Genomic DNA, 72,089 nt, shown 5'->3' with positions numbered 1-72,089 from the left:
AAAGGGAGGTCGGTCAATGCTAGCATGATAACTGTTGTTATACGAGAATTCCGCTAACGGAAGGTACGTATCCCAACTGCCACCGAAATCTAGGACACATGCCCTAAGCATATCCTCGAGAGTCTGAATCGTCCTCTCGCTCTGCCCGTCTGTCTGAGGGTGGAAAGCGGTGCTGAAATGGAGACGAGTACCCATCTCGTCGTGGAACCGCTTCCAAAATCTGGATGTGAAACGGACATCTCGGTCTGACACCACCGACACCGGCACTCCATGACGTGCCACAATCTCGCGCACATAGATATCGGCTAACTTCTCCACCGATATACTCTCCTGGATCGGGATAAAATGGGCACTCTTCGTCAACCGATCCACTACTACCCATATCGAATCCACTCCACGTGCGGTCCGGGGAAGCTTGGTGACAAAATCCATGGTAATGTCCTCCCATTTCCACACGGGAATGTCTAACGGCTGCATCCTGCCGTGAGGTCTCTGGTGCTCCGCCTTGACCTTCCGGCAGGTCAGGCATCTCTCGACGTACCAGGCGACGTCCCGCTTCATGCAGGGCCACCAATAATCAGGTCGAAGATCTCGGTACATCTTCGTCGCCCCTGGGTGGATAGAAAACTGAGACTTATGAGCCTCATCCATCAACACTTGCCGTACTCCACCCCAGTACGGTACCCACACTCTCCCGTGAAGCGTCAGCAAACCACGACTATCATAATCAAACGAGGCTACTCGGCCCACGATCCTCTCACACTTCTGTCTCTCCTCCTTGAGACCCTCTACCTGAGCCTCCTTGATCCGCTCCAACAACGGAGTGATCACTGTCATCCTCAAACATAGATCCCTGATAGGGGCCGCCGACACCTTGCAGCTCAGGGCATCGGCCACCACATTGGCCTTCCCTGGATGGTATAGGATCTCACAGTCGTAATCCTTTAGCACATCCAACCACCTCCTCTGCCTCATATTCAGACTCTGCTGATCCATAAGATACCTCAAACTCTTGTGATCCATGTAAATAGTACAACGAACCCCATAAAGGTAATGCCTCCAAATCTTGAGGGCAAACACAACTGCCCCCAGCTCCAAATCATGGGTAGGATAATTAGCCTCGTGAGGCTTCAACTGTCTCGAGGCATAAGCTATCACATGGCCTCGCTGCATCAAAACTGCCCCCATACCTGTGATCGAGGCATCACAATAGACTACAAAGTCCTCTACTCCCTCTGGCAAGGTAAGGATCGGAGCCTCACATAATCTCTGTCTGAGGGTCTCAAACGCTGACTGCTGCTCAGGACCCCAACGAAATACCACTGACTTCCTGGTCAGTCGGGTGAGCGGCACTGCTATCTTGGAGAAATCCTGAATAAATCTCCGATAATACCCTGCCAGCCCCAGGAAGCTTCGAATCTCAGATGGAGACTTCGGGGCCTCCCACTGCATCACGGCCTCAATCTTGGCCGGATCTACCAAAATACCCTTCTGGTTGACGAGGTGACCAAGGAACTGCACCTCGCACAACCAGAACTCACATTTGGAGAACTTTGCGAAAAGTCTCTCCCTCCTCAAAGCCTCCAGCACCTCCCGCAGGTGCTCCTCGTGCTGCTCCTGCGTCTTGGAATATACCAAGATATCGTCTATGAACACTATAACCGACCGATCCAGCATCGGCCTACACATGCGGTTCATGAGATCCATGAACGCGGCTGGAGCATTGGTGAGCCCAAATGGCATCACCACAAACTCATAATGACCATACCTGGTCCTGAAAGCAGTCTTCTGTACATCTTCTTCTCTAACCCGCATCTGATGATAACCGGAGCGTAGATCGATCTTGGAGAACCAAGACGCTCCCTGAAGCTGATCAAACAAATCATCTATCCTCGGAAGTGGGTAACGGTTCTTCACCGTTACCTTATTCAACTCCCGATAATCAATACACATACGATGCGACCCATCCTTCTTCCTCACAAACAGGATCGGCGCTCCCCAAGGCGAACTGCTCGGCCGAATGAACCCTTTGTCTAACAGCTCCTGCAGCTGTGTAGACAACTCCTGCATCTCAGGGGGAGCTAATCGATACGGTGCTTTGGCTATCGGAGCCGCACCAGGAATTAGGTCGATCCCGAACTCGACCTGTCTCTCAGGAGGTATCCCCGGCAAATCCTCGGGAAACACGTCCGGGTAGTCTCGAACAATAGGAACATCATCAACTGTCATCTTGCCCTTCTCCCGGGCATCCAAGACGTAAGCTACAAAACCGGCGCAACCCTGCTGAACATAGCGCCTCGCCCTTGCGGCGGAACAAAAGGTCGGTCCTCGCTGTGGCCTCTCGCCCTGAATCACCAACTCTCCCCCACTGGAAGTGCGAACCCTCACTAGCTGAAGCTCACAATCAATCACCGCCCCATTGGGGCTTAGCCAATCCATACCCACAATAACCTTATTCCCTCGCAGGGGAATAGGTACCAGATCCACTGAAAACTGCTCGTCAAATAACTGAAGAGAACACCCTCTATGCACCCTGTCGACCCTCACGGTTCTATCATCTGCTATCTCAACCTCTAATGGACCATCCAGCTCCCTTGGAGCCCTACTAAATCTCTTGCTAAGCGCAAGTGATACGAATGATCGGGTAGCCCCCGAATCGAATAATACCAAAGCAGAAATGTCGTTCACAGAGAACGACCCTGAATAAAACATACAATCATAAGCAATATTCAAACAATAATAATAAAGAGATAAAGGGAAGATACATACCCGTCACCACATCAGGAGTCGCTCGCGCCTCCTCTGCTGTCATCTGAAACGCCCTACTCTTCGCCACTGGCGCATCAGCTCGGCCCTGCCGGCCATCTGTAATCCTCAAGGTAGCAGGGGCAGGTGCAGCCACCTTCCCTGCTGCAGCTGAACTCAGGCACTGGGACTTTTTATGTCCCCTCTGATTGCACTGAAAGCAAATCAGATCTGATGCTGCGACGGCAGTAGCAGGGGCCGTACAATCCCTACTCAAATGCCCAATCCGACCGCACTTGTAGCAGCCAGAACTCCCTGCCTTGCACGCTCCCTCGTGCAATCTCCCACACTTGCCACAACGACCGTGGCTCTGCTGACTCCTAGATCTGTGATCCGAAACCTTGGGCTTTTTGCCCGAACCGCCTGAACCCGAAACCGCCTCCGGTTTCCTCTTCTTCTCCATCTCGAGATCAATCTCCCTCTCCCGAGCTCTAGCAATCATATCTTCCAGCGTTTTACAGCTGGACCGGCTCACAAACTGGCGGATATCACTCCGCAACATCTCATGATAACGGGCCTTCTTCATTTCCTCATCAGCTACATACTGAGGAATGAGAAGAGCCCTCTCCCTGAACTTGGCGGTGATCTCCGCCACTGTCTCTGTAGTCTGGGTGAGGTCCTGAAACTCCCTAGCTAGCTGTTGCACCTCAATGACCGGTGCAAACTCCGCCCTGAACCTGGTAGAGAAATCAGCCCAGGTCATGGCGTCCAATGCTGCATCATCCCCAATGGCATGCCCGACCTCCTCCCACCAATCTCGTGCCCTGTCCTTCAGAAGACAGGACGCCAATCTGACCTTGTCCCCCTCGGGACATCTGCTAGTACGGAAAGCGTTGGCCACATCCGCCAACCATCTGGTGCTCGCTATGGGGTCTCGCGCCCCATGATAGTCCGGAGCTCCACATGCCCTGAACTCCCTGAAGGTAAGGGTGCGCGACCCCATCATGGCCGCCACCTCAGCACGGAAGGTGCCCAATCTCTCATCCATCAGCTCTAGAATCCCCTCCTTGATCGTACCGAAGATCACAGGAGTCTGCTCTATAATGATGCGCGTAATCTCCGAAGAAAGAAACTCTCGGGTCTGCTCATCCATGCGCTCATCCCCCGAGCCTGAACCTGATCCCTCCCCGGCACCTCCGCTGCCGGCTGCTGGTCTCGAACGCAAAACCACCATTCTGAAAAACATCACAACAACATCAGAAAACAAAAATATCTCGAGGGATCATTGATACTACAACTAGCTCCCTGGTCTTGTCTCAGCCTTTCTTGTTTCGAGTACGGATCCTCTGCTTCCAGTAGTACGGGCCCATACTACCTTCCACATCTATCCGTACTTTCTTCAAGAACTGCCCTGACTCCACCAAGTCACTTCTACTACCACTGATCTCTGCTACTCTCATCCTAGGCTTGCCCCAGGGAAACCTCAAACTCAACTCAACTAGTCCTCAGCTGCTGCAGGTCTCCTTATAATGCTAATTAACCACCACCTGAACACCATCACATGTGACGAAGATCAGATAATCCTTCAAGTAAAAGACCCGTCCCTATAACGGTTGGACCCAAACAAGAGTTGCGCAATAGGGCCAGTTCCAGCACTCTGGGATTATTCAACCCTGATCACATGTGGTGTAACGTGTTCACCTAATGGCTAACTTCCATCACTCAGAACTCCCACAAAGCACGAAGCAAGCAACATTCGGATAAAGGAAACATACTCAGGCAAAACTATTCTCAAAACGAGAAACTGATCTAACATACAGTGCTAAGCTCATACTATCAGGCATAACCTAAACAGGCTATCCTACTGCTGTCTACTCAGTACTAGCATGCAATACTCATAAAGCTATAACACATAAAGCAGGCACATAAGGCATCCTCCTAGATCCTTAGTCTTATACTAGCATGCTGTTCTACTGAAACTGAAACTGAACAAATAACTTGTATGGGTAATTTGGGAGTACTTACTTGAGCTCGGCTGATCGCATGCACCACACCCTTATCTTGTTTTTAAAAAAAAATCTCTTTCTTTCTAAGTGCTTTCAAAATTCTTTTAGAAAACATTTTCCTTTAAAAAAAATCTTTTTATTTCCCCTTAGTTTGAGTTCAGATACACCCGGAAGTGTATCCGAATCCCTCAAACCAGGGCTCTGATACCAACTTGAAACAACCCAAAAATACGACCCAAAAATTTCATTTTTCAACATAACCAAACACCATAATCTGAGTGTCATATCATAAACCATACAGGATGTATCTCAAAATAATAATAAAAACACTGTGCGGAAAACTGTATCATATCCATGTCATATAAAAATCAAGAAACAAATCTACTCCCAGGATAAAAGCTGAAGCTGTGGTGTGTGCGATGCCATCATCCCGAGCTCTTCCCTCTACAAGCGGAAGTACCTGAAACCAAAAACTAAAACTATAAGCACGAAGCTTAGTGAGCTCCCCAAAACTACCACATACTATACAATACATATAAAGCACATACTGGGCCTTGCCCACTGCATCAGACCGAAGTCTGGAACTAGCTGCATCGGACCGAAGTCCGGAACTGACTGGGACCTTGTCCCCTGCATCGGACCAGAGTCCGGAACTAACTGCATCGGACCGGAGTCTGGAACTAACTGCATCGGACCGAAGTCCGGAACTGACTGCATCGGACCGAAGTCCGGGACTAACTGCATCGGACCGAAGTCCGGAACTGACTGCATCAGACCGAAGTCCGGAACTGACTGATCATGACATAGCATATCACATAACAACTATTATATTCACACATACTACATACTGCATCGGACCGAAGTCCGGAACACATAACACAATATGCTTGAATCACAAAGACGTCAAGCCAGCTAGCTACTACATCAAACTAAAGACCGGAACTACTGATAATTACACGGGCCGGCATTGTGGCCGTAGACCCGTTCCTATCGAAGGGAAACTCACCTCGTGAACTGGCTGCTGAGTGAAAAGCTCTGAGGGCTAACTGCTGCTGCTCCGGTATCTCCCCGGCTCAAATAACTCAGATTTGCCCTTGGATCTTTGCACTACAACTCTTCTCCTTGCTTCTTTCTTCTTCTCCTTCTTCACACCTTCACAAAATGGCACCAAAAAAAACACTTATAAGCTCTCAAGGGAGGATTAGGGTTTTCTCACTGTGTTCTCAGGATGAGGGAGGCGAGAATGGGGCTATAAGGTGGTTTAAATAGTGGGCAACCCGGGGATTTAGGGTTTCTCCCAGACGGGTAGACTCGCCGAGTCCAGAATATGGGCTCGCCGAGTCGCCAACTAACACGTGCTCGAAATCCCGTCCCTACTCGGCGAGTCAGGCTATGAACTCGCCGAGTCCCTTTACAAAACTCCAAAATAAATACCAAGGAATCATCATACCGGAAACGGGTCGTTACAAGTTTGGACGCATTAACTTTAGTTAGGATATTTAGATCCTAAACATTGAATTTTTCGGCCCATTGGGCTCTTGGATTCATTCACGACCCAATTAGAATAAAAGAATGAGCTTATGGCTCACTAATGGTTAATTGGATTAGTTATGGCCCAATAAGGCTCATTAGGGTTAGAATGAATCATTCTAGACCCAAATGGTCTAAAATGTTTTATATTTATGAATTGGGTCCAATTTGGATCCAATTAGGGCTTCTTAGTCCAATGAGGTTGAATTGGGTGCTCATTGGTCCATTAGGCCCAATAAGGAACTCCTAGTCCAATATGGACTTAAACCAGGATTCTTAGGGTTTTTAGACTCTTTGATGAACATTATTGATGAATCTATACTGATGATTTAATAAATAAACTTGAAGATCGATTAGATCTTTATAACAGGTAGTGCGAAGAACATAAAACAGTAAACAAGACAAGATTGAATCACAATGTGTCGAATGATTAATTCAAACAATCCTCAGCAGAGCTCGACTAAGAACTTCCGCTGTAGAGGACTTAGGGTTACAAGAACGATAATTAAAACTTCTAAATAATGCTCTGATCTATCGTTACTCTCGTCTACATAAGATACATGCAAGCACCTATATTTATAATAAACCCTACTATACTCACGGATGGACAGGCCCATACCGGAGATACAAAAACGGACTAGCTAACGAGCCCAATAGACGCAACACTTAATACAAAACACGACCCAACAATCTCCCCCTTTGCGTCAAATTGGAGCGAGACTACTTCTTCTTCTTGCTTGGGCCAGCAGCGGGTGTCTTCTTTACAGTATCAAACAAACGTATGATAAGAGCGAGAATAGTCTGTCTGAACCGAATGTACCATTGTATCATGTCATCAAAGTACTTGACATCATCCGCTGAGTTTTGCTTGCATCTGTGGATGATCCCCAAAACATGCTCTAAGCAGGCAGTAGTATACAGATGTTTGTCAGCCAAGGCAAAAAGACATTTTTGTCCCTCGTTTCTGGTGAACATGACTGAATTCCTTCTTGAGTCAATTCTACCCATCTGTATTTGGTTCAGATCACTGGCCGAGCCAAAAGGAGATATTTTTGGTTTCTTCTTAAATACGCTTGCTATCTCCTGATCCATCAGTGCAACTTCCATGATGTAGCACACCAGCATCCTCTTGAGGTGGTCGATGATCAGACCATATTCAGCTTCGTTGGTGAGAAGGATGTTGTGCAAGATAATCCAATCATGGGGATTGAGGTTTGGAAGATCTGCAAGGGAAATGGCATGTTCAGTTTTGGTAGATCCCCGAAGTACCTTGAACCGAATGTTAATGAAGTTTCCTTCACTATACGGCTTCAAGACCCGAACGTTGATAATCTTCTGAGCGCTCCAAGTCTGATACTGAGGTTGAGCAGCCTTCAGATAGAAATCGATTAAGTCCCGATCAACCTGTGGATGAGGATGAGGGAACTCTGCAACGTTGGAGAAGGCATGAAAGATGAACGCCTTTCGGGTCAGTGGCATGTCAAACTGAGAGTCGACAGTATTGGAACAATCAAAGGAGATTACAGGTTCCAGCCACAAGATACTCGGTGTGTCGATAGCTTCTTTTATCATCCTCTCGAGAGTCCAAGCAGGAAAAAGAGTTTTCCTACTCTGAAGAAGGTCATGGGCTTCCTTCTGTTTTCGTTCGACTTCTTCAGCCTCTTTTGCCACACGAGCACTGATATCAGCCTCATTGCGTCGACTTCTTCGCTTCAACAAGTCGGCAATTGTTTCTTTGTCTTCTTCCTCTTCTTCCTCAGCAATATTTTTGCCTTTGTCTTTCACATCTGAACCGGAGGCTTGGCCTACTGGAGGAGGTTCGGTAGTGTGAGTTGTCTTTGAGGAATGATGTGGTTGGGATACAGACTCCTTCTCTCCCCCTTGTTTCGGAATGGACACGAAATCAAGTAGCCCTTCGATTTTGCTTAACAGGGCAAGAGGGGGAGCGAGCTTCTCTGCAAGGGTACGCCTCACAGAATAGTTGAGGATAGGATCATGTGCTTCGAGGATGTTTGAGATGGCTGAGTGGACATCCGAAACACACGTCTTTATCACCTCCCTTTCAGACCGAAGAGAGTCAATCTCCTGTTGAGAATGGGAGAGTTGAACACTCTTGACCTTCAGAGCAGTGGTCTTCTTGGCAAGAACATCCATAAGAGAATTCTCAGCAGCCAAATCTTCTTGGAGCTTCGAGAGACGCTCGTCTATGGTTGTGCGAAAGGCTGAGTTGTCGTCGGAAAGTGTTTGATGAAATGAAGCGAAGGACTTCAACTCAGTTGAGACAGACGTTGTCAACTATTGAACAATTGGTTCCAACGTAGTCTTTGCAGCGTTTGCACTCTCCTGTAAAGACTTTAACAGGACAGAGGCATCAGAAAATAGTTTATCGACTTTTTCAGTCGCTGCCTGACAGGCTTTTGTTGAGGCATCGATGGCGGAGGTTGCAGAAGCAATGGAATCTTGCTGAGCCTTCGAGAAAGCGTCAACAATCTTCTGAAATGCATCTTCAGAAAGGGATGACTGAGAAGTGGAAGAGGAGGCGATGAGCAAATCAACTTTGTCATGGAGCTCCTTGAGATGTCGTTTTGTAACAGGAGCATCGTCATCGTCACCACTCTGTATTTGAAACGGGCTATAGTAGACCGAGTCAAATGTCATATTTTCCCTGCCAAGGAAAGGTTCTTCATTCTCTGAAGCATGACCAGGAGAAGGTGGTGGTGGTGAAGCTGGTGGAGCTGAAGTATGGGTAGGTTCAGGTTGGGTGGTTTCGGGTATAGGTGTAGGTTCGGATGCTTTTGTGGTTTCGGGTGCTGGGGTGGTTTCGGGTGCATCAGTATGAACCCCCGTATCAGATACGTTGGATCTAACATCTGCAGTGGATGTTGTGGTTGCTTCGGTGAATATTGGTGTTGGTATGGGAATGGAAGAGGGTGGTATTGAAGTAGTGGAAGTTATGGGGGGAATAGAAATAGGAATGGTTCTGGGTGTAGAATTAATGGGAGAAGTAGAGACATGAACCTCTGGGGTAGGAGATCTGGGTGGAGTGTTGCCTTGTGGAGAATCGTCAGAATCCAAACTCGCACCCTCAGACTCGCTTGAGGAGGAAGCGATGATCAGCTTTCGCTTGGGCTGAGTTTTTCGGCGCTTTGGCTGCGGAGACTGAGCAGCCTTGGTTGGTTTCCTCTTCTTTGGAGAAGGGCCTTTAGCCCCTTTTGCCACCTGTTTCCCTTTATCAGCCTTCTTGCCTCTTGGAGCAGGCTTGTCAGCGTCATGAATAGACTTCAACATCGCCGGAGTGAGATCCCTCGGACCAGAACGCTTGTAACCTTTGTACATCTGGATAATCCGGCTATCAGCAGGAACATCTCCATACATACTTTCCGGAATTGAACCGTTGAATGGAAACTTGCAAGCGTTCGAGACAATGATCTTCGTGGTATGGAATGTACCAATCGAAGACATTGGAGCACCAGCGACAATGGGGACGTGGTACTTGTCCATCACCCATTTCGTGACCAAAGTCCAGAACCTAGCGTAGGAAATTTCAGAATGCCTGGATGTAGAGGAGAGACTCTGGATGAGTTGTTGCCACAGAACAGACCCATAATCCATGTTGATGCCATTGTAGACACCATACATTATTGACGAAAATAACCGACTGGCACCATCAGATCCAGCGCTTCTTTCAGATAACCCTTTGAATAGAACAATGAACATCCCGTTCCACTGTGGCGGTAGGCACGACTTTTTGAACTTCGCGACTGAAGTAAGCACCTCCGTATAACCCATGTTATAAAACATGTTGAACAAATGCCCTATTGGAATCGTTTCAGGGTTAACCCTCGAGGAATCAGGTTCAAACCCTAACAACGAGCAAAATCTTTGCTTTGAGATCGAGGCCTTGTGCTGAAAAATATCAAAGAAGATTCTGTCAACGACTTTGTCGTAGTGAGCAGTCGCAAAGATCTGCGACAAGAACTCCATCGGAACGGATTCAACTCTTGTAAGTGTAGGAGCAATTGGGGAATACTTCAAACACTCGATAATGGGGAACATGAAGGCGTCGTAAACATGAGGGGATAAATCGATGATTAGGCTTTGTTGTGGGCGAATGGGCAGAATGTGGGATGTTGCGTGAACAGAAGATGAATCTGCCATTGCTTGAAGAGAGTTGAGAAGATGATGAACAAGAAAGTATTAAGGAATTTTTGCTCTCTGGGAATATTAATTCCGGTAAAGAGGTAAATGAAGGATTATGTGGCCTTTTATACTGGGGATTTAAGAGAGAGAAAGATCTTCCCAAATCTTTAATTGAAAATCGAAGAGTTTTCCGGAGTTGACTGATGCGTGACAGTTGGGGTAGCCGATGATCACGCATGAGAGAGAGTGTCAGATCCCAAATAACACGCCTCCCATCAAGCACCGTTTGGATATGAACCGTTTCAGATTCACACGCGCCCTTTCTGCGCCATTTGGAGATGAGATGGTTCCAATTCGCACGCTTTCCCTTTTGCGCCGTTTGAAATCAAATTGATTAGACTCCCGCCTGAGTCAGCATGTCTTCATCTTATCCCTTTAAATTGTAACGACATCTTTTGAAAAATACTGCCACGTGGATTAAAATCAACCACAACCTTTAATCGACTGCCAATCCGAGTGAAATGCCTTGTAATTAATAAAACCTGAATTTTGGAAAAACAAAGATTTTCGTGCTAAGGGGTGTAAAAGAAAAGAAATAAAGCAATAATTTCTGGGAAAAATGTGATGTCAAGAAAGACACGAAACAAATGATCCTGGCACGAATCTTTTCCTTCAAAGTTAAGAGAGACCTTAAAGTGTTTGTGTGGTTTCCCGTTGAATAACGATCAAACACTTATTAAGAAGTGTTGAAAGGCTTCTTTTAATTAGGCTTATGAGGGTGGCTTTCGCTTCGATTCAACATTCCTAATCTTGATATAAGATAGAAAGTGAACAAAGTACTTGTGAGACCGGTGTAGTCTGTTGAACAAGTAGGTTAGGAATAATTTAAACTGGCTGGGAATATAAAATTTCAAAAAAAAAAATTTTAAAAACCGGATCCCAAGGGAAGAAATGTTATGGGTTGTAACAGTTTCATAGGAATCACACAAAAGAAGAAACTTGAGATAGCATTAAGATACATCCATCAATTCAATGGTGAAAACTAGAGCAAATTAATTGATCACCATCAATTCGTATTAGGTATTGAATTTTGGGTTTCACTTAGCTCGTAGTGGCACGAAACTAAGATCATGAACACAGTTATTGTGTAACCATAAACCTCAGTGGTAATTTCTGAGAGTCTTAAGGGTTACGTATGTGAAACGAGTGTAATGGAGAAATGAAATGTAGATGGTGTAAGAAATCAAAGTACCTCTGCTGCGAAAAATAGGACCAAGCAGAAAACTCTTATCTCATGTGAGAAGAGAGTTAGGTAGCTCATGATTAGAATAAATAAGGAAGCCTAATTGGGAAGACAAGGTTTGTTTATACCAAGTCAGTAAGGCTGATTATTCAGAATCCGGTGAGGCTTTGGACACATACAACATCATGCTTCTAGGGACACTTAACTAATTTAATAATTTCCCCATAGACGAACACACACATAAAATTAAAGCCAAAAAGAAGATAAAGAACAAAATATGTTTGGAGTTTTTGAATTTAAAAAAAAAAATATTTTTGGAATTTTAAATAAAAGATGAAATAAAAAAAAATAAGACACAAGATAAAAAAAAAAATTTGGAACCGAACCCGAGCGTTCGGCCTATTTCGGGTAAGAAGAATTTTGTAACCGAACCCGAGCGTTCGGTATATTTCGGTTGTCAAAGAAAATAGGTTTTAAAAAGAGAATAACTTTGATAATAATATAAATGCAATTGGAGCAATTATACATAAGATCTACAACCAAGAAAACTACCTTTGATTGATGAGCGAAAAGCAGATTATTCAACCGAACCCGAGCGTTCGGTTCATTTCGGTACATTAGTACAAGACCCGAACCCGAACGTTCGGTCTATTTCGCTTCTCACTTATGAGTTTGAGAGGTAATGTTTGGTACTGACTCTGATTCCATCATACCTAGCCCTTGTAGAATTTTGTTGAACGATGCTTCAAGAAGAGCTTTGGTGAAGATGTCAGCCAGTTGATCAGTGGTTCAAACAAAATGAATTTCGACGTTCCCATCTTCCACATGATCTTTAATAAAGTGATACCTCAGTGCTATGTGCTTAGTCTTCGAGTGTTGCACTGGGTTATGACAGATCCTAATTGCACTTTCTGAGTCGCAATATAATGGGATCTTTTTCATATTGAGTCCATAATCCCGGAGTTGACTTTGGATCCAAATCACTTGAGAGGTACAGGAGGCAGCTGCGATATATTCTGCTTCAGCGGTAGACAGAGATACACATGTCTGTTTCTTTGATTGCCAACTAACCAACTTCCCGTCTAGGAATTGGCAGCCTCCCATGGTGCTTTTCCTGTCTAGTCCACAACCGCCAAGGTCTGCATCTGAGTAGGCTTGAATGAAGAAGCCTGAGTTGGATGGATACCATAGGCCTAAAGAAGTAGTTCGCTTGAGATAACGAAGTATGTTCTTCACTGCAAGCATATGAGGTTCACGTGGATTCGCCTGAAATCTAGCACAGTAACAAACAGAGAACATGATGTCAGGCCTGCTAGCAGTAAGATACATAAGTGAACCGATCATCTGGCGATATAGCGTAATATCAACTGCTGGCTTATCCAATGATGGAGTAAGCTTGGTGCCGAACGCCATTGGAACTTTAACCTTTGAATCTCCCATCATGCCAGATTTTGCAAGGAGAGTTTTCGTGTAAGCTTCCGGATTAATAAAGATGCCTTGGGGTCCCTGTCTAATATTTAAACCAAGGAAAAAGTTAATTGGACCCATTGAGCTCATTTCAAATTTAGTCTCCATCAGCTTTTTGAATTCAGCCATTAAGCTAGGATTCGTTGAGCCAAAGATGATATCATCGACATAAATTTGAACAATCATAATGTGGTTACCTTCCTTCTTACGAAAGAAGGTTGGGTCAACCGAACCTTGTTTGAATTTGGACATCTTTAAAAACTTGGTTAGCGTTTCATACCAGGCCCGCGGAGCTTGTTTCAGTCCATATACAGCTTTGTCCAAAATGTAACAGTGATTGGGGAACCTTTCATTGACAAATCCAGGAGGTTGCTCCACGTACACGGTTTCTTCAAGTTCTCCATTTAGAAATGCGCACTTGACATCCATTTGGTAGACCTCAAAGTTTTTGTGTGCAGCATAGGCAAGAAATATTCTAATAGATTCTAGCCTAGCAACAGGAGAGAAAGTTTCTTCATAGTCGATTCCTTCCTTCTGACAGTATCCTTTCACTACCAGACGGGCTTTGTTTCGTGTTACATTGTCTTGATTGTCCATCTTATTTCTGAAGACCCATTTGAGACCAACAATTGATGCATCTTGAGGAGTTGGAATGAGACGCCAAACTTTATTCCTTTCGAATTCATTCAGCTCGTCTTGCATAGCTTGAACCCAATCGGAGTGATCAAGAGCAGTGTTAACTGTCTTTGGTTCAATTTTTGAGACGAAGGAGCTAAACATACAGAATTCTACTTTTGAAAATAAGGAAGTTTGTTTTGCCTTAAGTTGTGATCGGGTCAGAACCTTTTCAGAGACATTACCGACAACCTGAGAAACAGGATGATCTCTGGTCCATTTGACAAGAGGAGGGTAATTTGGATCATAAGATGGATCCAATTCAGCGTTTACCATCTCTTCTAGTTCAGATTGACTATCATAGTCGTAAGACATATCTGCATTCTCCCCCTCGACAGATAAGCTTTTAGGTGTGTCTTGAGTTTCTAGAGCTATAGGAGTTTCGTGCGGTGTTGAACTTTCGGGTACCACTGGACTTTCGGGTGCAGATGAGCTTTCGGGAGCAGCTGGAGAATAGTTCTCCCCCTCAACATGTGAGCTCCCTTGTAATGACGAAGATGTGCCCTCCCCCTCAACTGAAGTATGGTGCTGTGGAGGGTCGTCAGAACTTGATCCTCCTTCATTCATTCTCTTTGCAGTATCTTCGATGAGTTGCTTCAGATGATCGACTCTATTGTCTACTGCAATCGCTTCTGACAGAGTTGCCTTCTCTGGTTCATCAAATAACTCGATGAACTTCTCAAATAGGTTTGCAATCAAGGCTGTGACTTGGCCTGTGTGAGAAAAGATTTCTCCAACTGTGTCTTCTTTGGCCTTAAGCTTTTTGACGTAGCTATCATCAAAAGTCACATAATAGGTTTCTTCTATTTTCCTCGAGCGCTTGTTTAATACCCTGTAGGCTTTAGAAGTGAGAGAATAGCCCAGAAAAATCCCTTCATCGGCTTTGACATCGAACTTGTTACGATGTTCTTTAGAATTGAAGATGAAGCATCGTGAGCCGAATACATGGAAAAATTTGACATTTGGCTTCCTGTTGTTGATGATCTCATAAGGAGTGAGAGTGAATCGCTTATTGAGATATGACCTGTTCTGCGTAAAACAAGCAGCAGCAATAGCATCAGCCCAAAAATATAAAGGTAAAGAAGCAAAACTTAGCATGCTTCGGGCAGCCTCACACAAAGATTGGTTTCGTCTTTCGACAATCCCGTTTTGTTGAGGAGTGTAGGGAGCTGAGAAGTTATGACTAGTTCCTTTGTCGGCTAAGAATTCTTCGAATTCTTTATTTTTGAACTCTAGACCATTATCGCTCCTGATGTTGCGAACGACTTTCTTTAGTTGTACTTCAATCTGCTTGATAAACGTCTTCAGCTTGAGAGTCACTTCAGATTTGTGTTTCAGAAAGAACACCCATGTAAAACGCGAGAAATCATCAACGATGACAAGAATATACTTGCTACCACCGATGCTTTCGATAGATGATGGACCACACAAGTCAATGTGAATTAACTCTAATGGTTCAACAACTTTAGTGTTTACAATCGATGGGTGACTTTGACGACTTTGCTTCCCTATTTCACACGCAGCACATATATGATCTCGATCGAATTTGAGCAATGGAAGACCTCGAACATGACCACCTGTGACAAGTTTGTTGATATCCTTGAAGTTGAGATGAGAGAGCCTTCGGTGCCACAACCAGCTTTCGTTAGATTGTGATTTGGATAACAGGCAGATAGCTGGATTCCCTTTGATGGGTTTGACGTTCAGGGGAAACATTTCACCTTTGCGCTCCGATTTGAGAATGACTCTTTTCGTTTTCTTCTCAATTATTTCCGAACCCTCATCATCGAATGAAACCTTGAGACCGGTACCTCCAACAAGCTGAGATACACTGATGAGGTTGTGTTGTAGCCCTTCAACGTATGCAACCTTCCTAATCGTAAAATCACCATTTGTAATAATTCCATAGCCTTTTATGGTGCCGAAGGAGTTGTTCCCGAACTTAACATTTCCACCGTTTAAAAGAGACCTAAACTCCCTCAATTCTTCCTTCCTTCCTGTCACGTGACGTGAGCAGCCACTGTCAACGTACCATTCTTCGTCAAACTGCTCGTCACTAATAACCTGCAAAAATTAAGCAGATTTAGGAACCCAAAGTTTCTTGGGTCCACGTGAGCCTTTCACTGGAACATGAATATTTAGAGAGATGTCAACAAGATATGTTCTTTTTATTAACGTTGTTTCATCTTTCTTTTTAATGGTGAAAACCTTAATTTTATTGTGATTTGTTTCTTTCGGTTTGGATTCTGGTTTAGGTATTTGGACTCTAGGATTATTTTGAGTGCGAACAGAGTTGAATTTAGAAAGAGGTTGAGAGGAATTAGAAGAATTAGAAGAAGAAGAACGAGAGAAGTTAGACTGAGATGATTTCTTGGTTTGAGATTCTAAGTGACCCTTTTGTTTTTGATCATTAGTGGGACCGAACCTAGATCTTTGGTCTCTTTTGCTCTCGGAACCGAACCTCTGCTTTCGGTTGTCAAATTTTTCAGAACCGAACGTATCCTTTCGGTTGTTTTGACCTTCATAACCGAACCTCTCTCTTCGGTTGTTATGACTATCTTGTGACCTAACAGTGTTTTTCTCTGACTTTAAATTTCTGTCATGATAAGAGAAATGGGCATTTTGAGATTGCCAGAACTGTTTTCTTTCAGAGAGATTCTTCTTGTATCTCTGATTCCTTTGTTGTTTCTGATTTCTCACCTGCTTCGGCTGACGATGGATATTCGCTTTTTGTTTTTGCTTTCTGTCAGCTGATTCACTTTGAACTGATGGTGTGTCGCTTGAAGGAGTGACTTCTTTTGCAGAAACTCTTTTTTCTTCAGGAACATCTTTTGTACCACTAGTACTTGGCACGTCGAAGCTATCAGGCTTGTTCAAAGGCTCTGGCACATACCTGCCTTTGGTTTTCCATGAAGTCTTTTCTGACAGACCAACTGTTTCGTCAGCATTGTCGATAGGAGGAGACCAGAAGAACTCATCACAACCATCAGCATTATCTTCGTTTACAATAGCTGTGAGTTCGGCTGTCTGATGTTCTGTTACGCCTGTGACTTTATACACCTGATTTGGAGTTGTTCTCACCTTTTGGTATACAACAGCCTTTTCTTCAAGGATCGGAGACTTTTGTTGGGACAGACGAGCAAACTCCACATAATTTTCTGAAATAAGATTTTTGTGGTTTTTGGGTTCGCTCTTGACAAACTCTGAACAGTCAACTGTGTCTTCAACAGAAATTTCACTCATATCATCGTCCTCATTGAGCTCAGATGCATTTTCAACATCAATTTTATTTTCTGAGCTCAGGTTGGCATTCAATGAGTCAAACTTTTGTATTGTTTCGGTTCTTAGTTTTAGTTTATCATTTTCATCCAAAAGATTTTTCAGCATGTCTTTATGGTCCTTGGACTTTATGAAAGATTCGATTTTGTCTAGACCATACATATATGTCGGATTAACATCCTCAGACGAAACAACACTTTCACAGTTATATGCTTCAGCGTCAATTTCATCCTCCTTAAACTCAAGGAAGGGCAAAATCATGCGATCAATTTTCTGCCCTATTTCACAGTTTAAATGAAGTTGAGTGATATTAGTGTAAAGACGCTTAGCAATTAAACAAAAGACATTTCTCTGTTTTAAAAGTTTTAAATTGTCTCTTTGTAAATAAATGTTTTCATCCTTGGATTTGATTAACTCCGACTCCTTTAGCTCGATCCACATCCTTCGTTCCTCACTCTTTGAAGATACCCTGCTTATTTGGTCAGTTAGGTTAGAATTGGTGACCCGTGTTTGACTTAAACTGCTGTCTAGATGAGAGATTCTTGAATTAACATTTTTTAATTCCTTTTCATATGAACTTTGTGGGACTTTGAATGAAACAAAAACTGATTGTACCTTCTTGATTAATTCATCAAGCTCGTTAAACTGCACGCTGAGAGGTTTTGTTGTGAAGCACAAGTCCTCTCGCTCCTTTGTGTCTTCATTCCCACCATCTGTGTTGTATCCCCTTATTTGAGACACGTCTGACACCATTAAACACTTTCCACCGCTCCCTTCACCTTTTGCAACATAGGCCTTTCCATGAGATGGCTTTCTGACTTCATCGTCCTCAGAATCGGTTGACCAGACCTCCACGCCACCGAACTCATCATCCGCTACCGAACCCTGCACAATTAAAGCATTCATAGAGGGGTTAGCAGTGGATTTCTTTCTTTTGATCTCTTCCAGCTTTTTCAACAGCACAGTTTCTTCGTCTTTCTCCTCATCCTATCTGCCATTTTCTTGAGAACACAATCTTTGGCATAGTGGTTCTTTCCTCCACAATAATAGCAACTCACACCCGAATCTCCTTCAGCTTTTGGTTCCTTCTTTGGTTCTTCTGCCTTCGGTTCTTCCCTAACTTTTTCAGAACTGTAACTTCCCTGCCAATTTCGGTTCTTATTTATAAGGAACCTTTTCTTGATGAACCTCTTTGGATTTGAGACCATCATTGCATAGTCTTCAGAGGTAAGGTCATAATCCTCTAGGTTGAGGTCTTCATCTTCCATCACAGCTTTGCTTTTGGACAGAAGGGCCAACGATCCCAAGCTTGAGACCACATTTTTCTCCTGTAACACAATCTTTTCTTGGGATTTCAAAATCCCTACCAGTTTCGCCAAAGAGTAAGATTTGAATTGCTCATGCGCTTTAACAGTGGACACAACCGCTCTCCACTCAGATCTGAGACCGTTTAAAAATGCAACCTTTTGTTCAAACAACTTCCTTTCAATATCATGTTTAATCATTTTACTAAGAAGATGATTGAAGCGATCGAACGTCTGAGTTACAGTTTCTTTAGGACTTTGCTTGAATTCACCAAATTCGGACAAAAGCAAGGTTTGAATGGAATGCTCGAGATCTTCGTCCGTAGAATATAACTCTCGCAGCCAATCCCATATTTCTTTGGCAGTGCTGCATGAACTCACCAGCCTGAAAGTGTCAGATTGAAGAGCGAATCTGATTAGTCTCAATGCTTTAATATTACACTGAAATTTATCTTTTTCGTCTTGAGCAATATCTTTAACATCTTTCAAAAGATCATTATACTCCTTCTGAGTTTTAATAATTCTTGAAGTTGCTGAATGAGCGAATGGTCCGGATATGATTGCTTCCCAGATGAGATATCCATTATCCTCAGATCCGATGACATAATCTTCAAAGTGATGTGCCCAGACTTCGTAATCCTGGGTGTAAAGGATGGGAATCTTTGTCGTTGATCCAGTGCTGTTTGAGATGTTAATGGGATTAGATTGTGACTCGTCCATGCTTGATCGGAAAACCTGTTTAAAAGATCAGACTTGTAATATATTAAATTAGGGCAACACAAATAAATGTTGAGTTACGTCAATTATGGGATGACGGCTCAATAAATATCAGTAAATGCGGAATAACCCTAATCGCAACCTTTTTCATAGAAAAGAAGTGTATGAATTACACAGCCTCCTGCTTTGATACCAATTGATGATTTAATAAATAAACTTGAAGATCGATTAGATCTTTATAACAGGTAGTGCGAAGAACATAAAACAGTAAACAAGACAAGATTGAATCACAATGTGTCGAATGATTAATTCAAACAATCCTCAGCAGAGCTCGACTAAGAACTTCCACTGTAGAGGACTTAGGGTTACAAGAACGATAATTAAAACTTCTGAATAATGCTCTGATCTATCGTTACTCTCATCTACATAAGATGCATGCAAGCACCTATATTTATAATAAACCCTACTATACTCACGGATGGACAGGCCCATACCGGAGATACAAAAACGGACTAGCTAACGAGCCCAATAGACGCAACACTTAATACAAAACACGACCCAACATATACGAGCATTGAGTGAGATCTACTTAGAGTATAAGATTTACAATAGTTGAATGGTTACACTGGAATAGGATTTCCTAGCTAAGATACTAGTTGTGACATTATCCCCCCGTTAGAGGGAATTTCGTCCTGAAATTCTTTGAAACTAGGTTTGTGTAGGAAGGAAAAAGTGAGGGTACTTCTTCTTCATTTGGTCTTCACGTTCCCATGTGAACTCCGGTCCACGTTTTGCACTCCATCGAACTTTCACGATCGGGATGCGACTTTGCTTTGTACGCTTCACCTCCCTATCCATAATCTTGAATCGTTCTCTGACAAACAGGAGATTCTTGTTTATCTCAATCTCTTCCAAAGGGACGACAAGTGTTTATTCTGATAGACACTTCTTCATATTTGAGACGTGGAATACTGGGTGCACGTTGCTGAGCTCGGCGGGTAGCTGCAACTTGTATGCCATTGGACCAATTCGGGCAAGAATCTCAAATGGTCCATTGTACCACGGGTTCAATTTTCCTCTTTTCCCACATCGAATCATTCCCTTCCATGGAGAGACCTTTAATAGCACACGATCCCCGACTTGAAATTCTAGTGGCTTTCACCGCTTCTCAGCATAGCTCTTTTGACGGTCTCGCGATGCTTGAAGTCGAGCTTTGATTTGGACTATCTTCTCGGTTGTTTCACAAATGATTTCAGTTCCTGTAAGAGCACTGTGTGGCGATTTCCCTCTTGCTAGTTGCGTGTCAGCCACCTCGGCCCAGCATAGGGGCGATCTACATTTACGACCATAGAGAGCCTCGAAGGGCGCAACCTTGATGCTTGTATGGTAACTGTTGTTATAAGAGAATTCGATCAGAGGCAAGTGGGCATCCCATGATTTGCCAAAATCAATTATGCAGGATCGTAGCATATCCTCGAGTGTCTGAATGGTACGCTCACTCTGACCATCCGTCTGTTGGTGGTAGGCGGTGCTCATATCTAGCTTTGTTCCCATTGCCTTCTGAAGAGATTGCCAGAATCTTGAAGTGAATCTACTATCTCGATTTGAGATAATAGATACTGGCACTCCATGGAGTCTCACAACCTCCTTGAGATAGATTCGGGTCAGCTTTTCCATCTTGTAAGATTCTTTTATTGGCAGGAAATGAGCGGATTTTGTTAGTCGATCTACAATTACCCATATTGCATCCAATCCGCCAGCTGTCTTGGGTAATTTTGTTACGAAATCCATGGTAATCCTCTCCCATTTCCACTCAGATATCACTAGTTGTTGCAGCAGTCCCGAGGGCTTTTGGTATTCTACTTTTACCTTGGCGCAAGTAAGACACTTGTCCATGAAAGTGGCTATCTCTGCCTTCATATTAGGCCATCAATATTGCTGCTTGATATCCAAATACATTTTTTCTGACCCCAAATGAATAGAATATCACGTCTTGTGGGCTTCAGGAATGACTATATCTCTAAATCCACCAATTTTGGGAACCCATATTCTATTCATGAAGTAGTGGGTTCCTTCGTCTTTGACTTCGAGCTCCTTCTCCATTTCTTGTAGCGATTCTCTAGCAACATTATCTGGCTTCAATGCGTCCAATTGGGCTTCCTTGATCTATGAGGCTAGATGAGACTGGATGGTGATCGATAGGGTCTTCACACGACGACTTGAATACTCCTTCCGGATCAGGGCATCAGATACCACGTTAGCCTTGCATGGGTTGTATTTGATCTCACACTCATAATCATTTAACAGTTCAACCCATCTTCGTTGCCTCATGTTTAGTTCCTTTTGATTTAGTATGTGCTGGAGGCTCTTGTGGTCTGTAAAGATGGTGTACTTGCTACCATAGAGGTAGTTCCTCCAAATTTTTAGGGCGAAGACCACCGCCCCCAGTTCGAGATCATGCGTGGTGTAATTTACTTCATGAGTTTTCAATTGTCTAGATGCATAAGCAATTACCTTCCCCCGTTGCATAAGGACACAACCTAAACCTTGATTCGAAGCATCACAGTAAACTATGAAGGCTTCAGTTCCCTCAGTAAAGATAGCACTGGAGCACTACAAAGGGCTTGCTTCAAGGATTGGAAGGCAATTTATTGCTTCTTGGTCCAGTTGATAGGTATGCCTTTCTATGTCAATGTGGTGAGGGGTTTGGCTATCTTGGAGAAGTTCTGAATGAATCTTTGGTAGTAGCCTGCGAGGCCTAAGAATTGACGAATTTCCATTGGTGTTGCCGGAGTTGCCCAGCTTTCGATTACTTTGATCTTGGAGGGGTCCACATGTATTCCTTCTTGACTGACTACATGGCCCAGAAAGTTTACACTGTGGAGCCAGAATTCGCACTTGGAGAGTTTCACATACAACTTTTCAACCTGTAGGGTTTCTAAAATCTGTCGGAGGTGTTAACTATGACCTTGTACAGTTCTAGAGTATACGAGAATAACATCGATGAAAACGATTATGAATTTATCAAGGAATGGGTGGCAGACTCGGTTCATGAGGTCCATAAATGCAGCGGGGGCATTCGTTAGACCGAAGGGCATCATGACGAATTTGTAATGACCGTAATGAGTTCTGAAAGAAGTCTTAGGAATGTGCTCCTCTCGGACTTTGAGTTGATGATAAAAGGATCTCAGATCTATCTTAGAAAAGTAACTATCTCCTTGGAGCTGGTCAAATAGATCATCGATTCGAGGAAGTAGATACTGGTTTTTGAAGGTGAGCTTATTCAATTCTCTGTAGTCGATGCACATCCTGAAGGATCCGTCTTTCTTTTTAACGAAAAGAACCGGAGCTCCCCATGGTGAGAAGTTAGGTCTGATGAATCCTTTATTTAGGAGTTCGCTTAATTGGCTTGATAATTCTTGCATTTCTGCAGGAGCCAACCTATAAGGTGATTTGGCGATTGGAGTGGCTCCAGGCACTAGGTCGATTCGAAATTTGATTTGTCATTCTGGGGGTATTCCCAGAAGATCTTCTGGAAACACATCCGGGAAATCACACGCCACTGGGATGTTGTGATAGCTTGCTTCCTCTTTAGTTTTATCCACCACGTGATCAAGGAATGCGTAGTTCTTCTTTTGTAGACACTTTTGCGCTTTGATACTCGAGATAAGGCGAAGATTTGCACTGGGTTTCTCTCCAAAGATTAATAGGGTTTCGTGGTTAGGAAGATGAAGGAGAATGGCCTTCTCGTGACACATAATATCGACATGATGGGGGCTTAACCAATCCATGCCGATGATCACATCAAAACTCCTAATATTTATTGGCATTAAGTTTATTTGGAAGGTGTGATTGTTTAGAGTTAGTGTACACCCTACATAGATATCCTTAGTTGATTCAGTCTTCCCATTAGCCATTTCCACCGTGAAGGCTTCATTGAGCTTCTGGGGTTGTTGTTTTAGTAAATGTTTGAACTTATTACTCACAAAACTTCGCTCTGCTCCACTATCAAATAAAATGCATGCATACGAGTGGTTAAGTAGGAAAGTACCGATGACAACGGCTGGGTCCTGCTCTGCTTCACCCTGACCCATTGTCAGTACTCTCCCCGCGGCTCCTGTTCCTTGATTATTCGCGTTTGGGTAGTTTCGCCTAATATGCCCATTTTCCCACATCCGTAACAGGTATAGCTAGCTCCAGTATTGGCGTTGTTGTTGTTACTGTTTTTTTTGTTGTTGTTGTTGTTATTGTTTGTCATCTAGTTTTGCTGAAGCTGAGTCCTACAATGCTTTGTTGTATGGCCTTTCCGATTGCACCTTTTGCAACTCATCTCTCGGAACTCCCCGTAATGGTGGAAGTTGCATTTGTTACACTTAGGGAGATTTCCCGAGTACTGTTTGGAAGCATTTGGTGTAGATGAGGCTGGAGCATGAGGTGTGGTAGTAGCTTGTGTTGCAGCATGGACAAACACCGTTTGTTGCTTCTTAGATGATTCCAAGTTTTGCTTTCCTTTCCACTTGTTGTTTTCCCCTTCTTGTTCTCTTCCTCCTTCTTAGCCTCCGCTACCATTGTCTTGACACCCTTCTTATTGCCATGATCGTACAGTTTCATGGCCAATCTCTTAGCACTATTAAACGTCTTAGGGTTTGCTGCAATGACATTCCCTTGAATAGGATCAATCAGTCCCCAGATAAATCTTTCAATCTTTTTCTCTTCGGAGGTGATCATTTTGGGACACAAAAGAGATAGCTCGCTAAACCTGGATATGTATGCGTCGATGTTGGAGTTTTGGACCGTGAGGTTCCACAACTCTTGTTCCATCTTCTGAATCTTCCCTCTAAGACAGTATTCTGCTAGCATCATCTCCTTTAGCTCTTCCCAAGGCATCGCGTTCGCCACTGGGAGTGTCATGGCCTCTACGTGGCCATTCCACCAGGAGAGAGCTTGGTCAATGAACGTGTAGGCTGCGAACTTGACCTTACACTCATCCAGATACCCGCAAATTTCAAAAACAGACTCTACTTCTCAATCCATCTCTTTAGGGCTATGACGCCTCCTGTCCCATTAAAGGTCCGAGGTTTGGCGTTGGTGAAATCCATGTAGGTGCATGGTCGTGCGGCTCCGTGGTTTGTCCCTTGATTTGTGCTTCCAGCTCCCTACCTGTTGCCTTCTCCATTGTTTCCATTGCGAATTTGCGCAAGTGCTGCAGTGACCGCAGCGGACCCTGCTGCCTGGAATGCAACCTAGTTTATTTCCGACGGGGTTAGTGTTGCGTTGTTTCCACGGTTGGGTCTTTGAGGCATCTTTCTGTCATGGAACGGAAAGACGTTGTGTGCCTATGGTTTTTGCGAGTTTATGATCCTATAGACTAGGGGTATAGCATGTACTTAAGTAATTTCACACATTGACATAAAACAAGGAAGTAAAACACATAGCAGATAACAATGTCATGATAAAACATAAAACATTTTCATTAATACTAATAGTTTTGATACATGAAAATTTGTCAGAAGGCATACAGTACGTAGAACATAAAATCCAGCAACATGACGACCCTATGAGTAGTGTAATCACTTAAACATAGAGTCGATAGTACGTAGCATAGATCACATAACATAATACTGACGAAAGATACGGCTGGTCCTAGTCATGGTGGGATGTGTCAGGGGGTGGTGTTGAGGAAGTGGATGCTCCCTGAAGGCGAGCCACCTGCCGTTCCGCATCTCGGAGTCGAGTCTCCCACCTCACCAGCCTCAGGTGGAACTCTCAGATAACCTCTCGCGTTTCCTACTCCGCCCGCTCAACCGTAGTCCGCATCTGGTGCATCTGATCGGCGGTGCTCTGAGCCAGATCGCGAGTATCCCTCAATCGTCTCAACACGACTAGAAGTGCTCGATCCGCCGGTCCTCCCTCCCTCAAGACATAGAACTCACATGCCATGCCAAATGGGGGTCGCTGTCCCTGTTGCCTGCTCCACCTCCAACTGTCGATACCCCAGTGAGGTGTAGGCCCACTCAGGCCTATTCGGTGAGCCGGCACCCTCACTGGGTATGGTGGGTTGATGACTTCGGACTCAGCGTCCGAATCATCATTGTTGTCATCATCAGACTCTTCTTCACCATCGTCTACCGCAGGTTCTGCAGGTCCCTCTTCAATTTCTTCTTCCTCAGGGTCCTCTTCAGGTTCCTCGTCGAACTCCTCTAGCCATCCGTTATTTCCCTGATTAGGAAAGTAGGGATCTCCAGGGTGGTGGAAAACAGCCATACTGACTACACGAGAGTGCATATATAAGTCATATTTTAATTATTCTCATAGTATTTTTACTTAATTGTGTTTGGATTCCCTAGAATTATTGGAGAGTGGGGTAGGCTTTTGGATTCATTTCCCACTATGGTTACTCCCGAACACATGTTGGTCACATTCTGAATAAATATAGTTGAAGTGACATCACCAATTTCACGGCCAGAAAAGACCGATATGTTGATGCTTTGTTTTTTCATTCAGAGTAATCGTTTAAAGAAAATTGTTGCGGAATTTGTTCCCAAAACAAAATATGATAAGAATTTATCAAAAAAATTCTTAAAGAAAAGTATTTTCATTATATAACAAAATCTCGGGATGTCATGTTCCGATACAGACACAAAAGCATAAACATAACTTACATTTATTTACACTAATGATTTACATCTCCTGTAATCTCTCTGTAAAATATGTCTTCGTATTGATACCTGTGATACAAAGAAAACTGAGTGGGTCAGGCTTGGGAGCCTGGTGAGCATATAGATTTTCAACCCACAATAATACATTTATTATTCAATCATCAAACAATCAACCCAAATACCCATCCCCATTATCTCCTTTATTTCTTAAGGTTTTAACCTAAGAACAATTATCCTTCATTCATTCATTCCTAAGAATATACCTAAGGAATTGGCAAGAAGTCCATTGCAGCCAAAATTTATCTATCAGATACTAAATCCATAGCTATTAGGCACTAATTCCATAGTCACTAAGGTTTACTCAATAGGCACGAAGTCACATCGTCACCAAGGTTTATCAAATAGGCACGAAGTCGCATCGTCACCAAAGCTTACTCAACAGGCACGAAGTCGCATCGTCACCAAAGCTCACTCAATAGGGACGAAGTCACATTGTCACCAAGGCTTTGCTCAATAGGCATGGAGTCGCATCCTCCCCAAGTATTCCATCTACCCATGTTCTACCTAACATTTTTGTAGATATAAATACAAACACGGTTTAAATCATTTAACACCCGTATAAAAACATCAATTATATGCCCATCTCAAATAGACAAACAATATATAAACACATAGCACGTATTTCATAGCAAATACTTCATATTTATGTGTTAGAAGAAAGTGACTATACAGTCACTTGATCAGAAGATGATCGGACAACACTACGGCTCTAAGAGTAGTAGCTATTCGATGAAACTAGAATATCTTCAAATACATGGCTTCTCGCACGCAGAGCATCAGCTCGAAAACTCCTTTCTCCTCGGGATCTTCAGGGCTTTGGGACTCGCTTCGGGTCTCGGGATGATATCGGGGCTTCAGGTGGGGGGTTAAAATAGGGCTTAGAGAGAGTATCGGGAGTCAGAGAGAAGATACGGAGCAACCAAAATCGGCTGACCCTTGATTTCTATTTATAGGGTGAAATTTCTACACTCACGTCGTGAGTTTTAAGTGTTCACATCGTGAGCACAGTAGGTCACTGCATTCGTCACTCGTCCACTTGCTCTGGAGGCTCCAAAAGGCGTCAGAAGTCAGTTCACGTCGTGAACACTGTTTTCACGTCGTGAACCCTGACAGTTTTGGGGTTTCGCGCCCGAACTTTAGAAATTCATAACTTTCGCATACGTTCGAATTCCATTTTTGATGTTCTTTATATTGACGCGAAGGTGAGATTATGCTCTACAACTCTCATTTAGACTCCGTTGGCTAATTTTGACTTTAATTTTAATATATTATTAATATATTTTTTAATAGGTCGGGGCAGGAAAACTCTGTTCGAAACTCATAACTCCTTCATCTGAACTCCGTTTTCGTATGTCTTTTTTATCATTGGACTACTATTGATGAGATCTTTAATTCTCATTTAGAAAGTTTTAGCTAAATATCACTCGACCTCAATCTCGAGTTCCGGGCTGCATATTGCTAATGCTGAAACTTCGAAAAATCATAACTTCGTCATACGAAGTCAGATTTAGATGTTCTTTTTATGCACGCTCTCTTTTTAACGTATTCTATGACTTTCATTTAGATCGCTAAGGCGAAATTGTTGTATTAGTGTCTAAGTCCATAACTATTTTGGTATGTACTTGACCCGATGGTGCATGGTCCTTTTGGGTTGCCTTCACCAAAGCAACTTGATAGGATGAATTATGGAGAGAAAGGATTAAATATGATTTATTAATATACTATGAGAATAATATATTAAAGTATAAATCGTATTGTTTAATTAATATTAGTCAAGAATTAATTGGTAATTACTTTTGTGAGTAAAAGAGATTAATTAAATTTAAGGGACTAGAATTGTAATTATAACATAATTGCAATTGGGCTATGGATTGCCTTATATTATAAGATTGGACAAATTCTATGGGGAAACCCATTAGAAATCGTCCAAGACCTTTAAGGAAAGGAGTCCATGGGTTGCTTAGTGCTTAAGCATCCAAATTAGGGTTTCCTTGTTAGATAACCCTAATAGTCTCACTATATATAGAGCCCTTATGCTCCAAAAACGTGGTGAACTAATTAGTTAGGGTTTCCACACATTTTTTAGAGCCTCCTTCTCTTCTCTTCTTCATCCTCTTGCTCTTGGTGTTTGTGAACCATTAGAGGAGTAACATTTGTGACTCTAAGCTTTCTAAAGTCAATACAAGAAGGATTTGAGATTGTTATTGCTACATAACAATCAAGGTATGATCTAAACCCTAATTTATATGTTATCTTGTTTATCATATTCTAGATCTAGGGTTTATAGTCTTGGATAAATTGCATGTACAATAGAGAAACCTAGATCCAAGCATTAGGGTTTGTATGAGCACATAGGATGTTCTTATGACCAAAACCCATCAGTGGTATCAGAGACATGATTGGTTTCTATTGTATTGATGCATTATGTAGCTGAAAATCGAAATTTGGCTTACTGTTCGACCTGACTCGGCGAGTCACTACTTGGACTCGGCGAGTTCCAGAGTGTGACTCGGCGAGTCGGAGCGTCAGACAGAGGAAATTTCGGATTTTATTGCTGTTTTGCTTAAGGATAATTACAATATTCGTTTTAAACCTATAAAATACGAATTTTATTGTTTCTTAAAGAATATCCTTGCCAAAACACAAGATAATTACCAATTGATTAGATAATAACTTCCTTATATGATAAAGATTGGATTATTTGTATTAATTAGGTAACTTATTTTGCAAGAAATTGAAAATTAGGTCAAATATAGATAATGATGAAATTAATTGTTTAATTTATATTATTTGTTATTTGATCCTTGTGTTATGAAAAGTTTCAATTTTTCCCCTTTAGGTTTTATAGTTTAAATTTAAACTCAAAAGTTTAGTTTTGAAATTTAAATAGTTGAAACCCTAATGTTTTGAAAAAGGTTTCAAAAGTTGCCCTCAAGTTTTGGAATTTAAATTTTGATTAAAAAGTTTAATTTTGATGTATATTTAAATTCTAAACCTAAATGTTTTGAAATGTTTCAAAACTTGCCCTCAAGTTTTGGAATTTAAAAGTTGATTAAAAGGTTTAATTTAGGAATGTTAAATTCTAAAACCCTAGTATTGTTTTGAAAAGTTCAAATCACACCCCTATGGTTTTATTAATTAATTAAGGTGTATAATTAAAAGAGGTTTAATAAATCCATAAAGTTTTGGTTTAAAATTTAATTGAATTAAAAGTATAATTGTTAAATTTGACCACCTAATATTTTAAAAGTATAAAATACACCCTATACTATATATAACATTAAAAGTCTAACATTATATATATGTATGAGTAAAAGTCAGTCTTACCGTTAGTAGGCCTCATTCACGAAGCTGGTCTATAAGGGGTGTTTAAGGAAATTGCCTATAAAATGGCGATTGAATGGGTATCCACTCTTACCCACTGCACTCTTGACTAGTGGAGGGTTGTTAGCCGAACGGGTAGGATAGGACAGAACCTTCCATTATAAGTATAATGAAGTACAAAAGTAACTAAATGTTTTACAAATTCCCAATCTTAGTTACTTAGGCTAAAGTGAATTGATGCAATTCCATGAAATTACACTTTGTGCCCTTGCGAAGACGTTAGTGGAGCGTGTGTAGTTAACCGGCACACTAAATGGTTCTAAGCAAAGGTAGAAAAGGGTGACTCAATGTTTGTCATAGTTCGGTGGAGCGTGTGTGGTTTACCGACACATCGAATAGGTGACTATAACATGTGAGGGCACCATGTAAGTTTGCATGGTTATTCACACCCAATTTGTGATCCTCGGCATCCCAATCACAAACTAGAGGGGCATATCGAGATTTAAACATGCCATTGAAAATTTCAATGAATCTCAAAGGATCTAGGAGTTTTCATAGATTTAAAACTTAAATTTCTTTTTCGTTTTTCATGTCGGAAATTAGTGAATCGTCTTTCACTTACCTTCAAATATTCTGCAACTAGATTACGACATCCCTTTTCTAGGTTGTAGCGTATTGTGTTGGGTCCTAGCATTAGTATCTCATTTGGGTGATTTACTAAGGACTCAATCAATCAACTAACTTGAATTCGTTTTCTCCTATTTTGTAGATGTCAAAGTTCGACAACTATGGTCTTCCCAAATCCTGTGGAACAAGCTTTCCACATGAAGATGATATTCCACGATTCGATCAAGGAACAAGAGATAATGCTTCACTTCCTCCACCTCCTCCAATTATTCTCCCTAACCCACAAGTTTGAAGGCTTGAAAAGTTCAAACTCACTCAAGCCCTTTTGGAAAGTAAACATAAAGAAGGAAAGTCAGTGTGTGCACACGTCCTAGGGATGAAGTCACACATTGATAGGTTAAGAATGTTGGGATCCGTTGTCTATGAGGAGATGGTTGTTGATTGGGTTCTTCAGTCACTTCCTAACTCATATAGTGAGTTCGTAAGAGAGTACTATATGATGAACTGCGACGTGACCCTTATAGATCTCACCTATATGCTTATTGCTGCTGAATCAACAATGGTTTGGCGCAATAGAAAAGCAAAGTTGATTAGTGAATCTGCCTTCAAGACCTCTATGGATATAGACAATGGCAACGAAAGACATGCTATGATCAAAAAGTTTGATCATAAGAGAAAGGCAATGTCTGAAGTAGTTCCATGTTCTGTTCCAAAAGAGTCAATTTGCTTTTATTGCCAAGAGAAGGGGCATTGGAGACGAAGCTGCCCTATTTACCTAAGAGATCTAAGAGATGGAAGAGTCAAAATGTATGGCTCTGCTTTAGGTAAAATCCATTGACTAACTCTTTTAAGCTCCTATTCTAGATTCTTAATACATAATGTGATAAGATTACAATTGATGTTTTGTAGGATCGAAGAAAAGAAAGGAAGCTTAAGGGAAGAAGTGAGCAGAATCTAACCGTGAAGAAATGGATTTCGATCGCATTACTTGAAGAATAGATTCTCGAGCTGCTACATAGAGTTAGAATTAGATTGCTAAGAAAGATGTATTAGCATAGTTTTTCAATGAAATGCATTGTAAGGACAAATTTTTCCGCAATAAAATAATTTTGATTTTATATTATTTATTTATCCTTGCAATGGCATGCATGAAAATTTGATGTTTGAAGGTTTCAAATATTAGCAATAATGGATTTGATTCTTAATTATGTTGTTTGTGGAAAGTCGAGAATTTACCAAATAGGGAGAGTTTCTCATCGCCCAAGTTTCAATTGCACAGAAATTTGGAATCACGCAACTTGGTTGCATGATGAATGAGAAATTTCATATTTGGAAATTAGACTAATTCGTTGACAAAGTGTCAAGTGAAGGACTAGGAGATCGAGCACACAAAGTTGCTTGTTGATCAAGTCCACCATAAGAGTAACAAAGATATTCGTCATGATTTACTAAAGGTTTAGTAAATGTGATTATACTTACAAGATTAAGTGTAATTATAGATTGATTGAAAAAAGGTTTAAATCAATAGTATAACGAATAAGAAGAATCAAGTAGGCAGAAAGATAAAAGTTTCTCCATTCTAAGAAGAAGGGAGAGTACCTTTTATGCTTTATGATAGGTCTTAATGATTAAGAACCATATCTCAATTGATCCTCTAAGTGAGTCTTAGTAAAATTGTATGTCTAAGAAGAGGAATCAAGAATTGAAGAAATGGTTAAATCAAGAAGTCAATCATACTTCGTTATGAAACAAGTATTAGAGTTAAGATTGTGAAATTGAGTGATAAGTATTAAGAAGGTTTATAACATTTATCAAATGTGGAAAGTTTTGATGTCTAGGATAAGACAAAGACCAACTAGGACCAATTTATGAAGTGTTTTGATAAAAACTACACTAACTCTTGAGTATTTGTTTGTCAAGAAATGTTTATTGACAAGAGAATCTTATATGTCAAGGAGTCAGTGGGAGTCTTAATGGTCTTGAAAGGTTTCAGGAACAAATCAAAATAAACCTTATCGATCATCACTAACACACGGGTTGAGGTTTACAACCTATCGTGTTGAAACTATTTTGTTCCTTCTAACTCCCGCATTTCCAGGCTAGGCATTTTCATAGATGTAATAGTCTAGGTTAACCCTTGTAACCCGTTTTGAAATAATAGAAGTATATTATTTGAGTATTATGTGTTTTGTGCTTAATTGCTTAATTATGTGATTTGATTAATTAAGAATAAAATGAGCGTCAAAATTTAAGTGTAAAATAAACTTGATATCTTTGGATAATGTTGTAGTAGTTGAAACGAGGTTTCCGAATATATAAAGAATGCCCAAATCCGACTTCGTATGAGGAAGTTATGATTTATTGAAGTTTCGACTTAGCAGTATGCAGCCCGAAATACTCGATTTGAGATCGAGCGGTTTTTAGCCGAAACAATCTAAACGAGAATCGAAGATCTCGTTGTTGGTATCGAAACGATGAAAAGTTAGGCGAGAACAGACGTCGGACGAAGAAGTTATGAATTTATAACGAAGTTTTTCTGTCCCGGCCTACTAAAAATAATTAATAGAATTAAAGTCAAAATTAGCCGACGGAGTCTAAACGAAAGTTGTAGAGCGTAGTCTCACCTACGCGTGGATATAAAGAACATCGAAAATGGAGTTCTAATGAAGAAGATATGAATTTCCGAGGTTTATTAAATAATTTGTATTTAAATTTAATCTTTAATTCGGATGTATATCCGAAGGAGTCACCGATCTGATCCGAAGTACGCCCAACGTACAGCGAAGCATGACACGCCTCGCACTCGAGTTCTTCGGATGACGCATGCCATGAAGATTCGGACGCGTACGCCCCGCATACTCCGAGGCTCCAGCCTCCTATAAATATGATGCAAGGGCAGCCAGCTCATTTGCTCTTTTTCTCTCTTCTCTCTCCCGTTTTGCATCGTTTTACGTGCCAGAAGTACCCCGAAGACCCGATATTATTCCCGAGCCCCGAAGTAAGTCCCGAAGCCCCGAAGATCCCGAGAAGTGCGATTCCCAAGTCGAAGCTCTGCCCGCGAGGAGTCCGGTTTTTGTGAAGATCTTCCAGATCTGCTGAAGAATACTACTTCTATAAGCCGTAGTGTTGTCCGATCATCTTCTGATCAAGTGAGTGTGTGATTACTTTCTTCTAACGCATAATTAGAAAGTATTTTATACGAAGTACGTGTTATGTGTATATTTTGTGTTATATGTGTGAATATATATTCACCCTCTTCTATCTCATAGATCTGATTTGTTTTTCTATGAAATACGTGTTAGGGTGTGTGACTCATTTGTTATGTGGAATATGTATTGATTAAAGCATGCTATATAGGTTTTTAAACTATGTATAAAAATGTATATTTTTATCTACTAATATGTTGGGTAGAACATGGGTAGATAGTTGGTGTGTAATAAACAGATGAGAGGCCTCGTTGTTGTTTTGATTCAGTCATCTAGCGGAGTTTAGATGACGACCACAGACTTTTCTAGACAGTCATGTGGAACACTAGCAGGCTCGCCACCTGTAGGTGTTAATGAACTTGGGTGTTCATTCGCTGTACTCCATCCCCCTCATGGTTGCCTTATTTGACTTATATTGCTGAGGAACCCCCGAAGCATGTGTTGTCGCCCCGATGAAATATTCTTAGACTAGGTCCCTTATGTCAGTTGTCTTAGGGATGTAAAGTGAGAATAACGGGAATGGGTAATTGGGTTATTGTTGGTTGGTGGAATTAAATATAATTATTTATTGTGGGTTGAAAACCCTATATGCTCACCAGGCTCCCAAGCCTGACCCACTCAGTTTTATTTGTATTACAGGAAGTGGCGCAAGGGCATAGGATGGATGAACCATCAAGTTGTTTTGTTTACAAGTCTGTATATGTATATATTGTTGAATGACTTGTAATGTTATCGTTTATGCTTTATGGTCTGTATCGGAACATGACATCCCGAGTTTTGATTATATAATGAAAATACATTTCTTTTATGAAATGCTTTGGTAAACATTGTTTTATCACATTTTGTTTTTGGGAACAAATTCCGCAACTCTTTCAAATCAAAAGGATTTACTCTGAAATTATTTTAAAAGCATAAATGAAAATCGGTCTTTTCTGGCCGAGATTTTGGGGATGACACATTTTTGTGCCATTCCAATTGAGTTAATTATGCATGTGAGTTCTATGAGTTCTCATTTGAACGCATAAAAGGCAGGCACCTTGATCAATGGAAAGTACATTGATAGGAAAGGGTGAGCTGCTTAACTACTTGGAAGACATGGTGGGCAACTGTGTTACCATAAGGCAAGAAGTCAAGATTAAGAAAGTTCGGTCCATATGAGTTTGAATTTGTCGTAAACTTTGGTTTTGTCAAATTCACATGGATAGGAACACATACAACATTAAAATCTAAGTGTCATAAGATTCCTCCTTCATGAAAATGACTATGAGGAAATGCTTTCACTAAGAGAGATTTTAAAAAGATAGTGACTGTGAAAATTGGATTCTCAAATTCGATTATGGTTACGGTATCCCTTTCCATAATTTGAATTGTGAGGTTGGCAATTAGTCTGAATTGATTAGACACACATATGAGCTATCTAAGGGAAAGGTGTGTAAGCTTAGATAAAGGATTATCAAAGCATTAGGTATTAGAAACATGAACTTAAGAAATTCAATAAGTATTGTTTGTCTGGAAGTTAAGCTGGTTTCTGAATACATGTCAAAGCCAGTGGGAGCATAAGTGTTATGTTTATAATAATCATCATGATAGTGGGAGCATAAATGTTATGATTGTATGATTATTATGGAAAGTATTGCAAGTTAGCAATATTAATTATAGAAAACTAGAGTTATACTTTGCAAAGTTGTAAGGGTTAAAAAGTTGTTTTGCTATAATTAAGGGAGAGAATATTATGATTCATTTCAAATTTAAAGGTTTAGGTTGTGAAATGTTAATAAATTTAGTCAAGGAAACATAGTGTGTTCTCAAATTTCGATTATGATTACGACATTCCTCTTCATAGTTCGAATTTTGAGAACGTAGCACATAAAATATTATGGCAGAAGATTGATAAAGTATCAAATCTTTATGTAAGACATTATGCATCGTGTCCCATACGCTTCGTGTATAGGATCGATTGCAAATGCTATAATATTTGACCATTCTAAAATTTTCCAAATGTCTAGCGCATTTAGAGGGAAAAAGGACAAGAATCGGTTTTGACTAAGATAATTAAACAACTATCAAAGGACAATCCAAAGTTCGCCGAGGATTGGTCGCTTGTGAGTAGTTGGAAGCATGATATTGGATGGACCATATCGACATTATTATGAATAGAAAAGATTCTATTAAGAATGAGTTGTCATATGGAAAAATATGGAAACGTGTCCATATTGGGAATTGAATATTGAAAATCCATGTCTAGATTAGAAACTTTTATGCAAAAGGATGTTCAAAGGAATGTACTTTGAGTGAGAGACATCACATCTAAGGAATTGTCTTGTAACAATCTCCGATAGAGGACTTTGTAATTTCATTGGCAATAGTCATCGTGACTTTAGTGTAGTGACATTACAAAAGGATCATTGCATAAAATGTTAGAATCTAGCATATTCCATAAGTGGCAAGAATTTGATATTCTTTCACTTGTGAAAAGGATTGGGAGTTGTGAAATGAGTATGACTGGAAATGTGTTCATTTGATCTATTTCACAAAGTAAGAACCATAGGTAAACATTGTGTGCATGCTAAGAGCATGAGACAAGTGTAATAATTCTAGTAAGAAGTTGATTACCCGAAACAACAAATAATGAGTAATCGATATGGTGATAAATAAAAGGTGTTTTATTTATACTCAAAGGTTTGAGGCCATATGGGATTAGTATTATTCTTGTGTTTCACTTTGCATGTTTTGACTTCCTGAATAATTTAATTGGTTTAGAACAGTCAAATTATTCGAACGGGCCACAGTCGTTCATATGTTGGAAGTAGGTATGAATAAAGATTGTCGTGAATTGGTGTGTGGATTGTCTAAAGAGTATTAGACATAAGCAAATGTTTTCTGCAACGTTCATGAGTGCTTATGAATATGATTTGAGCATTGGATTAAACCCACGCTCACTTGGACCACTCCATGAATTGTATCACGAGTGATTGGTGAGACGATAACATCTTATATTCTTGAATCCGAGATGTGTGAGTTGTATCTTGCAAATCGGTTGCACATTGATAATATGTAAACGCACCAGTAACTTGGTATCATAAAACATATTGTTGTGTGTGATTCGGTGAGTGAGTGCAAGCGAGCATTGAATCAAAGTTTATCCGTCCCTTTTATCCAAAGTAGGATAAAAGTGATATCTTTGGGCCCCTCGATGATTTAGTGATGACAAACGTAAATGCTCGACCGGGCTAGGGCTAATTTGATTTGTTCAATTAGTCAGTCGTCATAAATCAGAAGTCGAGAAATAGTACAGAGAGAATGATTAGAAATCATGTCTCATACGATATCTAGAATGGAGGAATATATGATCCCTTATCTAAAGGACACGCGTATCTGATAGGATCAGAGTTGACAGCGGCTTTGGAAAGCTACGATTGCACATCAGGATCTGAAGTCATACGCATAATAGTTATTAGACTTATCCAAGTGGGAGACTGTTGGATTAGTGTCTAAGTCCATAACTATTTTGGTATGTACTTGACCCGATGGTGCATGGTCCTTTTGGGTTGCCTTCACCAACGCAAATCCCATTAGTTTTGAGATCCATTTCTGGTAGTCATTACCCACCACCTGCTGTTCTAACAGGTACTTGAGACTGAGTTGATCAGTCCGTACAATGAACTTCCGGCCTAACAAGTATGCCCTCCATTTTAGTATGGCTTTAATAATTGCCATGAGTTCCTTCTTGTAAATGTATTTGAGCCTCGCCCTTGCCCCCAATATGTAACTCTAGTATGCTATGGGTCGACTGTCTTGGGTTAGAACTGCTCCCAATCCATGCCCCGAAGCATCAGTTTCAACCACAAAGCTTTTTTGGAAATCCGACATAGCGAGAATCGGCACTGTGGTCATAGATTTCTTCAACTGCTGGAAGGATTCTTTTGCTACTTCATTCCACCCAAACTGATCTTTCTTTAATTGACCAGGCAATGGTGAGGCGATTCTAGCATAACCCTGGACAAACTTTCTGTATTACCCGGTCAGGCCTAGGAATCCCCTAAGTTCCTTGATGTTCCTGGGAGTGGGCCAGGCGGCCATGGCCTGAACCTTCGAACTCTCAACTGCCACTCCTTCTGAAATCTCACGACCCAAGTATGATAATCACCTTTGCCCAAATTCACATTTTTTATTCAAAAAGAGTTGATGCTTTTCCTGTAGATCCAGAACTGTGATCAAGTGTTTTTCATGAGCTTCGATACTAGATCTATTTATTAAAATGTCGTCAAAAAGGACTAGGATGAACCTTCGTTAAAAAATGGCCGGAAAATCTCATTCATGAGAGATTGGAAGGTTGCAGGGGCATTAATAAGCCTAAAGGGCATTACCCTAAATTCATAGTGGCCGTCATGTGTTCGGAATTCAGTTTTCTATATATCTTCCGTCTTCATCCTGATTTGGTGATACCCCGATTGAAGGTCTAACTTACTAAAAATGATTGACCCGTGCAATTCATCAAGGAGCTCATCAATAACGGGAATGGGGAACTTGTCGGGAACAGTAGCCCGGTTGAGAGCCCGATAATCAACACAAAAATGCCAAGACCCACCTTTTTTGACAAGGATAACAAGGCTCAAATAAGGGCTTCTACTAGGTTTATTCACACCTGCCATAAGCATTCCTTGAATTATTTTCTCAATTTCTTCCTTTTCAAAGTGAGGGTACCTGTATGGTCTCACACTCACGGGATCGGTGCCTTCCTTCAACACGATTTGATGCTCAATGTGCCTTTTTTGTGGCAGTCCGGTGGGTTCAACAAAGATTCCTTGGAATTGGGACAAAATGGGCTCCAAGAATTCTGGAACCATCCGAGCTGGTTCATCTTCCCTCTCAATACTGTTGAGCTCAATCAGCACTCCAGTCTTCTCTTTCCTTATCGTTCTATCCATGTCTTTGAGGGATACTAAATACTTTCCTAGTGAGGGGTCCCCTTTTAGGCTCACTTGTTGATCCCCTACGGTGAATACCATAGTTTGGTCCTTCCAATTGGTCTGTGTAGTTCCCAATGTCTCCAGCCACTTCATTCCCAGTATCACATCTAACAAAAAGCTGTAACTTCTCTATCATTGGCTAAGGACACATGCACTACCCCCACAATCAAAATAGTGCTAAGGTCACTAACAAAAGCAAAGAAACAACCAATAAGATTATTTTCTTAGAATCATCTTCCCAAACCTCAGTTTAATGGACTGGACTCGTAATTCATAGGTCCTCTTGGGCCTTGGGCCTCTTACCCTTCCTAGAGTAAACTAGGAGTGGTTGATGCTTATCACAATCCACTGATTACAATTATACAAAGCATGGAAATGATATACAGGTGTACAAGTAGCTATAACTATGAGTCTATAACCCTGTTTGTGTATTTCTAGAAATACCCCTTTGTTCCTAAAACTTGTGCTTATTGATTCTCCTCAGGAAATGATGTGCTTATTTATTTAAATAGAAATTAAATATTCTCCTACTTTTTGTTCCTACAAATCTTCCTACACAATTAAATGATAGCATGTGTCACATTTAATGCTCATTTAATAATATTTTAGTATACTAAAATGACACATGTCATTATTTAATTGGGCAGGAGGATTTGTAGGAACAAAAGTAGGAGGATATTTAGTTTCTCTTATTTAAAAGATGTTAAATATTGCATGGAAAATGCCTTCAGCACTTGTTTAGTAGCCCTGGTAGTTCTTTACAAATTATATTTATTATTTAGTCAAATTTTTTATTTATCTAAAAATTGTACTTTCTTTTAGCAAATTGAGACATTAGGGGAAGAGAAATGCCACATGGTGTGGTCTTTGGGGGGATGAAATGTTAGAAACAAGTGGTGAATATAAAGAGGGTATTTCAAGAAAAACTTCAATTTTTGAGAACACATCATATGCCAAGTGCGATTGTGTCGGTCAATTTTTTATGTAAGGTTCATGACTATGATAGATTTTTTTTTCCTTTTACATTTGTTGGCAAGCAACTTAAGGCATAAAAATAGTGTATATCTATCTAGATTATAGGTCAAATCTTGGATTCATTGAGAGTATGTAGTCCGCTTTCTAAAAACTCTGGATGAAATTAGTTTAATAGGAGAAGATTGTCAAATAAGACATTAGTAGTTGATACATACGATTCACACATGGGGTTAAATTTGGGGATTATGTTTTAAAGGACCCTCACGAAAGTTAGGATTTGATATTAGTTGATACATACGTTTCACACATATGGGATTAATTTGGCCTAAATCAATGTACATTTTTTGTTGCTCCATGGTTTGTTTTTTTTATCAAGTATAGATTTCATGTTCATATATACACTCTTAGGCCTCGCTTGTTTTCTACAAAAGCACTTTTTTGAGCACTTTTCCCTTCTGGCGGGTAGACGTTTCTCAAGTGCACGTCTTCTTCCACAAACATGGAAAAAGACAAAAGACATTTAACCACTTCCAAAACAAACAACACCTTAATGTAAACCCTCTGGTGTCTACATTTCATCACAATAGTTACTGATTTTGTATTTGTGGTAGTTAGTGGTAGAACAAGTGTACAATGTTGTTCTTCCAAAGAAATCAAAGACAGGAAATTGGTACCTTACAATTTACATCATAATTTTGTGTTCTAATACTTTCATCACTGAAATTGTATATATCTGAAACCTTCCAAGATTCCAAGTAGATGGATTTATTAGTGGAGAGTATGTTGAGTAGTATATTATTTTTTAAGGTGGATTGGATACAAACCAAATACTTTATAATTTATTTATCTGCATTTTTTTTTAAAGATACAAATGGATGACTTATCCAAGGCATGTATGTCACTTGTATACTAATTTATCCTTGTTGGTTTTGTAACTTTCCAAAGAAAATCAAGTTCATGACAAAACAACTCTTTCTTTTTGGCTTACTTACTATATGTTCAATTTTTCATTGGTGTAGGTCAACTATTAGACTAGAAAAAACTTTATGATGTATATTATATATTTTTTGTAATTCTCATGGTACTAAACTATAACATTTGTAAGTATATATACATATTCTAGTCAATGAGGAAAAGGGAGACGTGTTGAATATTTTACATTTTATTATGGTATCAGAGCGATACCTCTGATCTCCCCAATAACCCTAGCAGCCGAAAACTCCAAGTCACGGCTCAACCTACAGTGTCGATTCCATCTTTATCTTTTTTTTTCTTCCTCGGCTCTTCTGATTCTATCTTCATTATCTCTTCATTGATCTTCTTCTCTTTCACTCGAATGGCTAATCTACATCCTGCTCTTACAGTTACCAACATCAGTAATTTCATTCCTATTGTGTTGGACCATGATGACGGGCAATACACATCATGGGTGGAACTCTTCAAGATCCACTGTCACGCCCATGACGTAATCAATCACATCATTCCCGCTGAAGGATCTTCATCTAAATCACCCGGTGATAAAGATAAAGAAAAGATTAATGACAAAGTTCCATGGAAACTATTAGATTATTTAGTTCTACAATGGATTTACAGTACAATCTCTAAGGATTTACTAATCACCATTCTCAAGCCAGACTATACTACTGAACACGCATGGAAAACCTTGCAGAACATATTCATTGATAGCAAGCCTTCAAGAGCCTTATACTTGGAAAACCGGTTCTTTAATGTCCGGTTAGAATATTTTCCCAATGTTTCTGCCTACTGTCAAGAGTTAAAAACTCTCTCTAACCAACTCTCAAACGTTGATGCACCTGTTTCCAAGGATCGGTTGGTGCTACAATTGATTGCAGGTCTTGGTGAAAAATATGAAAACATAGCAACACACTTGCAACAAACCTTTCCCCTACCTGATTTTTATACAGCAAGGTCCAAACTCATTTTGGAAGAAACCCGAAAAGCTCACATTGCAACCACATCTTCCACAGCACTACTTGTTGCCACAAAAAAAGCTTCAGTAGCAGCTCAACAACCCATCTCACATAGCACAAGTAGTCACGATCGATCCACTTATGATCAGCAACAACACCACACGGGAGGCCATGGACAATAGGCTCGCGGTGGAGGAAACTCAGGTAGAGGAGGGCGTGGACGTGGCTGGGGATGTGGTCGCGGACGTGGGAACAATTTTGGTTAGGGTAATTACTTTTATACACAAACTCCTTGGAATGGTTGGAACTCTAATGGTTGGCATCCTACTTGGCACCAACAACAACAGAGGAAAGCCCCTCCTGCACCATATCCAACCACACCAGGTAACAGACACCCTAACCAAAACACATTTGCAGGTGTTCTTGGCAGCCCACCTTTTGGTTATGCAGACTCATATACACCAACAAACATCGAGCATGCTATGTACACAATCACTCTCAATCCTGATCAGAATTGGTATTTGGACTCCGGGGCTACAAATCATATGTCAAACAATAAAGGTAACATTTCCCGTTATTTCAATAATAGTATTTAAAACAACATAGTCGTTGGCAATGGTTTTCAAATCCCAATTCATGGCACCGGTCATACAACCTTACCACCACCCTTTCCACTGTTACAACTCAAAAATGTTCTTCACGCACCTAAACTAATCAAAAACCTTTTGTCTGTTCGTCGTTTAACCACTGATAATAATATATCCCTTGAATTTAACCCTTTTGGCATTCTTGTGAAGGACTTTCAGACGCAGATTCCTATCCTCCGATGTAATAGCACATGAGATCTCTATCCTCTATCATCGTCGTCTACTCAAGTCACTCCTTCCAAATTTGTTGCCCTGTGTCAAGACCTATGGCATCTCCGCTTGGGGCATCCTAGTTCATCATTATTGCGTGTTTTGAATAAGAACAACTTTATTTCTGTTGGCAAATTTCCTGATAAACATTTATGTCAATCCTGTGTGTTTGGGAAACATATTAAATTGCCTTTCTATAGTTCTTTGACTTGCACCTCCATGCCATTTGACATATTGCATAGTGATTTATGGACCTCCCCGGTTGCAAGCACAGGAGGTCAGCGATATTACCTCTTTTTCCTTGATGATTACCAACTATCTTTGGACATTCCCATTAATTAATAAATCACATGTGTATTCCACATTTCTAAACTTCTACAAATTTATCAAGACACAATTTGAGTGTGATATTAAATCGTTTCAATGTGATAACGGAACCGAGTACAATAACAAATCCTTTCATGATTTTTGTACTAAAAATGGAATGGTTTTCCGTTTTTCATGCCCCCACACTTCACCACAAAATGGTAAAGCCAAACGTAAAATTCGATCAATTAATAATATAATTCGGACTTTACTTACACATGCCTCTCTTCCCCCCACCTTTTGGCATCATGCACTCCAGATGGCCACATATCTTCTAAATATTCTACCTACTAAAACCAAAAACCATTCCACCCCTACATACTTTCTATACCGCAAACATCCCACATACCATCACTTAAGAACCTTTGGATTCCTTTGCTATCCTCTATTACCTTCCACTTACACTCACAAACTCCAAAATCGATCCACCCTGTGTGTTTTCCTTGGTTACCCCACTGATCATAAGGGATACAAATGCTACGAGCTATCCACACGCAAAATTATCATCTCAAGACATGTCGTCTTTGATGAACATGTTTTTCCCTTTGCTACTCGCCACTCCACCCCTCCATCTTATGAATTTCTCCACTCGTCTTCCGATGAGCTACATCCCACCATATGGAAATCAGTTTCTATGAACCAAAACACTACCCCACCACCTCCACCTACAAACCAACACACTACTACACATCCTTCATCTCCTACCCCACCCCACCCCCATCACCTTCCTCCCCTCCTCCTCCTCGCTATGATGCCACTCCCTGCTATGTTTATAGTCGGCGTCCAAAACTCACCGCACCCCCACACTTCGACATCTGTCACTACCTCTCCCACACCGAACCCCACACCAGTACCCCCTACTCAACCAACCCGCACTATGACAACTCATAGCATGATTGGGAACACAAAACCAAAACAACCCCTCAACCTACACACCTCTACTACCTTTGAACTATTACCCCATAACCTCACCGAGGCCCTTAACAAACCCGTTTGGAACCGTTCCATGACTAATGAGTTTAATGCTCTTATTGACAATAATTCTTAGGGGTTAGTACCTCGTGAGCGGCATATGAATGTTATATGTTGCATGCGGATTTACAAAGACAAGACCAAGTCAGATGGTTCACTTGAGTGCTACAAAGCGCGACTGGTCTGTGGCGGGAGAACACAACAGGTTGGGGTCGATTGCGATGAGACATTCAGCCCGATTGTCAAACCGGAAACTATACGCTCAGTTCTTAGTATTGCATTATTTCACGGATGGGAGATTAATCAATTAGATGTCAAGAATGCTATTTACATGGACATCTGGCAGAGACGGTTTATATGCATCAGCCTGCCGGTTTCCGTCATCCATCTGATCATCATCATGTCTATAGACTTAGGAAATCATTGTATGGTCTAAGACAGGCACCACGGGCATGGTACCAAAGGTTCACAGATTATGTCACCACTTTGGGATTTCACCATAGTTCATGCAACCATTCACTATTTGTTTATAGAAATGGTCACGACATCGCTTACCTTTTACTCTATGTAGATGATATCATTCTTACCACGTCATCACCGATATTAAAGCAACATCTCGTGTCTTGCCTATCACACGAGTTTTCCATGAAGGATTTAGGGCCTTTGCATTATTTTCTTGGTATTGTTGTCACCAGAAATCCAGGAGGCCTATTCCTATCTCAACAGACATATGCCACAGACATCCTCCGTCGTGCTAATATGAAAGATTGTAATTCAGTTGCTACGCCTGTTGACTCTGAAGGAAAACTAAGTCAATCTCCAGGAGACCTTATAGATGATCCAACCACTTACCGGAGCTTGGCAGGTGCCCTACAATACCTGACTTTCACCCAACCCGATATCTCATACGCGGTACAGCAGGTGTGCATGCATATGCATGCTCCTCGTCTAGCACACATGAATGCTCTTAAATGCATTCTCAGGTATATTAAGGGGACTCTATCTATGGGTCTTCACATGCATCACAGTAACCCATCTATTCTTATAGCATACAAAGATGCTGATTGGGCTGGTTGTCCAGACACTCATCACTCTACTTCAGGATATTGTGTTTTTCTTGGTGATAACCTTCTCTCATGGTCCTCTAAACGGAAAACCACAATCTCACAATCGAGTGCAGATGCAGAATATAGGGGTGTTGCAAATGCAGTGGCTAAAATATGTTGGCTACGTAATTTATTACTCGAATTGGGTCATCATCCAATGCGTACTTCTCTAGTATATTGTGATAATGCTAGTGCGATTTACATGTTGGGCAACCCATACAACATCAACACACTAAACATATTGATATTGATATTCACTTCGTTAGAGAAAAGGTACAATGCGGCCAAATCAGGGTTTTACATGTCCCGTCACGATACCAACTTGCCGATATATTCACCAAAGGTTTAACACGAGTATTTTTTCAAGATTTTCGATCCAGTATAAGTGTCCACAATCCTCCCCCTTAGACTGAGGGGGTATATTAGACTAGGAAAAACTTTATGATGTATATTATATATTTTGTAATTCTCGTGGTACTAAACTGTAACATTTGTAAGTATATATACATATTCTACTCAATGAGGAAAAGGGAGACACGTTGAATATTTTACATTCTATTATCAACAACTTGGAATTGTTGGATGACATGGCGGAAATGAGTTCCACATACTATGTTACACGATTATATAACAGAGCATATGATGGGTGGTGTATAAATGATAAATTTATGTATTTTTCAATCATTGATGCTCAGTTATGTGTGTGTGTGTGTGGTTGGTTATTGCAGTGTTATGAATGCAGTGGGGGGTTTTAATTCTTTAATCCTCTTGGTGTTCAAAAAAGGTTAAGGTGTTGTTTGGTTGTGGAAAATTGTTTCATTTTTTAGAAAATAGAATTGAGTTTTAGTTTTCAATTTTCAATGAAAATTTTAGAAAACGCGTTTGGTTGAAACGGAATTTTCATTCTCCATTTTAGAAATTTAGAAAACTGTAAAAATCACTTTTCTAATTTACATATATAATTTGACAAACTAAAAGTTTTCATTTTTTTTGGACATCTTTTGAAAACTGGATCAACCAAACGTGTTTTAAAAAATTTCATTTTCATTTCAAAATTTTCGACAACCAAACACACCTTAAGCATCTCTTTGTCAACACCAATTTTTCCCTCAGAATTAACAATTTCCTTTGATTTCAAGAGGTCATCAAGCCTTCTTTCAGCGAAGTCTCCCTTCTGTTTGAAATGTTTGGTTCCCTGTTTTCCTGCTTTTTTGTCTGCCACATGTCCTCCCCCTCTTCTATTTTGAAAATTTTGTTCTATTTTTTAATTCAATTTTAGATTAGTTAGGGTTTCACTGCTTCCCTGATTACATATGGCCATCTGGTAAAACCTAATTGCATCTCCAAACTGATATTTGTTATACTTTCCTTGATAATTATCTTTCTGTTACAAAAATCTCTTACTAATAATATCTTATTTTATCCCTTGTTATAGTAGCAGTTGACAAATTAGTTGTTTCTAATGCTTTAATGCTTTTGTGCTTCACTTATTAGAGGGCAGTGGTTGTTTAATTGAACCCTAAACAAATGAAAAATCTATCTGCATGTGGGATCAGAACATAGTCAACCCCAACAGCAAGGCTGCCAAGTACTTTGACTTTATAATGTATAGTTTGTTTTCTTTTACTGCCTTATGATTTGAAATTTGTTTATATTTGTTGTTCTTTTATTACAACCTTTTCTTGATTTTGGAATGGAAGAAGCAATCAAGGTTGGTTTTTTTCATGAAAGATAAGCATTTCAAATTGGCTTTATAGTTGTATGGAGTAGTATTATGAATCTTGGGTTGTTTGGCACTGTTGTCTACACACCATTAGGATATCATGTAAACAGGGCAATTTTTTTTACTTGTCCCTGTCATCTTCATCTCTTTCTATTCCATTTTCAAGGAGCATGATGAAATGTCAACAAAATTTCTCTCTTTCCTTGGAAACTATTGTCATATATGTTGAAGAGGCATAACTAAACCCTAAATCCTCAAAAAATAAACCCTAAATCTTTAAAAATAGTATCTTTTTGAAAATATGATACTCATTTCATTGTTTGATAATATTATGTTTGGTCTCTTGTTCTCAACTTTAGCAGCCTATATGTTAAATTTATTATAATGACCATTTTTCCAATGTATTCTTCATCTCTTCCATTTGCATGTTTAAGGAGCATAATAACTATCTCCTAATAATCCCAGAAAAGATTCTCTAAAAAGAATATTTTTTGAAATTTCGGTACACATTTCATGGTTCCATAACGTTTTTGTTCCATGGGTCTGCTTTGGTGCCTTAGACCCACTAAACCTAGTGAGGAAACTCACCTCAAATGCTTAGTCTCATTGAAATAAATCCCTAGTTGTTGGCCTGACGACTCCCCGAGCTGACAATACAAAATAACACCGAATAAACACTTGGGTTCCATTCCAAAATAAATGATCCAATCTTAGAGTAAAATGACCATTTTACCCCTGACCTAATATGATCCAAAACCAAGGCCCAAAACCACTTTTTTCCTTCAAGGCCCATTTATGGCCCAATTTTCCAAATTAGGCCCAAACCCCCAATATGGGCCTTATCCCTAGGCTCAATAAACTCACTCAGTCCAAAGGCTCGATTTCAGATGTCCCATTAAGGCCCAAAACAATAATGTTCAAGGAAATAGCCTACCTGAGGCCCAAAAGACGCAAAGCCCAAATCATTGAGTGTACCGGGGTGTACTCAACTGCACGCTAGGCATACAAGCTGCATGGCTTATACGCTGCGCGTACGAGCTTGTACGCCCATCGTACTCACCCATTAAGCTCTTTCTCCATTAAGCTCTAAATTACTTAAGTCCAAGAGTCCCAATCACAGATCAGAGTCATATGCAACATATTAAACCATAAAGTCATTAAGTTGGTAGCTTTGCATGCCCCAAGTGAACCCAAACCTGAAATGCAACACTCTACTTCTATTAAATTAACTCCAACTCATGCATGGATGGTTCTAAGCTTCAAAGATGGCAAATTTATGTCTCTAGGACCAAAAGAACACCAATAGTAGCAACTCTAAGCTTCATAAATGATAATAATCCACAAGATCTCATCTATGGGACGAAAAGGGTCTAAAAACTCAAACAAAGGAGATCTAAGCATTAACAAAGCAAGTTCTAAGCTTTATACCTCAAATGAGGGCCAAATGATGATGATAACCCGAATCTTCAAGCTCAAGTTTCAACAACTCTTCTTCACCAACTTATTCTTCTTCCTTCCAAGGCTCCAAACTACCAAAAATACACTCCACAAGGTCAAGAACACACCAATATGCTATAGGGTTCGGTATTAGGGTTTCTGGACAATAGATGATGATAAGGAGGCTAACAATTGAGACTTAATGACATTATATAGGGATTGAACCCTAGAAATTAGGGTTTTGAGTTTGACCACGTATGTTGCACGTATCACCTTTTACGTTGTGCGTACGTGCATGCCTCCGTGTTCCTTGAGTTCCATTACACCCTGCATACACTAGGCTTACGCCCAGCGTACGACCTCGACTAAGCCCACTCATAAAGGCCCAATACACTAATCCCAGAACAACTTACATGATTTATAAAATGAATAAATAATTAAATAAATAGTACCTTATGTAACAACCCGAAACTTTGCTTCCTCGTCGTAACCGTTCCGTCAAAACTCGTCTTAAGCGAATTGTTCCGATTTCGTCCTGAACTAGGTCAATTAAGTCTAAACCTTTATTTTGACTTGGTAAGTATCCAAACATGTTGGAGACATGCGAAAACGTCCTGAACTAGTAATTTGAAAAATTATAGTTTCGACCATATCGGGTAACGACAACTTAATCGGGTGCGACCCAAAGCATCGGTTAACGTTGGTATCGGGTAAAATTCCACCGTGTATCCAATTCAAACCATATTTAAAGTGGATTAAGCCTCATTTGAAGCTTTTTCACTCTCTCTCTAACCTCTCTCCTCAAATCCATATTGTTAAGCCAAAATCAACCATTTCAAGCCTTAAAACACCAAGGTAAGCATCCTAGCTCCTAGTATAACATCCTTAGCTTTCAATTTCGTGTTTAAATCATGTGTTAGGACCATAAACATGTGTTTACGGCCCTGGATCAGCCTTAGGCCGTGAACACATGTAATTGGGGTTTTTGAGCCTTAAAACCCTTCCAAATCACCATAGGAGCTTAGATAAGGCTTAAGGAATTATTGGAATGGACTTGGAACACCTTGAATGTCAATTTTAAGGAGTAAACATGAGTTTACTGCCCAAGAATATGCTTGGGCAGTAAACTCATATAAATGGGTGGTAAACTCCTCTTTTGGGTGTTAAAATGCAACTTACACACCCCTTAGGCTTTGGAATAAATTATGGAACCAACCAAAAATCATTTAGGGGCCTTAAACTCATCATAAACACTCTAATTGAGAGTTTACGGCCAGAGCATATGCTCCAGGGCCATAAACTCCTAGATGGATGCCATTTGAAGCCTTAAACTCACCCTAAGCCTTGTAAAAATTAGTTGAATCACTTGTGATTAATCCTTGGCCTTCAAAATAATTAAGTTGGATGTGGGTGAGAGTTAACGGCCGTAAACTCTTAGTTTATTTCCCTAAACTCTTCTATTAATTCATATAATGATTTTGTCCCTTTCAAATGTTCAAAAACCAAACCTAGCAACACCTCTTAATTGATTTAAGGCCATTTATCTCATAAAAACACCCACCATGAGTTTACGGCCGTAAACTCATGGGGATGTGGTTTTTAGGCCGTGAACACTCCCTAGAGTTTACCCTTGAAGAGTAAACTCTATATCCTAGCCATTCATGTCCTGAAACGCCACCCGGGTCACTTCAAACGCCCATTTTGGAGTATTTTCGCGTCTTAGAATGTTCAAGTGTATCTAATTAGTTATCTAAATCTAATTAGATATATATTGTGTATTATTTAATATTACATAGGAACCACACTCTTATTCAAGCCTCGGTTCGACGTTTAGCATCCCATTCGACACTTTTCGCATCTGGTGAGTTCATATCCCTACCCTTTTTCAATGGTTTTTCAATGTTTTCAGGGGGGGGGGGGGGGGGGGGAATACAAGCAAGAGTACAAGAATATCTTGTACTTAAACTTATGATTTTAGTTAAATGATTTCATACTTGTACATTTTTAAGGATTGAAAACCCTTTTAACAAACTGTTTTAACTTGCAGAGTCATTTGTTTAAAAACCGATTTTGAATTCTTATTATATACTGTCATATTGTATACTTCACATTTGATTGTTCATACTTATATTGATAGAAAACATAAAACATTGTAAAGTCTGTAATAAAATACCATAGGTACGAGTATAAAAGTCAGACACCATAAAGAACACATAAAACTTCGGTATGTCATTAATAATACACCTAGGCTCGAGTGTAAAGGACAACAGTCATTTGATAATATAGAACATTGTAATGTCTTTAATAATGCACCTCGGCTCGAGTGTAAATGGATAGTCGTCATTAGAAAACATAGAACATTTGTAATGTCCTTAATAATAACACCTAGGCCCGAGTGTAAAGGACAGACACGTTAGAACTTAGTTAGTCGTAGATACTTCTTCCCTAGGCGAGAAGTGATGATTAATCTTAAAGATTGGAGACACGTCCTTTGTAACACGTCCCGTGGCACGAGAGTGGAGGATTACCCTTGTAACCAGAATCTCCGAACGTAGGAGAGCGTGACTTGAGTGTATAGATCTATACGGGACTGACAATCCCGCACCTGGCTGCTACCTACAGCCAAACCGAAAGGTTCAAGGGTGACGAAAGTCATAAAAAGGATACTGGCCACGACTCGATTCATATCTAGTCTGAGTATGGTTAAGGACTCGCAATCTAGATTATTAACGTTTTAGACTCATTTTCTAGCTTTATGTACGTAGTAAAGCTAATGTACGTTCAAGGATGACAGGCACACACATACACACATTCAGGAAAACATAGGATTTTCCTGGGGAGAACACTAAACATAACCAAAATCGGTAATGATGCACACACACATTCAGGAAACCATGGGGTTTTCCTATGGATAACAATGAACATAATCAGAATCGGTAACAGTTAGCATACACAGAATTGGTAATAGTACACACACACACACATTCAGGAAAACATGGGGTTTTCCTATGAATAATAATGAACATAATTGGAATCAGTATCAGTTAGTTCATACTTACACATATAGGAAAGTATAGGATTTTCCTGAGTAACAATAGTTTGTAACCAGATAAGTGTAATAAGTTAAATAACTAAACTTTACAAATTATAAGAACAATCATGTTTTCATTGTACATCTTTTACATTACAATTTGGATTTGGTATCTAACACTTAAGAAAATATGGGATTTTCTTGGTTAACCACTTTTTCAGGAAACTAAAGGAACTCGTTCTTTTCATAAAATAAACTGTTTATGAACTCACCAGCTTTCTGCTGATTTTCAAACCGTTTGTATTCTCAGGTCCACTTTAGACAGGTACCCGACGATCTCTTTTGGTGAAGACGGAGTGCGTAGAAGAATCGTCTTTCTTTTGTTTAAACTATATATTTATGAAAATTGTTCTACTTTACTTTTCAACTGATGTAATGAAATCTATGTAATGTAATATTTTGTGTTTTACTTCGCTTACTATGTACATTAGTTATGATTCACATGAAGTCACCTCCGCCCCGAGACGTTTCCGCCTTCGGTTTCGGGGTGTGACACCTTAGAACTATCGGGTGTTGCAATTTTGTGGGTTTTGAAGGATTCATGCTTGATTGTCATTTATCTTATGTTTATGATTCTAGTTCATATTTCTTATGCTTGTTTAATACTTTGATCATGAGGTTGGTACTTGAATGAGCAATTGTTGGTTTATTTCTTTGGTTAATCATTGAATTTACTTAGAACAAGGCTTTATGATGATAGAAGTCATCTCTAGCTTATGGATCATAACTCCTTTATAGATGTGTAAGCATTGACATCCTCTAGGAATTGGGGATTCCTTCATTCTTAAGACTATTCAACTTTCTTGGGTTTAATTGCTTCAATTGAATCCTTGATTTTTATTAAGAAGGTGTGTTGTGGGCTTCCCTAACCTCCATACTACCTATGAGGAATCTTGGCATATCGTGCTTCATGATTGCTATAACGAATTCCTTTTATTAGAGAGGTTTTAAACAAATTTTCCAAAGAAATAACAGCTAAACTTATAATATTTTGCAATACTTTATATATAATATGCTACTTTCGTAGTCAAACCCTATCATTTCGTAGTCAAAACGTATATTTTTTTAAAAAAATAAAATAAATTGCGCAAAATCACAGATTAAACATCTGAGGAAATTGTAGACGAACCAAGTTCATCTGCGATTTTAGTATTGTATTTATACCGAAAAAAATCAAAAAAACTAAAAAAACCATTTACGAACGTACAACTGCCGATGCACGCCCGTGCTTTAAACACTTATACGTTTGTAGTTCAATTTGTAAAATCGCAGATGGATTTAATCCATCTACGATTTTGTAGGTTATTTTTGTAATTTGGGGTTTTTTTTGGCTATTTTCTGCAAAATAATTAAGGAAAAGGACTAAATTTGTAATTTTCTCATGATTTAATATGTTGTTTTTATAAGGTCTAATTACAAAAACAACATTATCCAAATCTCATATAAATGGGGCAGGAAGGTAGGATGAAAACAGTACTTAATTTTACGATTTAGGGTACTAACCATGGCTCCCTTGTTTAACCTGTTAATACCTGTATGTATGTATGTATGTATGTATGTATGTATGTATGTATGTATATATATATATATATATATATATATATATATATATATATATTATGTACAATTATTCAATTTAGAAGAACGTGATTATAGAAACGTGAAAGAAATCGACACAAAAGTAAAAATCTAAAGTATTTGAGGATACCTATAATTCCTAATTTGGAGGAAAACTTATCCTCCGATAAGTGGAACAAAAAGAAAACTAAAAAGCTTTAAACTTATGTAACTTTGCTAACTACTCAGACTGAGAACCGAGAACCTGAGACGTTGATTAAGTGATTATTCATAGAATTAGAGGTGATCGACCGAATGAATGATCGAGTGCTCATGTATCTTCAACAATTGATGTGTTGTCGTTTCTGCCTTTTGGTGTGTGGTAGACTGATCAATTAGTATGAATGGGTCTGGACTATCGCTTAAGCTTTTGCCTGATTCATGAATATAGTATAAAAAAAAGTGGGCCCCTAAAAAATTGGGCCAGATGCCCACTCCCCCACCCCCTATTTTCAAAACTGTCCTTAATCAGTGCATTTGATTTTCTATAGGCTACAAAAAATATCATACTTTTCAAAATGAGTTATTTATACCATGTTTTTGTAAAGATTTTAATGAATCACCTTATGTTTTTTCCTGAGATTCCTGAATATAGTATAAAAAAGTGGGCCCCAAAAATAATTGGGCCAGATGCCCACTTCCACCCCCCCCCCCCCCCCTCAAAACCGGCCTTGAGCATCACGTTTGATTTTCTATAGGCTACACAAAAATATCATACTTTGCAAAACGAGTTATTTATAAAGTAAATTACACGAGTGATCCCTATGGTTTGGGGTAATTTCTATGCTTGGTCACTAACTTATTTCTTTAACTCGAAAGGTCCTTAATGTTTGTATTTGTTACGTGATTGGTTTGTGTCTTACCTAAAATAGTATTGATGGATGATTGGTTCTCTACTTTATCTAACTGTTAGTAGACCGTATATTATGTTTGTTACTTGTCTATGTGCTAGGTACCAAGCTTATCTGAATATATCACATTTGACAGCAGTAAAACAAATCTTCCGATATCTGAAGGGCAGAAAGGGTTTAGGACTTTGGTACCTAGCAAAACACGACATCAATCTGCAAGCTTTCACATATGTATATCATGTACAATGTAGATTTGACAAAAAAACACTTTAGGAGGATGTCAATTCCTCGGTGGAATATTGGTGAGTTTGTCATCCAAGAAGCAAAATTGTGTTTCACTCTCAATCGCATAAGCAAAATATGTCATTATTGTCGGTTGTTCCCAAGTCTTATGATGAAAACCCATATTTTTGTCCTATAAATTTGGTTGATTAAAATCAGTTTAATCCATCATTCTTTCAACTAGATAAACTTATATCATCATATTTGAATACCAAGTTCTCAAAATTTCCTTCTGTTCTTTCTTCATCCAAGATATGTATCAACATTTAAACATCTAGCATATATTTATATGAAACATCATATGTAACATGACAATTTATGTATTTCTTTGTATGATTTTTTATACAGTTACATTTTGACATATTTATCATTATGAATCTAGATTGCCCTCCTACAAGTACTACTTTTTTAGATCTTAATTGCAACGAGTTATAATAAATCTCTACCATCACGAGGAACAAGACAATTACTAGTTAAAGCATGTATTAACCTTCCATTCAATAGAATTGTACAACTTTTTAAAAAACATAGTGATATTGCAATGGAACCAAAGGAAATACACATAATGTCTGGCTTATCAAGAAGAAGGGGAGAGAGATGAGAATGATACGATGGATAGGAACAATTCACAAACCAGAAGCATGTTGATGAACGAATAAATAAGAAAAGAAGGAAGTGGTGGGGTGGGGCTAAGTGGTGGGCCCATTTCTTTTTTAAATAACAAAAAATAATAATTAAAATTAAAAAAAGTTGAGGGCAAAAAAGTAATTTCATATAGATTTAACTAGAAAATTTTAATAGAGGGTTAAAGTTATAATATTCAGGGACCATTTATGTCAATTGTTTGGAATACATATGGTAGTTGGGGGGAAACAAACTGCATTTTACAAAACTCACGATCCGGAGACGTGTAGGTTAGAAAGGTTTTAATTTTGGAATTGGTTTTATAAATGACCGTTGGAATTGGGAAGCCAGAAGGTTTGGGTCGGTGTATTGGCGCATAAAATATTACCTTCTCCACTCTTCCTTCTTCACTTCACTCATCCCGCTTCGTTCTCCGAACACCGTCGGAGACGACTCGTCGCGACCTCTGTAATTCAGCTCACCGGAGACACAAGCACCCCCACCCTTCGTAAGACACTCACAACCATGTCGGTAATCCTAAGAAATTATCTGTAACTTTTCATTCGTTTTCCCTCTTATTTTAGTTCTCTAGGGTTTTCTGTATTTCAGATGTTGTAATCTCCTCTGTATGTATGGATACGAGAAAAATCGAAGCATACTCTAGTTTTCTAACTATACAAGTTGTATTGCGACTTAAAAACAGAAGGAAACTACATAGTTTTCATGTAGTTTTGTTGTCCGTTTCATAAATGTTTTCTTCTTTATCTTTTTATTGATTTTTTTTCACTGTAAAATCTGATTTAGCGTGTCTGGTATGCTTGTTTCAGAATGTGTTCTTATGAATAACCAATTTTATCAGATCACGATGTTTTACTCAAATCTCTTTTTGTGGAAGATTTAATCACATAATGATTATTTTGTTTCTTGTTTCTCTTCTGTTGATTTGCACTTGAGTAATAAAATAACTCTGGTCAAACTCTTGCATGGTTTGAGTCATTGAGTGTATTAGGTTTACCATATTATAGTTTGTTGGTTTGTTTTATGAGGTTAAATCACATTTTGATTGTTTATTAACATTTTTACTCGATTCTAATCTTATTTTAATATTGCCTAACAACAAAACAACATTGCTGTCACGGGTTATTATTAGGGTCACATAATCTGCCACATTTATCAAAATATAGTTGGATTCCCCATGTTACATGACTTTTTGAAGATTGTAAAGCTTCCATATGTATTTCAGTTACTAATTTATGGTTATTTGATAGGATAACTGGAGAAGTCAAGGCAAGAAACTAAATTGTACTTTGCTGATTACTTAATATTAATATACATGCAAAATGTCTAATAGGGTAATAATGAAAAAGCCTTTCCATATCGTTTACAGGCTACAGAAGTTCAATTTGCTAATGTTGTATGCATTGGATGATGGACAACCAAATGTTGAGGTATAAATAAATGTATATGTTTACATGTTCACAACATTCATCACATGTTACTATGTTTTCCTATTAAGTAATCGTTTACTAGCCAATTTAACCATGTAGTGTTAGCTGTTTGATTTAAAACCTTCTAGTAGTGTTTTCTCATTCAAGTAGCTGACAAAAGAGCAGTTAAAAAAAGGTTATTACTGATGATGCAGGAAACAATGAGGATTCAGACTTGTACTTAGAGCCATCCATCACCAATATAAATAAAATGAGAAACTATACCCATCTGTAAGTTTTTACACACAATTCTAAGAGTTTAAATGTTATCATTTTAAAATTATTTTTAGTTACTTGCCCCTGTAGCTTCTTCTCAACCTGATTTTGTATCAACATGGTTCCAATTTTTCAATAAAGAATTTATACTCAATGTATCCTTTGCAGACCATGAAGCCTTTGATCATCTATTACATGTAAGTTTTTAAAGTGCATTGTTTCTCATTCTCCCATTTAAATTACATGGCTTTAATTATAATGAATATGCAGGCCTTTTGGTTGTTTCTTTAAATGACACGGATCCTATCAACAGGTTTGTGGATCTTTTTAACATGAATCAGTTACCCCTGCTTCTGATCATGAACTAAATCCATGGGAATTGAATGTTAGTGCATTTCATGTGATACAATTTGTTTCCATCTTTTCATAAAGTGAAAGTTGAATGACATGGATTTTTTGACATATGTCTAATGCTTCTTCTGGTCAGCATGTTGGCTTTTTGCTCAGCAAAGAGGATGTGGGTGAGGTTCTTTCTGAAAAAAAACAGTTTTATATATCAGCATGTTGTTTTTCTTTCCTACCTTTTCTATTTTAATCCTAAGAGCAACTTAATTAGGGCGTCTGTGGTTCAAGGGTTCCATAGAAGTCTGAAGGAATTGGAATGGAAGATTCCTTAAGTTACACACTTGGTTGACAAAATGGATGGAATTGGATTCCATTAAACTCCACCAAAATCTGTATTCAACAGATTTATCATTCCTATGGAAGAATTGGAATTCCTTTCTTTATTTCTTGATTAAAAAGACTAAATTTGTCCTTACAACCAAATGTTGTTTTTTTGAATCTTACACCTTCTTCTTTATTCTCACCCCTATTTATCCTAATATACAACTCTATAAATGCAGATATTTATAATCAATTGTTATATTATTAATTAGTTACCTATCTTCATTTTTAATGGCATTTTCCTTTTTTTCATTGTTATAATCAATTGTTATAATCAATTAGTTACCTATCTTCATTTTGTCTCTTGTTCTCAACTTTAGCAGCCCATTTTGGCAATGTCTTCTTCATCTCTTCTATTTGCATGTTTAAGGAGCATAACTATATCCTAATAATCCCTGAAAAGTCTCTCTAAAAAAGAATATTTTTTTTAAATTTTGGTACTCATTTCATGATTCCATAACAGTTTTTGGTCCATGGGTTTTCAACTTTAACAACACAGATATTCAATATTTATTTCAAACATGAACCATTTTGCCCTTGTCTTCTTCATCTCTCTCATTTCCATGTTCAAGCAACAAGGGTTTTCATTATTAAATAACACCCAACAAAATTCTTCTCTTTCATTAATAAAAAAAAAAAAGTTTCATCTGATATCTGATATGTTTAAAAATTATTGTTGTTATTGTTTCAGATCATCAGAAGACACAAATGTATTTTCAAGATCCTCTTCAAAAGAACTTTGTCTTCATGGGAGCTTCCAAGATCTCTCTCTTGCGAATGGAACTTAGAAGATACTTGATACAGTTACTACTTCAGGTGTACAGGTAGCTATAACTATGAGTCTATGACCCTGTTTTTGTATTTCCAGGAATACCCTTCTGTTCCAAAAACTTGTGCTTATTTATTATCCCCAGAAAATGATGTGCTTATTTAGTTAAAAAAAAAATGATAAATATTGCATGGAAAAGTCCTTCAGCACTTATTTAGTATGCTTGGTAATTCTTTACAATTTATATTTGTTATTTAGTAAAAAAAATATTTATTTAAAAAGTGTACTTTCTTTTGGCAAATTTAGACATCAGGGAAGGGAAATGCCACATGGTGTGGTCTTTGGTGGGTTAAAATGTTAGAAACAAGTGGTCAATATAAAGAGGGTGCTGGTGTTTAAGGTAATAATTCAATTCTGTTTTTGTGAATAAAAATAAAAATATGAGAATTTTGTGAAAAAACTTAAATTTTTTGAAGGAACCTCTTTATTTAGCTGTGATGCTTGAACAGGGATCTTATTGTTGTTACCTTTTTAGCCAAACCAATGATATTAAGAAAGTATGGATTTCATCTCATTCTTTCTGATGATCTTGTTATTGCAACTTTTGTTAATATTTTAATAGATAATTTTTATTTAATATTTACTGATAATAGCAATGTATTTATAGCTTTTCATCCAAAAACAACAATCGTTAACTTGAAGAAACTCTGATTTTGGGGATTATGTTTTCAAAAACAGTCAAGAAGGTTAGGATTTGATACATACGTTTCATGCATGTAGGATTAATTTTGCCTAAATCAATGTACATTTTTGCTGTTACATGGTTTGTTTGTTTTTTTTATCAACTGTAGATTTCATATTCATATATACACACTTAATGTAAACCCTCTGGCCTTTACATTTCATTAACCATAGTTACAGATTTTGTTGTTGTGGTAGTTAGTGGTAGAACAAGGGTTTTCATCTCCTATGCTATGGTATGTGGGGGAGATTATTATTTAACAAAATAAAAGACAACTTACTTTTGTTTATGGTTTCAGTTCTTTTTAGGGCTAAATGCAATATATAACAACTTACTTTCCTTTCTTTGTGTTAAGTATCCTAGTTTCATTTTTTTTCTATTACAGTATTCTACTTTCAACTTTTCAGATTAAGAAATTAATAATTATTTAAGTAAAGATACCATTATTATTGAAGAAAAAAATTGCAGTTAATGGTTTTTCTTTGTTTCTCTTTCATTGATTTGCGTCTTACTAGTAAAATAACTATGGTTAAAATGTTGGATGAGTCATTTGGTCTGAATGTGTTAGGTTTGACATATTGTAGTTGTAGTTGGTTTGTTTGTGAGGTTCAATCATGTATTGATTTGTCTATTAATATTTTTACTCCATTCTAATCTTATTGTAATGTTGGCTGGCTAACAACAACACCTTATTATTAAGGTCACATAATCTGCCTGCCACACTTATCAACACATAGATTGATTCCCCATGTTATATAAATTTCTAAAGATTGTAAGTAAAGCTTTATTTATGTATTTAATTTCTAATTTGTTTGTGGTTATTTGATAGGAAAAGCTGGAGAAAAAGCTAAATGACCATATACAGTGCCAAGGTAAATAACCAAACCCTACGTTTGTATGTTGTAGTTGAATGCTATTTAGATGCTAAGCTATAAAATCTTATATTAAAATATTATACTTTCATAATCTAACCTATGATATGAAGACATTGTAATTTTATTATTTTTCCTATTAGGTCACTGTACTTTGAAAAACTAAACATGTTTGGTTTTGGATACCATTTATAGCATTATAAATTCAAAGTTTTTATTGTGAAGATAGTTTACTATCAAAATCTAACCAATTGCCTGCAAAATAATACCCCAAATCGTAAACTTATAGTTTCAAAATCCACCCTTTTAAGACAATGTAGTTTTAATACATTCTACTTTAGAATCTAAACTTGTTTAACCATGGTTACCAATTATAACATTATACTTTATATTTATTTTATTTTTCATATTAAGACACCATAGCTATTCATTAACAATCATTTTTTTAGTTTTTAACAGGCTTTGAGTAATTATAGTTTCGTGTGTTAGTGAGTAATAAATACACTGTCAAATTATTCATTTCTCTTATTGGAAGTTGCATCTTTCCACATAATTGAATCTCACTCAATAAAATGTTTAAGTGAATGAAGCTTCATTGATTTAAATTTAGTCATGTAATGTTTTCTGTGTTGATTTTCATATTAAAAATATTAATTCATTTTGAATAATGGCAACAAGAGAGGCAGAGATGAATCATCAGATGATGCAGCAAGTTTCTTTACCAATGATGATGGATATCACCAAATTGGTTACGATAACAACAAGCCTCAAAACATATGTTAAATTTTGAAGGGAAATTGTGGGAAATAACAAATAAGGGTGTTCTTATCATTGAATCTCAAATAAGGTTAATTATGCCTTCATGTTAGGAAATTACCATCTTCTATCCACTGATTACTAGCTGACAAAACATGGAAGTGATATGCAGGTAGCTACGAGTCTATGACCATGTTTGTATATTTCCAGAAATACCCCTCATTTTCCTAAAACATGTGCTTATTTATTACTTCGGGAAATGGTGTGGTTTGTGGTGGGTTGAAATGTTAAAAACAAGTTGGTGATGTAAAGAGGTATTAAACAATTCTCTTTTGTTAATAGAAATATTTTATACGAGAATTTTGTTAAAAAAAACTTCATTTTTTACAGGAACCTCTTCATTCAGCTATGATGCTTAAATAAGCTTTTTATTATTGTTTCTTTTTATCTAAACCAAACCAAACCAGTTATATTAAGTGCGGATTTCATTCTTAAAATCAACCATATTAAGACATTGTTTTAATTTCTTTTTTCTAGTAAGACCATGTATTTCTAATTTCTTTACCATTAAGATTTTTTTCGAAAATCTAACTACTTATATTATTATACTTTCAAAATCCAACCTGTTAAGAAGTTGTTTATTTTCCTGTTAATCTGAAGGCTAAACTTGATTAGCATTATAACTTCACTTATTTTCTATTAATATTGTACTTAGTTATAACATGATACTATTTCTTATGAAATTATACCTTCAAAATCTAACATATTAACACACACTTGAGACACAATGTACCTTTTTTTAATCTTCTATTATGACCTTTTGTTTTACTATTAGTATTTAATAGATTTTTTTTCTTTAATATTTATTCATAAGAGCAATGTATTTATAGCTTTTCATCCAAAAACAACAATCGTTAACTTGAAGAAACACTAACAGTTTTTTTTTCTTATTATTATTTTTTTAGTGGACAACTAGGGTATTTCGAGAAAAACTTCAATTTTTTAGTTGAAGTTCTCCACTACTTTTGTCACTCTGAAATCCAATCAATACCGATGAAATGCTTAAGAGCTTGGTCAGGTTGAGATGATTATGTCTGATAAAAGCAGGACTTTAACTTGTAACCAAATGGAGTTCAGGAAATGCTAAAGCAGCTATTGCTATCTCTGTATCAGAAATTACACAGATGGATTCGTTGAACTTACCTAATTTTCCCTTATACATTTTCATATCTTTTTATCATTCTAATGTTCTGATTTGTTAAATGTGCAGACACCTGAGATTCTTCATTTGTTAAAGCAGATCAAGGAGAAGCTGAAAGAAGTTTGATCAAATGGTAAATTCTTTTGGTAGCAATATTTAACAATTTTAAACAGTACAAAATGCAATTTTATAATTTAAACTAAGACAAATATATTACATACTACCTCCGTTCCAAATTAATTTTCCACATTTGACTTTTGAAGTCTTTATTCTTCAACTTTGACCTCAAATGATAATACTTGATGCAAAATATATGAATGGATTGTATTTTAAATTTCTTTTCATTGTTATAAGTTTTATCAAGTAATATATAACACAAATAAAAATATTTAAAGTCAAAGTTGAAGAAAAAAGACTTCAAAGTCAAAAGTGGACAATTAATTTGGGAGTATATTAAAATGGAAAAAATACCATAGGAACGAAATTCGTTTTATTCCGTTTTTTTAAATTGCAAAGAAAATATGAATTCTGTCGGACTGATTCATTAGTTTTTAGTCCGCCTTTTTCCTCTATGGATTTCCATCAAGGTTCTTGAATCTTTACTTTTAAGTCCAACTGAATTTTGGAAAAAAAAAAAAAAAAGAAGCTTATATCAGATTGTGTATTGTTCCTGATATGTGGCACATAACTTTTTTTTTCTCAAGAAGTGTTGCACTGATAATGTGCTACCTAGATTAAAATGTCTTATATTTTCTGGATTTGTGTCTTATCATCTGGTATGTTGTTACATTCTTTTTTGCTATAACTTGATATTGTTTATTTTTTCTTATAATCTCTGAGGTTTTCATGTTTTGCATTTGTGTATTCCACAAGGCAAAATATATTTATGATTTTTTAAAATGTGATCTACTAATTTCAGGTCTAGCATTCCCTCTCTTTACTTCTATAGTCAGGTTGTTGGTTTATGTCCAAGAGCTAGGGAATCTTTTTTCAAATTTGGTCCTTATTTCATGGTTTCTCAATCGCTTTTTGTACCTGGGTCATCACCTAGATGTTAAACAACATGTCCTTATCTTCGTCTCTTTCTTTTCCATTTTCAAGGAGCATGATGAAATTTCAACAAAATTTCTCTCTTTCCGAATATGTTGCAGGAGCATAGCTGAACACTAAATCCTTAAAAATAGTGTCTTTTTGAAAATATGGTACTCTCATTTCATTGTTTGATAATACTATGTTTGGTCTCTTGTTCTCAACTTTACCAGCCCGTATGTTAAATTTATGATAATGACCATTTTGCCAATGTCTTCTTCATCTCTTCCATTTCCATGTTCAGGTATCATAAATTACCCCCAACAAAATTCATCACTTTTCTTAAAAATTATATGTCATACGTTTAAGGAGCATAATTATATCCTAATAATCCCAGAAAAGATTCTTTAAAAGAAAAACATTTTTGAAATTTTGGTACTCATTTCATGGTTCCATAACGTTTTCCTTAATGAGGATTCAGACTGGTTATTGCTGATGTTGTGATCATAGTCACTTGGTTCGCTAAACTAGCCATGAACTGCGAACTAGATCGTTTCGAACTGGATCGCGGTACAAAAGTGTACCAATCACCGGTGGTTAGTGGTTCGCGATCTGGATCGTGATTGAAGGCGTACCCGATTTTGTACCAAGAGTCGGTGGGTCGATGTATCAGTTATTTCTTATTCGCGATTTAAATAGTCTGGGAACACGAACTCGCCATGGCACCTTAGATGCATGGCTCGATGTACCATTAATTAATGACTTCAATTCTCACCTTTCACATTATATTAATAGTTTGACTTCAATTTTCAATTTTCAGATTAACATTAATAGTTCACTTCATACGAAAAGTCATTATAACTAATTTCTTATTTCAAATTTTAGTTCTACACTCTTAGTCACTGCATATACCGACTTCATCCTCATCAGAACATCCCAATTCCATATTACTTTCTCAATATCGCAGTGGGAAAACTTAATTAGTTGAAGAGGTTGTTGATAATGGGAATGGAAAGACAATGAGGAAAGACTAATTTTGATTAGTTATGTGTCTTAATTATTTTGAATTTTTTGATGGTATTTGTCTAATGGGTTATGTATTAAAGAATTTTATCGAATAATTAATATTTGATTATTAATATCAATATATTTTTGTTGGAGCTTGGAGTCTTGGACTTAATGATTTTTTATGTGGTACATCGTACCACTTTAATTGGTACATCATACCGTATCGAACCGAAATGAACCTACCCCCTTTCGTACCGGATTTTGGGGACCTAGCGAACTACGAACCGCGAACCCGTTCCTGAACCGGAGCGAACCCCGTTCCATGTGACTATGGTTGTGATGCTAAAAACCTTCTCAGATATGTTCCAAGCCCTAGGTGAAGAAATCAACTCTGTGAGACTCACTATCGATGGATTCAGCGAGTCTGAGTGAGAGTGTGTATTTTCTCACCACTGTTGACGGTGGTGCAGGTGAGCGGAGTGTGGTGTACAAGCTGCAAGTTGCTGCCATGTTCGACCTAGAAAAGGCATTCTCTCAACCATAAAAACATTTGTTCTTTCTCCATCACCATTCAAATTTCTCAACCGCCTCAATCATCTCATCTAATTGTCTGTGTCTATTGACACCAACTCTATTCCTCTCTCCTGCACATCAGCAGTCATTAATGGTTTGTTGTTTGTTCCGCTTCTGCTCTATCTTTTCTTCTTGTATGAATAATGATTTTCCTTCAAATGGTAGATAAAAGAAACTTGTACATCGTAATTGTCAAAATTAGGTTTCAGATAGTCAAAATTAGATCTTCACAAACCAAAACTTGTTTGTTCATTACATGCCTAGATAATGAACCGAATAGAGATTAAACCAAGTTGAGGATGAAACAAAGATTTCGTCCATCACTAACTCCAAAAATGGATTAGAAACCCAGAAAAATCAATTACAACATCATGGAGACTAAATGAGAAACACATCTCCTTCAGATGAAACCCCATCTCATTCTTCTGGTTGCAGGTTTAAAACTTTTCTCCTACTATTTGTTGGTTTTATATACATTCGTTTAAGAATATGGGTAGTTGAAGATGATGTTGATGTTGATGCTTCACTGAATCTGTATTCACTTTTGACGTGGGTTTGCCTCTTTGATCTGGATTTTTCTCATCTGATTTGCAGGTTGATTTGCAGTTGAAAAGAGAGAGAGAGAGAGAGAGAGAGAGAGAGAGAGAGAGAGAGAGAGAGAGAGAGAGAGAGAGAGAGAGAGAGAGAGAGAGAGAGAGAGAGAGAGAGAGAGAGAGAGAGCTCATTTTTTAATAAATAAAATGAATAAATAATTACTAAATTTAAAAAAATGAATTTAAAAATAGAAAATAAATACCTTAGTGTAGTGTAGTAAAGTCATTTCAGTTTACAGAGGGATCAAAAACACAACCAAACTAGCTCAAAAGGACCATCAATCCAAAAAAGTCGTGATTTGGACAAAAACCCCTAAAAAATGTATACCATAGGGACCATTTTTTTCAATTTTGTTGAAAATATATACATTTTTAATTGTATTCTGAATGGTATAGTGTGTAATCATTGGATAATCTGAATAGGAGTTGTAGGTTTGGATAATTATTTTTTTTTTTTCGGTGAGAGATTAATGGTAATTTAAATGATCCTCGTTTTTCGTGAGAGATTTAATAGATTAATCCAGATCGAATAGAAGGAGTTAGAAATCAAGAAGAAAGAAAGAAAGAACCGTAAGAAATGGAAAATAGAGAGAGAGAGAGAGAGAGAGAGAGAGAGAGAGAGGTGGGTCCTCTCATTTTTTTAATAATTAAAATGAATAAATAATTATTAGATTTAAAAAAAATGAACTTAAAAATAGAAAATAAATACCAAAGGGTAGTAAAGTCATTTTAGTTTACCGAGGGATCATAAACGCAACGAAACTAGCTCAAAATGACCATCAATCCAAAAAAGTCATGGTTTTGACCAAAACCCTCAAAAAAAATGCATACCATAGGGACCATTCTTACAATTTTGTCGAAAATAAATACATTTTTAATTATAGTATGTAATTATTGGATAACTTGAATAGGAGTTGTAGGTTTGGATTTTTTTTTTTTTTCGGTGAGAGATTACTTGGAATTTATACGATCCTCTTTCTTCGTGAGAGATTGAATAAATGAATTTACTTCCATTCTAATTTTGTTAGTTATTACAAAATTGCAGATGTTACAATATTTTCAAAGTAATATATCGATAATGACTATCACCAATAATCTCCACAACTACATACACCATCCTTAAAACAATGAAATCTTTTCGCATCTCTAACAATAATTTCTCTACATTCAATTCGAGATATAAACTTAATAACATTATGACAATCCACACACACCCGCAAGTTCTTCATCACTCTCAACACATCACCATCCAAAGTGCTTAGAATCCCAAATGCAATCGCCAATCTTTCACTATGACAAAATACCATCTCCTCCTTCGTTTCCTCATCAACTTTTTCAAACACAACACTTGTTTCAGGAACATAACCTTCAACTTTCATCCGTTCTTTTACATACTTGAGGTAACTATAAATCTCTTTTGACATCACATGTGATTGATCAAACACAAGAAACGTGTGAATTTGGCCTGTAACTTCAATGGAACTCCACCCGGGTTGCTTTTCCAACTTCAAATCTTTTATTTTTCCCCACATTTTGGCAACTTGATCCCATTTCCCACAAGTTGCATAGATGTTGGACATGAGCACATGCCATCCAGCATTAGTTGGATCCAATTCAAGAATCTTGGATACAACTCTTTCAGCCATTTCAACATTTTTATGAATCTTGCATGCGGTTAACAGCCCACCCCATATCATGGAATCAGGTTTTACAGTTATATGTTTCAGAAGGTTTTCGGCTTCATTTAATCTGCCAGCTCTACCAAGCATGTCAACCATGCAACTATAATGCTCTAAAACAGGCTTTACATTAAATTCATCAGACATTTTCTTGAAATAATACCACCCTTTTTCTACCATGCCATTGTGACTAAAACCTGACAAAACTCCAACAAATGTTATGGCATCAGGTCTTAGACCATGACTCACCATACGAAGGAAAAGAGATTCTGAAAGATGGGCAAGTCCATGCATTCCATACCCACATATGATTGATGTCCACGCGATGAGATCTTTTTTTGGCATTTCTTCAAACACATGATGGGCTTCTTCTATGCTACCACATCTAGCGTACATGTTAATCAGAGCTGAACTTAATTGTACGTTCACCACCATTTGGGTCCTTATTATTTGCTCATGCACCCATCTTCCCTGTTGTAAAGCACCCAAAGAGGCACATGACTGAAGTACCCTGACCATGGTAATGGTATCTGATGGGATCCCCAACTTCTTCATTTCATTAAAGAGTGATAAGGCATCATCGAACTTCTCATCCAGTACAAACCCAGCCATCAGGGCGTTACAGCTTGCGGTTTTCTTCACTGGCATTTCATCAAACAGTTGGCGTGCGGAACTTAAATCGCCGCACTTCCCATAGACGTCAATAAGAGCGGTGATAACAAACTCGTTATACTCGCAACCGAACCACAAAACATCAGTATGAACCCTTCGACAATCTTTAACCGACTTCAACCCAGCGCAAGCGGGCAGCACAAATGTAAACGTGAAGGCGTTCGGTTTGTATCCACTTCGAACCATCTCGTAATAAAGATCGACTGACTCTCTGTAACGACCTTTCCTTGCATAACATTTGATCCTCTCATTCCAAAGAAACAAAGGTGGGTTCTTGATGATGCTGACAACAAATCTTTCTCCAATATTCAGGCAACCAAATTTGAGGTAAGCGTGAGCTAGACGTGTCAACAGGAATACGTTCCGGGAGAAGTGAGTCTTGAGAATCTCAGCGTGAAGTTTATGAAGTTGATCAACAGAGGCACAAGTTTGGAGGGTAGAGATGTAGAAATTAAGCCCCTTTGGTGGTGTTGTGGAGACCGCTTTAGGTGCAGACAATTCTTGTGAAGCCGCGGAAGCATATTGGGAAATCTGACGAGTTCTTAAGCGGATCGGCTTCAGGAGTAGCATACACTTGATGTAACTCGAAAGCATCCGCACATTTGTTCCCTATAAAAACAAGTACATCCAAACTTCCAACTGTCCCAACTAACCATATAAATATTAAATGGAAAATGACCCTCTAAATTTCCACATTTATACTCTTTCCCAGGATTATCAATTATCATCGACTAATCCATACTAGTCTATACAAATATAAATATACATTTTTAAGAATAACTGTTTTGGAAGAAAAACTATTTACTTGATAAAAAACAACAACATACCTAGGAAATTCCATTATAATGGGATAGGAAGGTAGTCGTGTATCCATATAAAAAAAAAAACTACTTTGTCACAATTCACAAAGATGATCTCTTACATAAAATATTTACTTTATGTATCTCATAATTTGTAACTCATCATTAGTGTTTTAATTGCTTAAACTCACATAATCCAAATTAATGTCATCACATAAAATGATACAGCATATTTGTTTTGAATTTGAGTTTGAAAGTGTGGATCTTAACTAGTCAAATAGCCTATTGAAGAGATTTTGGGTGTTAGGTGAAATCATGTATGGAGAAAGAAGATTTGAAGGGCTTTGCATAAGAAAATTATTATTCTCCAATAATTATAGTTTCTGTTGCTGTGCAAAACAGGGCTTAAATTAGGAAAAGAACAATTTTTTATTTCAAAACTAATTTTTGATTTCTGATTTCACAAAAAGGGCAACAACTCAAAATAAATCAAATCCTAAAACATTAACCTCAAAAAATATTAGGAAGAAAGGGAAAGCTTCCTGTTGTGACTTGCTTCTATGCAATTTGATACAGGGAAACAACTCAAAACAAATCAAAACAAATATGACACACAAGAAAAGGGCAACAACTCAAATCAAATCAATTTTTTATTTCAAAACCAATTATTATTCTTCCTGTTGTTTCTATGGAATTTGATACAGGGAAAGCTACAACTTTGTGAACAACAATGGCAAACAAGAAATAAAAGTCTAGCTCTCAAGCATAACCGATTTCAAAAATTATTAAGAAGAAAGGGAAAGCTTCAATTTGATACAGGTAATTAAAATTTCAGATTTATTAGAGCAAATCGGATTCTGATTTTATACATTATACATCAGATTGCATAACATGATAGCATAAGCGATTCTGATTTCAAATAGTATTAACATAACAGGAGAAGATTAGCTTACCCGTTTTTGATGAATTACAGTGATCTTGAATGACAGGGAAAGCGAGAGAAATTGCTCGGAGATGGCGAGTTCTCTTTAGCCGGCGAGATGGTGGCGAGACGGCAACTAGATGGCGGCTAGATGGCAGCGACGAGTGAGATGGCGGTTAGCTATCGATGGAGGAGGCGGCGATTTTTGTGTCGCGCTTTTTTTTTAGGTTACGATTGAAAGAATGGGTATCGGATAACGAGGGAAGAAAGATAACAGAGGGGTAGAAGCGTTCTTATTCCCAGTCAGCTTACAAAGCTGACCGGGTAAGACATTTGACCGAGTCAGCCTATATGTCTGACTCAGACCCAGTCAGACGGGTATCAAACACCCCCTAAGTTTGTATTATTTACGCTGCATTGATATACATATGGCACCCATAAACTACTTAAAAGTAATCGTCCCTCTCCTTTGTTCAAAATTGTATTTTTTAACTTGGATCATTTTTAAGGGGTGTTGCTTCTAAAAATAGCTTATTAATTTTTCAAAAAACTAATAAGTTCAAAAAAATATTCAGGCATCTAAAAATAGCTTTTGAAAAGTTTTTACATAGACAAAATATGAAGCTTTCTAAAAGCTAGAAAATCATGATTTTTTTTATTACATTTCAAGGTTTTTAACAGCAAAATTACAAAAGTATTTGGGCATTTAAAATAGCCTTTGAAACAGTTTTTTGAAGCTTTTACATAGACAAAATTTAGAGCTTTCTAAAAGCTAAAAAATCATTGGTTATATGTTTAACTGTGAAACTATGAAAGTGGTTATATGTGTTTGAATTGCCTTGGTTTGATGTTAGTTGTGTTAATTGTTAGTTTGTTTACATCTTCATATTATGTAATTCTCAAATAATGGATGAAAACTACACTAATGTTGTTAAATGTGAACCATCTAAAAAAGAATAGAACAAAATGTGTATGGGATAGTAAAACCTTGAAGAAGTTCGTTGATGTGTGCATGATTGAATTTAATAAAATGAATAGAAATGGTGGTCACTTCAATAAGATTGGGTGGGAGAAATAGGAAAACATATGAAGGAAAAAACAGGGAAACCTATGACAAAATACAACTTAAAAACAAATGGGACAACATGAAAAAGATCGGAACCTTTATGACCGGTTAATGAGGCTTGAAACTGGAATCGGTGGGACGAGAAGCTTAATAGATGCATGGCCTGAATGGTGGGAGGAAAAAATAAATGTATGCTTTACTATTCTTTTTAATTATTTTATGTTATGATTGCATAGTGAAATCGATGAATTAAACATTGTTTATTTTGTAGACGAATAAAGACTGTGCCAAATTTAGGGACGCGGATTTTAGCATGTTCGGCACTAAATATGTTCTTTTGTTTTGAGATTCTGTTGCCACTGGAAATCAGACTATGACTCTGTTAGAGTTTCAAATGAAGAAAATATGGAGAGCAAATGAGATAGTGATGAAATCAATTTAGATTATGAACTATTTTTTATCGGTTTCCTTGAAAGTAGTTCAGGTAAACGGAAGAAGTCTAAGAATGTCGGCAACAACTGATCAACCAAGAGTAAAACTTCAATTTATGAGGAAAAAGTAGATGCTTTATTGGATGCCATATCAAAAAGCACACAAACGTTTCTACAAAATAATTACTCGCCTACAATATCACATTACATGGCGGTTGTCATGAAGTTTTCCGGTTTCAATGAAGGTTCCAAAGAGTATTCACAAGCATTGCTTGTCTTCACCAAAAACCAAAATTGTGAAGCTTTTAAGTTTCCAATGACTGGTGAAGCGAAGATGGAGTTCCTTAAGTTACTAATAAAATAATGATTTGTGTTATCCTTTGACATCATGTGTTATGACTTTGGCTCATGGATGTAGCAATAGATGTGTTCAATAATTTTTTTAATCATTCCGATGAAACGATTCATAGGCTTTTCCATTTATTTTTGGCATTTGTACTTAAGATGAGTGTCAACATCATCAAACCAGCCGAAAAATATAATGATGATGTTCCAAAATATATAAAGGCATCAGTTCCATAAAAGGAGGAAATGAAGTACATTGGTTGAAAGGAATATGCTACAAAATATATAATGGGTTTTTGTGATTTTAACATGTATTTTACATTTGTGTGGGCCATATGGGAGGGGATTGAACATGATACAATAATTTTCAATGAAACCTTACAAAGACCGAATCTTCATTTTCCACATCCAAGGGGTGGTTAATGTAATTTTTTTATACACACAAGTTCTATGCTTTTAATACTTTTTTGAAACGGATAACAAATCTTTGTTTTATTTACAGATAAATAGCATGTTGTTGATGTCGGATACCCAAATATTAAAGGGTATCTTGCTCCATACAATGGTACTAATATTCGATATCATATACCAAATTTTTGACATGGACAGACTGTTGCTATGCATACTCCTTGTGGATCGAAAGAGACATTTAACTATCACCACTCATTATTGCGAAATATCATTGAAAGAACTTTTGGAGTATGGAAAGCTATATGGGTGTTATTAAGAGACATGCATCTTAATTGCAGGTACAAGAACCAAGTGCATATTATGATAGCATCGATGGTGATACATAACTATATTAGAAAGGCTAGTAGGTTTGATGAAACATTTAACAAGGCACAACAAGAATACTACAATCCCACAAGAGGTGATGCTAGTAGTGAAGGTCATGAAGAAAGTCCATTTACATGTTGCACGAATAATGATGATTCGTATATGGAAGCGATACAGGATATTATTGCACAAGATATAATGGAATTGTATGGATGAATGTAATATTATGTTACTTATGATATTTTTATGAATTGTTTACAATTTGTATTCTACTTTTGTATAAACTCCATTTTAGTATTATTATTATTGTATAATAAAAAAAACTATTTACTTTGTAAAAGAAATTGATATTATATATTTTTTAAAATGTGAGTTATTACATGGGAATATTGACCTAATATGCAAGAGGATATTAGGATTGTAACCATTAAAGTTTCTCCTTTAGCATTTTATCCGATAATGCTCTAGTAACGGATAAGGTAGTTAAGTGCAGGAATGGTTGTTGCTTTTCTTCTTATGATGGTTGCACTCTCTTGTGCGTATCGCTCGAATGTAGTTTATAATAGAGTTTGTGTACTATTCTAGCATGGTATTGATTGGTAGACTGGTATTTAATGACCAAAGATTGGATGTGGGGGTATACGTTTGAACTATGTATGAGAATTACTCATGTTAAGAGTGCTAAGATGAATGGTGTAGCTTGCAACATGAATAGAAATGGTAAAACATATGTAGTACATATAGTGCTATATATTATGCATATCGAAAGAGAAATGTTCTTGTAGATGTATGATAAGGAAACAATTATAGTTTAACCACAATTGAGATAAATGGTCAAGTTAAGATTTAGGTATGGTGGAAACACCAGTTGTATACCTGAATATGAATGATATATGTTTAGAACCACTTTTACATAAAGAAAGCTAAAAAAAAGGTATATGTAAATGATTGTTCCATGTAGGACAAAATATGAGAAATACTACCAAGTACATAAAATGGGCTATATTAGGTTAAGAATGTATTAGGATATGTTGTAATATCTATTGCAAATGGATTGGTAGAGAAATTTTATTAGTTAAATAAGAATGCAAGAAAATAGCAAAGTAGATTGTTATATTGTGTAATGTGAGTTAGACTAGAAATAACCATGAGAGAAATCATGGAATTAAATAAAGGATGCCCATGAAAAATTTGAAAATATTTTGAGAACAAAATCATTTTAAGGAGGAGTTACTATAACATCCATAAATTTTGAAATAGTTGTCTATAGGTGAATAATTGACCAAAATGGGTAATTTGGTAATTTGTATGAATATCATGAAAATATGAAGATGTAGTTTCGTTAATTAGTTAAAATACATTTAAGTCATTTTTAGGATAGGGTATAAAGTTGATTCAAGTGAATAACATCGTGAAGCAGTGCAATGGGACCATAGGGGTAAAATGGGGATTTTTATGATATGTATTGCCAAATTTGTGGCTTAATAGGTTAATACCTATAGGAACTTAGTCATAAGTGACTTTATAGAGTTGTAAAGCTCATTCCCACCTTTGTGTGGATATAAAGTTCATGGAAAATAGACTTAAGATGAGGAAATGATGCATTATTGATGTTTTGAATAGAAAATGGGCAAAGGTAGA

General features: G+C 38.1%; 1 protein-coding gene, 2 long non-coding RNA genes and 1 pseudogene across 4 annotated transcripts; 3 read left to right on the top strand and 1 right to left on the bottom strand.

Annotated features, from left to right (window-relative positions):
* The first annotated feature begins 40,263 nt into the window (after nt 1–40,263).
* Nucleotides 40,264–41,040, top strand: LOC145098246 (uncharacterized). The gene has a single exon (XM_079035899.1). The coding sequence runs from the start codon at nt 40,264–40,266 to the stop codon at nt 41,038–41,040; it is 777 nt and encodes a 258-aa protein (XP_078892025.1).
* Nucleotides 41,041–56,904: 15,864 nt separating this feature from the next.
* Nucleotides 56,905–57,729, top strand: LOC145100063 (uncharacterized). Its single transcript, XR_013704793.1, has 3 exons — nt 56,905–57,037; nt 57,289–57,382; nt 57,650–57,729. It is a non-coding gene; the product is annotated as an uncharacterized LOC145100063 (long non-coding RNA).
* A 1,565-nt stretch (nt 57,730–59,294) lies between these two features.
* Nucleotides 59,295–62,350, top strand: LOC145100062 (uncharacterized). The gene is made up of 3 exons (XR_013704792.1): nt 59,295–59,666; nt 60,318–60,686; nt 61,473–62,350. It is a non-coding gene; the product is annotated as an uncharacterized LOC145100062 (long non-coding RNA).
* A 2,462-nt stretch (nt 62,351–64,812) lies between these two features.
* LOC145101349 (pentatricopeptide repeat-containing protein At2g01510, mitochondrial pseudogene) lies at nt 64,813–68,117 on the bottom strand (annotated as a pseudogene). The gene is made up of 2 exons (XR_013705623.1): nt 67,861–68,117; nt 64,813–66,716 (listed from the first exon to the last, which is right to left on the bottom strand). The product of XR_013705623.1 is annotated as a pentatricopeptide repeat-containing protein At2g01510, mitochondrial pseudogene (transcript).
* Between the last annotated feature and the right edge of the window lie 3,972 nt (nt 68,118–72,089).

The sequence above is a fragment of the Lactuca serriola genome, chromosome 4, assembly GCF_051521515.1.
Source record: "Lactuca serriola cultivar US96UC23 chromosome 4, Lser_US96UC23_V15, whole genome shotgun sequence".
In the NCBI taxonomy this organism is placed as follows: Eukaryota; Viridiplantae; Streptophyta; class Magnoliopsida; order Asterales; family Asteraceae; genus Lactuca; species Lactuca serriola.
Note: the sequence above shows the minus strand (reverse complement) of the source record. Positions and strands in the feature narration are given on the sequence as shown.

Coding starts and splice junctions, on each gene's coding strand:
- LOC145098246 (XM_079035899.1), top strand. CDS start 40,264: ATGGCTAATCTACATCCTGCTCTTACAGTTACCAACATCAGTAATTTC.